This window comes from Eucalyptus grandis, chromosome 7, assembly GCF_016545825.1.
Source record: "Eucalyptus grandis isolate ANBG69807.140 chromosome 7, ASM1654582v1, whole genome shotgun sequence".
Taxonomy (NCBI): domain Eukaryota; kingdom Viridiplantae; phylum Streptophyta; class Magnoliopsida; order Myrtales; family Myrtaceae; genus Eucalyptus; species Eucalyptus grandis.
This window is the reverse complement of record NC_052618.1, coordinates 59,254,746-59,324,246: the sequence shown is the minus strand read 5'-3', so window position 1 is coordinate 59,324,246 and position 69,501 is coordinate 59,254,746. Positions and strand designations below refer to the sequence as shown.

The 69,501-nt window shown below is 36.9% G+C and overlaps 4 protein-coding genes across 5 annotated transcripts; 3 read left to right on the top strand and 1 right to left on the bottom strand.

Moving 5' to 3' along the window:
* Window positions 1-15,849: 15,849 nt before the first annotated feature.
* LOC104454600 (cycloartenol synthase 2) lies at window positions 15,850-23,909 on the top strand. 2 transcript variants are annotated; one of them, XM_010069506.3, is made up of 19 exons: window positions 15,850-15,943; window positions 16,156-16,366; window positions 17,146-17,331; window positions 17,424-17,513; window positions 19,221-19,418; window positions 19,602-19,686; window positions 20,066-20,232; window positions 20,428-20,616; window positions 20,719-20,832; window positions 20,950-21,072; window positions 21,194-21,316; window positions 21,525-21,623; window positions 21,884-21,940; window positions 22,027-22,073; window positions 22,309-22,452; window positions 22,723-22,900; window positions 23,149-23,229; window positions 23,310-23,393; window positions 23,662-23,909. In XM_010069506.3, the coding sequence occupies exons 2-19, from the start codon at window positions 16,169-16,171 to the stop codon at window positions 23,785-23,787; spliced, it is 2,289 nt and encodes a 762-aa protein (XP_010067808.2). In that variant the 5' UTR covers window positions 15,850-15,943; window positions 16,156-16,168; the 3' UTR covers window positions 23,788-23,909. The 2 variants fall into 2 exon arrangements, with proteins under 2 accessions (XP_010067808.2, XP_010067807.2); XM_010069505.3 differs by having other exon boundaries at window positions 21,194-21,337.
* An 8,841-nt stretch (window positions 23,910-32,750) lies between these two features.
* On the top strand, window positions 32,751-34,362 carry LOC104454599 (premnaspirodiene oxygenase). The gene is made up of 2 exons (XM_010069504.3): window positions 32,751-33,503; window positions 33,614-34,362. Exons 1-2 carry the CDS (start codon window positions 32,760-32,762, stop codon window positions 34,232-34,234), a joined length of 1,365 nt encoding a protein of 454 aa, XP_010067806.2. The 5' UTR covers window positions 32,751-32,759; the 3' UTR covers window positions 34,235-34,362.
* A 7,398-nt stretch (window positions 34,363-41,760) lies between these two features.
* LOC104454603 (premnaspirodiene oxygenase) lies at window positions 41,761-42,847 on the bottom strand. Its single transcript, XM_010069507.3, has 2 exons — window positions 42,608-42,847; window positions 41,761-42,419 (listed from the first exon to the last, which is right to left on the bottom strand). The coding sequence occupies exons 1-2, from the start codon at window positions 42,827-42,829 to the stop codon at window positions 41,799-41,801; spliced, it is 843 nt and encodes a 280-aa protein (XP_010067809.2). The 5' UTR covers window positions 42,830-42,847; the 3' UTR covers window positions 41,761-41,798.
* A 1,122-nt stretch (window positions 42,848-43,969) lies between these two features.
* On the top strand, window positions 43,970-46,454 carry LOC104454601 (cucurbitadienol 11-hydroxylase-like). Its single transcript, XM_039317992.1, has 10 exons — window positions 43,970-44,308; window positions 44,423-44,669; window positions 44,925-45,074; window positions 45,160-45,229; window positions 45,340-45,410; window positions 45,526-45,618; window positions 45,706-45,784; window positions 45,941-46,047; window positions 46,177-46,307; window positions 46,391-46,454. Exons 1-10 carry the CDS (start codon window positions 44,097-44,099, stop codon window positions 46,452-46,454), a joined length of 1,224 nt encoding a protein of 407 aa, XP_039173926.1. The 5' UTR covers window positions 43,970-44,096.
* The last annotated feature ends 23,047 nt before the right edge of the window (window positions 46,455-69,501 follow it).

Below are 69,501 nucleotides of genomic sequence, written 5' to 3'. Positions count from 1 at the left end.
TCCAAAATGTCGGCTAATTGTCTGCCATGGGCTTCATTGATAATGGCTTCCCTTAGAGAACTTCTCAGTATGCACAAATAATTATTCTTGAAGAGAAACCCATCTTACAACAAGAATTGTTGAATTAGACCCTTCGAACGAATTTTCCAAATTTGCCCAAAGTTTGGGTAATCTTCATAAAGCTCCTTGATCATGTCAAAGCCTAAGACCTTCACTTGCATCATGGATAGCAAGGAATGCCTACGGCTAAATGCATCCGCCACTCAATTAAGAGTTCCGGCTTTAAGCTTGATAAGAAAAGTGAAAACTTGAAGAAACTCTACCCACTTGGCATGCCGATTGTTGAGCTTATGTTAAGTATTTACATACTTCAAGGCTTCATGATTTGAATAGAGAACAAGCTCCTTGAACAATAGATAATGTTGCCAATAATCTAAAACTTTAACAATAGCATAAAATTCTTTATCATAAGTAGAGTAATTTTTGCGAGAATTATTCAACTTTTGACTAAAGAATGCAATAGACTTTCCTTCTTGACTAAGAAGTGCACCAATTCCAACATTAGAAGTATCACGATCAACTTCAAAGACTTTATTAAAATCTGGAAGTGCAAGAGCAAGAGTCTCAATCACCTTTCTTTTAAGGAGTTTGAAGCTTTATTGTGCCTCTTTAGTCCACTTGAAATTTTCTCCCTTCAAGCATTTGGTGATAGGAGAAATAATGGTTCTGAAATGCTTGATAAAGTGGTTATTGAATGATGCCAAATCATGGAAACTCCGAATATCATGAATAGATGTTGGAAGGGGCCAACTTATGATCGCCTCCACCTTGCTAGAATCCATCTTGATCCATCCTTAGAAACAATATAGCCTAGGAAGATAAGGCTATCGGTAAAGAAGTGACGCTTCTTTAAGTTGACATATATCTTTTGCTCCGGAAGAACCTTGAAAACTTGTAAAAGATGCTCCAAGTATTGCTCATGAGTAGAGTTATAAACAAGAACATTGTCAAAATAAACAACAATAAAACTGCCAATAAATGGTTGAAAGATATAACTCCGAAGGTGCATAAATGTACTAGGAGCATTAGAGAGGCCAAAAGACATGACCATCCACTTATAGATGCCATCTCTTGTTTTGAATGTGGTTTTCCATTCATCTCCAGCTCTCATTTGAATTTGATGATATCCACTTCAAAGATCAATCTTAGAAAAGATAGTACCACCATGGAGTTGGTTGAGAAGATCATTGAGTTGAGGAATAGGAAAATGGTACTTAATGGTTATCTTGTTCACTGCTCGACTATCGATGCACATAATCCATGACGCATCCTTCTTTAGCACAAGAAGAGCAGGGACCACACATGGACTCATGCTTTCTCTCACCATTCCTTTAGCTAAAAATTTATCCACTTGTCGTTGAAGCTCTTCATGTTCTTTAGGGTTCATTCGATAGGCTGCCTTGTTTGGAATGGTGGCTCTCGAAACAAAATCAATACAATGTTGAATTTCTCTTATGGGTGGAAGACTGGGCGGAATCTTTTTCGAAACAACATCCTTAAACTCTTGAAGAAGAGGTTCTACTTGAGAAGGGACATCATGGTGTTCTTCATTCTCTTCTAACACCACAAGAGCATACGCCTCTGAAGATTCTTTCAAAGCCTTATCAACTTTAAATTTAGAGAGTAAATTATTTCCCTTCCCATTAGATGGTTCAGGAATGCTCTCCATCTTGGAAGGACCCAAGGTGATTTTGACTCAATCTTTCTTAAAAGCATAAGTATTCTTGAAGCCATCATGCTTAGTTTTTCTATCAAATTGCCATGGCCTCCCAAGAAGCAAATGGCAAGCATCCACGGGAACAATATCACACTCCACTTCATCTTTATATGTTTTTCCGATGGAAAATTGAACAAGCCATCATTTATCAACTCTTACCTAGTTCCCTTTGCGAAGGCAAGAGAGTTTGTAAAGTTGTGGGTGCTTTCCCATCTTAAGGTGCAACTTGTCCACCATTGTTATAGCCACTACGTTCTTGCAGTTCCTCCATCGATGATAACATCACACATCTTTCCATGAGAAGTGCATCTAGTATATAAAAAAAAAAAATTTATTATGAAGTCACATGCCATCCTCACTAGAAGTAACGCTCAAGACTCGATGAAGAATTAGAGACTCACCTTGGTCTCCATATATAACTTCATCTTTCTCATCGAATGTTTTCTCGGTACTAAGGGAATCTTCATGTTATTCTTCCTCAAGCTCTTCTTCTACTAGAGAGACAATCTTGCAATTTGGACATTTGGATGCAATATGTCCAAATCCTTGACATTTGAAACACCAGATAGAGTTAGGACGCTTATAACTTGACGCTCCATCATTCTTAGGAGTCGACTTTGAAGTGGTTGCCCTAATCTTAAAAGTAGATGCTCTCTCACCCTTAGAAAAATCTTATTTATTCCAATATCGAGAGGTACGACCACGAGTCTCTTTAAATTGCCGTTCCACTTCAAACATCCTCGTAAGTCCAATAAGATTGAAGTTGGACAACATTACCGATTTCATATTAAAGTCCACTAAGGTAATGGGCAATAGTTTGCTCCTCTCATTCGGAAACATCACAAAGCATCAAGAGGTGATCAAATTCCGCCATGATCCTCGAGCGTGTGCCCATCCCTCGGTGGTCGATTAAATTACGACGTCCCAGGACATGTTGTCGACCCATTCATTTTAATGCGCATGCGAAATCGTATAAATAAATCCCTAGACAACACAAAGATGAGATAGAAAAAGCAGGACCAAAATTTTGAAAACCACAACACGTTTTCATACACAGCAAACTAAGTCATACACAATACTAGTATATATTTAGAAGTCTATAAAAGATAGAAAGGCTACGAGTTCTCTAAGTGTTCGAACCCTCAACCGAAGACTCCGGGGAACTCGGGTCTACCACTGCACCACCAGGAGGGTCGACCGTACCCTTGCCAAAAGCGATCTCCAACACCGACATAGGAATCTCAGATTCCAGTAGGGGACCTTCTCTGGGTCCATCTTGCTCGTAACGATACCACGATCTGAATTGATGGGGTACCTTTTGGGGTAGACCCGCATCAACCCAGACAATGGATCTCACGAGTTCGTAGACCTAGGCTCCTTGGCTCCCATGGAGGGGAATTTGAGAGATCTGTTCGGTGACCTTCTTTGGCTGGCCAAAACGCTTAGGAGAAGTAGCCATCTAAGGATCTGAAAATGTTAGCCCACGACGGGGTGAGACAATGTCTCAACAAGTTCGCCCCCTAAACTCCGACTAGGAAGGAAATACACCTAAATGCTATCTATGCACACACAAGATAGAGGATTTACCTCGCCTCAGCTCATTCCTACAAGTTAGTATAATTCATATATCCAACCAATTAATTCAAACCATCGATCCGCTTAGTCAATCAGTACTATCTATCAATTCGGACCATATAATTTAATTCCGTCTATCGATTCAATTGATACAACTACGGTTCACACAAGCTAAAATAGACGGTATTTGCTCTCACAAGCTGCAATATATGGTCGTAGCTCTCGCAAGTTGATATAGATAAATAGCTCACACAAGCTCCTAAATATATAGATCGTACTCGCATAAGCTGATAAAATGATCTTAGCTCACACAAGCTGATAAGATATACTACTCTCACAAGCTGACGTATTGAAGCACATAGGTTGATACAGTATATTGTTCTCACAAGCTGACGTGCAAAGGGTCTCAAAAGTTGATAAAATGTATACTACTCTCATAAGCGGACATATCGAGCTCATAGGCTGATATAGTATACTGCTCTCACAAGCTGACGTGCAAAGGGTCATAAAAGCTAACGATAAATATGCTCGCACAAGTTGACATGCACGTATGCTCTCACAAGCTGATAAAACACCAAGTTAAGAGTACCCGATAAAAATAATCGTATGTAGGTATACGGTCGGTCTAAGCCAAAAACGTAATATCTTTCTTTTAAAAAATCCCACTAATTATAATAGTCCATAAACACATTTTTGGCGTTGTAAACTGATACCCAATATTTTCTAATTAAATACCAAAATCACACAATTTAGGATAAATACCCAAATTATCCAATTTCACTCAATTTGCACAATCTAGCATTAAATTAAATAAACCAAGTATACCATTGCAATCAACATGAAATTCCGGTCACCGATTATCCCAGTATAATTTTGAAAAATAATAAATAATTAAATAATTACCAAAATTAATTAAATAAATACAATTAAATGCCATAAATAGAGACTTAGGCCGGAAAAGCCTAATTAAATACCGAAACGGGCTCGAAAATTTTTTTGAATCTATCTAGATAAATAATACAACTTGTCTAGTTGCTAATTAAGCCGATCTAACCACCTAACATGCAATAACGAGTAATTAAATCGCTAATCCATTCTAACTAACCACATAAACCATACTTAGCCTAAACTAATCAACCCTTACGTATAATTAACTCCATAAGCAGAAATTTACTGGTTTTGAAATCCGATGAGTCTACAACGACGGCAACGTGGAGACGGGCGACAAACTCTGAAGTGGCAACACCTTATGAGGCTCGAAAACGGTCCAAAATGGGCCTCGAAGGCCCACAGCTGGCTGAGGGCTTCGGCTCTGGTTGCTGGGTCGAGAGAGAGGGCTAGGTGACGGGTTGAGCTGGAAGTGGTGAGACGGGCTGGTAGAGGCTGCTGCAGGTGGTGGCGATGCTCGACGGCGACTAGACGGCGACGAGGATGACTCAGGCGGTTGGACGGAGGCTTGATGTGGCCTAAGGGATGGCAAGAGATAGCAAGACGGCACGACAGGGGCGTGAGGCGAGCGAGACGCCAAGCTGGACTTGCGGGCGGTGCGGTGAAGCGCGACGGCGGCAAGCGGGCATGTGACGACAGGGGGTGGCTGGCTCAAATTTTTCTGCAACTTTGGGAGCTCAAATTGGCTTCTAATGGAGAAAATAAAACTGCTAAAGAAGAAGAAGGCAGCTGGAGGCTTAGAGGGGGCCACTAAGCCTTCTAGAACCAAAGTTGTCCCCCCCTTTGTCCAGTAGCCCTTATCCACTCCAAACTTCCCCAACACACTTGCCAAATGGTCCAAAAGGTTGTGCACCAAGGGGACCTATGAATTTGGGCACAACTCCCCCAAATTGGATCAATTTCTCTTCAATTGGACTTAAACCGGTCCCCACAAATTCCACCAATGTGCCCTTGACCAAATTGACATTTTTCCTTGCTAATAGAACCAATTTGCATCCCAAAAACGGGATAAAAAACGGTCCTCTAAATTTTCTGGTCAAAAATGGCATTATATTGAAGTTTTGCTGAAAATCTCGATTTGCAGAAAAATCTTCGAAGGATGAGTTGACGGTCCTAAAATAAATCGTGTCATGACAAAACTTTCAATTTTTGAAATCGGATTCAAATTCGCGGTTAATTTCAATCTGATGCAATTTTAGCGTGACCTAACCTACCGGGTAGCTTTTAGAAATTTTTAGTGCAATTGACTCGTGGTCGATTATTTTTTAGCCACATTGTACATCTTCGACACATTGGTGATTCTTGATTGTCATGAAAATCTCGAGATTTCAAATATAAATATAAGGTACCAAAACGACATAAAAATTAGTCTAGTGTCGATTGACGAGAATTTTGCAATTTGATGGAATTACCCACACTTAGTCACATATCTCAATTAAATTGACCTATCTCTGATCTCTAATCAATTTTTAATTATGCCGTAATGACCCTTGCAAACTAGCACGGTCGAGTAGTCGATTTCTGGTCAAATTCTCAAATTATAATTCCTTAACGGCTTCCTCAAATAGACTAGTTATCTCGTGAGTGATCATCTCAGAGAATAGAACTATAGACACGTTAATGAAAAGCCCAACTTATTCAATTGAAAACATGATTAGAAATTCAGGATGTCACAGTATATTCCTTTAGGACAGCTCCTTTTGTTTGAAATTGTGGAATTGAAGGAAAGTATCTTGATGGTAGTTTGGTAGTAAAACTTCTTCAATTCTTTCCTCATCTTCTCCCACGTTACAATACGACTTCTTCCATCACGAGCTCTTTGTTTCTTTAAGAGCTCCCACCAAATAGAAGCATGTTTTTTAAGTTTGATAGCAACTAGCTTCACCTTTCGATCATTTAGAATGTCTTTGTAGTTAGACTCTTTCAACAACATGCATCTAATCCATAAATTCTTTAGGTTTCATCTTCCCCTTGAATTCGGGAATATCAACATTTACATAGGAATCTTACTCAATTCCATGGAACCTTCGTTATTGATGTCGAGGAAGCTCTTCCTCACTTGAAGCATGACTTCGAGCACCAACAAAGGGGTTGACATTCTCTTCATCAAAGGCAACATCTTCCGAATCATGATGCGAATAATTACGTTCCAGAAGTTTGAAGTGTTGCAAAGGCTCCTGCAGTTGCTGCACTTGTCTCCTTAAATCATCCACTCCACATCTCGTAGGTCTCTTTATCGAGCTGTCAAAGACTCAATGTTTGGCCCATGCTGATGACAACTAGCCATTGAACCAAGCTTTGATACTAATTTGACACCGGAGAAAGTGTAGAGAAGTAGGAGGTGACACAAGTGAGAACTAAATTGGATAGATTACTCGCCACCTGTAGAAATGCACCTAAGAGATAAGAGCACAACAAGAAATCCTTCTTCTTCTCAAGCTAAAGGCTAAACGAATTATCTCTTAAATCAAGTCTATGTTCTTATTCATCATAGCATGCTTATATAGATGAACTTGGAATAACCCTCCAAGCATGAGTAATTACTAAGACATCTTTGAGAAGACAAATGACTCATAAATAAGGACTCTTGAAACTTTAAACGACATTTACTGAACCTTGAAAATATAGGAAATAAATATTGTTGGGTGCAGGTATCCAAAACTTGCTTGATCTATTGAATGTGGACATCCTTCAAAACACATGGCTACCGAAGTATCGGTATGGTCATTGAAGTATCGGTAATTATGCGATGGGTAACACTTTTGTAGAACTGATATTGACTTGGAATGCTCCTGCATCATTCTTATCCACTTTTATTCATATAACGTACTAAAGTTTTGGAACTTTTTTCCAATTCTTATATGAAAATACCAACATAAATTAGAATGACTTACCAGCTTTTGTTGTCTTGAATTACAAAATATTTTTGGGTTATTAATTCTAATTCAAGTTGCTTACTAACGTTTGATTATAATTTATAATTTACCGGCTTTTTCATTATGTTATCAACTTTTATTTACCTTGGTTGGCAATCCTTATATTTGTTAAATCTTGTCAGAGATTACCAAAATGAAAAAGAGACTTAGGGCGTGTTTGGTAACGATTCTGTCCCCGGAGTTGATTCGACTAGAAATTATTATTTTTTATTGTTCAGGAACTGATTTTGAGTAAAAACGCGTTTGGTAACTGTCCAAATTTTTTTATTCTGGAATAGAATTGCGTTTGATACCATGCTAATTGATTATGTTCCAAATTAATTTCTTTTAATTTTTAAATATTTTTTAAATATTTATTTTTACTTTTTCCTTTTTTTTTTCTTTTTTCCCTCTTCTCCTATTCTTCTTCTTCTTCATGTGGCCGGTCGCCGAACCGGGGACCGGCCCTCGGCGAGTCGGCCCTCGTCGGCCGAGGCTCGCCGGTAGCCCACCTAGCCCCGCCGAGGCTTGGCCTCGCCGGGCCGGGCGAGGCTAGGCGAGGCTTGGCCTCGCCCAATCTGGTGAGGCCGAGCCTCGGCTCACCCGCCGCCAACGAGGCTCGCCTAGCCATTGGCGAGACTCGGCCTCGCCGGTGGCTGGGCTTACCTCTGGCGAGCTTGCCAGACCTCGCCTTGGCCTGGCGAGCCTCCGGCGAGCTCGCCGGACCGGCGGACGGCAACCGGCGACCGGCAGCTAGCGGCAGGCGGCGGCGGCGGACGGCGGTGGGCGATGGTGGACGGCAATCGCGGGATGTCAAAAGGGAAGAGAGAGACTTTCTTGTTTTGATTCTTTTGTTGATTCTTGGACGGAGAATCACATTTATTTTTATTCTCAATTCTCTTACCAACTGTTCCGGGAACAAAAATTTTACCAAACGTGATTCTCGTCCCAAATTGATTTTGGGAACAAAAAATCAGAATCAGGCATTGTTTGGCACATTGCCAAACAGGCCCTTAGTAATTTTTCTCCCATCAGATTACCATTTAATATTGGTTTATCAAATCTTATTTGAGTTGCTTATCGAAGTTTAGTTGGATTTTCTTAAAGCCACCTTTTTTGTTTTGTGTTTATCATTTATAAACTGTTATGTGCATTTCTTAGCAATGTCTTAACTTTCCAACTCTTTTAAAAATTACAAAGTTTATCTTTCATGCAATAAATAACATCTCTTAATTTTTATGGACTTTCTCTCCTCCCCGTGCACCGCAGCTTGGGTTGTCCCACTAACTGAAACCATTTTAAATTTTATGATGTTGGCATGTAGATGCTTTGAACTATTTAAAAATCTATGGTCCTCGGCACACATGAGTAATCCGTTCCCTACTTAAATTGTTTTTCAAATAATGAGAAACATCAGTAACGGGTGTCTCATTTAGCCAAAAGAAATAAAAGTAAAAAGAAGAAAACAAAAACAAAAAGTGTTGCCTTTAAACCTATTGTACGATATCCAATTTAGCCTTAAAATTTTTCAATTAAACCAATTCAGTTCTTACCTTTTTAACAGTTTTCCAATGAAGTCCATGTGGCACTTTGACCACTTGCTTGTGGGATGTAGAGTGAGTGATGCACGGCTTACAGTTGCGTGTCAAAAGATTCTTTTAAACAATGAGGAATTTAATAATTTGTGTTTAATATATTGAGAGTGATAGGGAGATTTCTCCTAATGTACACATTAGCTTTCAGTGCATGCACTAATCTGACATCATTGCTTATTATGTTACCCAAATTGGTACACGGCTTTGTGATGATGTTGATGTGGTCAATTTGTATAGTCAAATTATATTTCTTGCTTGAATATGGGCTCTCACATCCTTCTTACGTGGACAAGAGACTTTTAGATGGTTTGACATTTGACTTGGGATATTGCTTTTGTAATATATCGAATAATGGTTTGATCTGTAGGAAAGAAACTTGAACCGGCTGTATAATGATGTGCGAACGACCCGGTGATTCATGGAATGCTACAGCTAAAGAAAAACCAACCGATTCCAAGAAAGAAAATTCGGTTAAAGTATCCAACATACCCACATTAGCTAGCTGTTCACCATTCTGTGATCTCAATAGATGTTCTAGACTAAGGCTTATGATGTAAAAGACCCATTTCTCCCACATCTTATCTTATTCCCTAACGATTAACTGGTGTTACTTCGAATTAATAACAAGCCCCTACGATGGACGTGTTTGTTTCGCTCATATTTTTATTTTATTTTGTGGTATAAAAAAGGTCTAGAGCCAAACACAAAAATTAAAATTTAGAATCTACTATCCTTGTTTTCTTATTTAATAATACACAAAGTATCACTTCAAAGGCCTACAGACCGTGTCAAAGATAATAAGGTATGGCACCATTTATGGTCATTGCCTTTACCTTCCGCAACCTAAAGAGAACTGATGGTGCTCTAAATCCTATCAATTGCTTATCAATAACGACTTCTCATCTCTAAATATGGTTTTAAAATTCACAAATATAGAAAAATCGAGTTTGGGCTTGTCAATATTGACTAAGTATTGAAAGTAAATATAAAAGTGAGGACTTTTTGGACTCCAACAACTCCAAACTTAAAACAAAATTCAAATTGAATTTCCGAATGTGCCAAATCACCGTTTCATTGTTCCCCACCTCGATCTTCGTAATGGCTTAAAAAATTGCCATGTGGTTTGTTAAGTGAAAAAAGCTCTTTTGTACTCTCGAAGCATCTAATTTAGTCCACTCTATCTCGACCATTGAATAGCATGGATCTCACGTGGGACACACGTAATGGCCGAGATGGGGTGAGCTTACATTTGTTACCTTCACATTTGATCCGATTTAAGCGATAAAGATCAATTTACGTAATGACACCGTAACTAATTACTAAATAGAGATAGAAAGTATATATTCATGAGCTGTTGCTGTTAGTTTGAAAACATGTTGAGTTAAAACTACGTCTGTATTATATCTAGAAGAGACATATAGTTCCCCGTTACATTCAAAATAATGTTAACTGACAACCCACTTGTATCCACATATTTTCATTTGAAGTATGCTTCGCTTTTGGAACCCAATTGCATCAGCATATCTTCAGCAATAGAGAAAGGAGGTGCTGTCTTTTTCCTCGTCAAAATCACACTTTTCAAATGACAAATAAGGGTCCAACCAAAAAATGAAAAAATAAAAAATAAGGGGCGTTTTAGTCTAAACCTTTAGAGTTTCCATATGAATATAAACGTGTCTCTATCTTTGAATAGTTTAAGATAGATAAAATTATGACTATTAAAACAATGATGTGGGCTTACACTTTGGTTGGTTTGAACATAAGATTGACTTTTCTTTTTTATTGGGTTTTGCTTGGAATAATTCAAGTCCTAAAATTCAACTTTCCGTTACTAATTTTATATATTTAGTGAACGTTGAAAAACCCAGGCCCACTCTTTTTGTTGTTTGCAAATTTGCAAAGGTTACATCATCTGCAATTCCTTTTTCTTCACCATACACTCGCAAATTCATTCATTTGAAGCAATAATATAATGCAATACATCATGGAGAAGTGTTAAAAAAGTCATAAATCTTTTACCTTTGTGCCAATTCAGTCCTAAATCCTTTTTTTTTTGCACCAATTTAATCCTAAACATTTTAACTTGGTGCCGATTCAATCCTTTCTAGCCAATATTTTAGCTAGATTTTGCTAACTGAGCACCGACCGACTGACGTGGACAAGTTTTAGTAATATTTTAATATTTTTGAATTTTTATTTTCTTTTTATTTTTTTTCTTTTTTTCTTCTCCTCCTCCTCCCTCCAATTGGTCGCCGAACCTCGGCGACTGGCCAAAGGCGACAGCCGGTGAGCCTTGCCGACCACCTCACTAGTGGCCACGAGGGTGGCCTCGCACTAGGAAGCGAGGTTGGCCTTGGTGACCTCACGCTGGGTTGGCGAGCATTAAGCCTCGATGGAGCTAGCCTAGCACTAGGTGGCAAGGCTCGCCCTCCCAGCAAGGGCAAGCCTTGCCGCCCAGTGCCAACTAGGCATGAGGCCGCCCTCACGGCCTAGGTGGCCTCGCCCTCGTTGAATCTGGCGAGGGTTGAGTCTCGCCCCGGCATGAGGTCACCCTTGCGGCCACTAGCAAGGTGGCCAGTCGCTAAGGTCTGGAAACTGGCTGGAGGGAGGTGGAGAAGGAAAAAAGAAAAAGAAAATAAAAAAATCGAAAATATTAAAATATCATTAAAAGTTTTCCACGTCGCGCCGATCATGCCATGTAAGTCGATCGGCGCCAATTAGCAAAATCCGGCTAAAATTAGCCGAAAATGATTGAATTAGCACCAAGTAAAAATGTTTAGGACTAAAATGGCACAAATGTAAAAGGTTTATGACTTTTTTAACACTTCTCCCCGATACATCACCTATGAATCTTTCAATTGGATAGTGATAAAAGTCACAAAATTTATCCTTTTGTAAGGAGATTTCACATGTATTGACAATTGTATATTACCCTTTGTACGCGGGTTTTGTCATTATTCAATTTATACACTCGATTTGATCTAAGCAACTAAGATTCACACGCAACCTATCTCAAGGGTGGTGATCAATTGATACACTCGCTCTTTTTTTTTTTTTTCATACTAATACATTATAATAAATGTGGGTATATGTCAAAATACTAGTGATTGAAAATTGAACATGAACACACATTCTTCGGCCAGCCAACACGCAATCTGAAGAAAAGAACGCGTCGATAGAAAACCGCTGATTTTAGACTATTTCAGACCAATTCGCCCACCCAGCATCAAATGGCATTCCGTAAGGCCTTATGTCAAACGGAAGACCAATGCTCAAGTCCAGAGTTATTATTCTATCTTTATCCTCTGATGCCATACAAATTGACAACTTTTGATTTATAATCACCGTCGTCGTTTATACCAAACTTCAAATACTTGATGGTCCAGATAATCGAGAACTCTCGAAGTCAGAGTTCGATGGCGGCGGGTCTTCCTTAGAAAAACTTTGCGCAAGCTTAGCATAGAAGAATTCAGTCCCTCTCTACGTGAAGACCGAAGAGGGTTCAAGTCGACACAATCAGAAGATATGAATTAACCGTATTTATCAACCCCCCTTTTCTTTCCCTCTCATGCTTCTCCTCCTAATGAGAAACCAAATCTTCATTTTCTTCCCGAGGATTTTATATAATTTGAATTCTGATTTGTTCACTAACATCAAATCTAGCGGTTCCCACAATCATAAGTAACGCTGACATCAACTTCAATGATTCAATTAAGCTATAAAAAATCATTTAATGGGATAAGTAAGAATTTAATGCTCAACTTTTCAACATTTAGCTTACAGGTTTTATAAAACAAGCCATTAGTTTGGGTCATCAAATAAGCTTATTCTTATTAAGTGCCAACTTTTAAAAAAAAAAAAAAAAATTCAACACTTTATAGGGTGTTATTACCTTTTTCTTTTTGGTAGCATATATTAGAAATTCGACTTTTGTGTAATATTCAAAGTTGAAAGACGTGCAAAGTCATTTAAAAGTTATTCATCACTTCATAAATGATTAATATATTTTCTTCGCTTTCATAATGAGGTCAGAAGTTGGTAAAATGTCTTTTTTGGCTTACAAAGGAGAAGGTAACGCGGATTATCAACTCCTCCGGCACCGGGCGGTTTCGTACTTATTATGATATATAAATCATTCTAAAAATTTTATGTCTCTGTCTACACTACAAGTGATTGATTAATACGCAGTCGAATTATATATCAGAATTTTCTGCTAAAAAAATTATATATAATAATTTAGATTAAAACCTTTTTATACTTCTGATTCATTTGATATAAAGAAGACAAAACGACACAAATTATTCATGAAATCTTGTCCAACATAAAATGTCCTTTTTTAAAATTTCAATTTATTTAATATGGTTTCTAAAATATTGATAAATACTCAATCTAATACCTAGACTAGATGAAAATGGTCAATGATGTCATTCAGTTGGTATGAGTTCAATGGAATATGTTGATGTGGCTCTAACACTTTTACTCAAAATGGTGAACCAAAAAAAAAAGTACAAGTGGATTATCCACATAAGGTATTCATCTTAATTCAAGATATTATAATCCATGTCATTAAGGCTGTGTTTATTTAATGAAAAACTTAAGATTTAAAATACATATTCCAAGAAATAATAGGTTTTGTTGCCTAGAAAAATTGTTTAACGAAAAATATTTTAATTATCAACCATAATTTATGCCTAATGGATTATTAAAATATTTTTCATTTTGTCATTTTTTGTAAACGATACAATTAATGAAAAATATTTTAATTATCGACCGTAATATATGCCAAATATAAATTGTCCAATAAATTTCGATTTTTTACTATTTCTTAAGTGAAGAGTATGTTCAATCTTGCGAGAACTCGAGGATATTCATCATCAGTGAGAGTGGATTATTAACTATCTTTTACATGGATTTTGTTGGAATATAGGATTATTGAGGTGAACTCCTGATTATAGATTATAAATTGCTCACATACTTTACTAGTAGCATTGGTTAAACACTCGTAACTTACTCACAAAGACAAAGTAATTATTGTACCATTATAAATTCCTGATACATTATTTATGTAATCTCGGTTTTACAGGTAGCAAAACTTATTTGTAAGTAACTAATAAAATAATCGATTTTTAGATTGAAATACCCTGACAGATTACGAATAGTCATTTGCTTTTACAAGTGGATGCGTATTTCCACGAGAAGATTAAGAGTTGCTTTCATATATCTTTATTAGTAGTCTTATTTAACAATTATAACTTACAAAAAATATAACTATTTTACCACTATAGATTCTTAATAGATTATTAACATTATTTCCCTTTCACGAGTAGTTACGTGTATTTGTCTATAATATACCAATGAACTAATCAATTAACTAGGTTTAAATACCCCTGTTAATTACGTACAATCAGTTGCTTTCACAAGTAGGCCTGTTTTGCCGCTGGTAAATCACAAGTTGCTTAGACATTTTGCTAGTAGTATCGCTTAACAATTGTAACTATGTTTTTGTTTTCAACAGTACACTTCGAAAACGACCAAAAAAAAAAAAAAAAACGAAAAAGACATAGTAAACTTCTCCAATAAATAGATAAGTTACATTCTACTTGAAGTCTGTACATTATATGACTTACTATCTGTTAAGCAGACCGATGGTAGTAACATATTAATTAAAATCATACCGTTGAGTTTTTGTTTTTTGTTTTTGGTGCCCGATGATCCGCCGGAGCCTGCCCTTGTCTGCTTATGCCGATTTGGGGTCTCACAAATCTCTGCGGTGGAGGCCCAATAGCGACTATACCTCGGGGGAAACTGGCCCAATAACCCACCACCGGGGCCCCCTGCTTTAATCGCTAACAACGTAAGGTTTTGAACCATTGACCTCCTTCTCTGGAGAAGAGATCTCAACCAACCGTGGAGTTTTTGTTTTGAGTTATAAATTACTAAAAAAAATGTCAACAACTTAATGCATCGAGTGATGTTCAAACATTGCTAACATTGTTAGTATATTTATCATTGACGTACCTGTCAAACAAGCTGCCACATACAGCATTTTATTAACAAGATTTCAGATCTACTAACGGTATTACGGAATTACATGGAAGATTGTACCGCTTTGCTCAAATGAAACTTAGATCTCTTCAAGATCTTGCATCGATCACTTCTCTTTGAAAAAGAAGGAACGACATAAGGGTAATTAAAATATTTATTTATTTATTTATTTATTTTTGGGTCTGTGATTAAGATATTGCTTGAGTGGTCCCAAGATGCGCACATAAAGATAAGGATGTGCAAGTCTTCCCAGCTGGAAGGGATCATGTGAAGAAGCTTTCAAAGTAATATATGGAAATTCTAAAGCAAGTTGGGAAGAGTTGTATAACAAGGATTGAAATGTATTGGAATCTTAGGATAAGCTTGTTTATCTAAAAATTCATGATAAAAATAAATATCTTTTATGGAAATTATTTTCAAGGAAAATTATTAATTTTTATTTATTTGGTGGTTTAAGGAAAAGTGATTTCCTTCTTGTTAGAAGGGAAAGTCGTTTTCCCTAATTTAAACTTGTTGTTCTCAGTTCATGAATAACATTTTCTTAATATTATTAATCTTTTGTCATCCAAATATTTGGAAAGTCAGAAAATAATTTTTCAGAAACAATTTTGCTTCAAACAAACGTACTTTTACTTTTAAAAGACAAATCCCTAGAACCAGTTGAAAATCCGTGTGTTGCAGTGATTCAAAAGTTAGCATACGAATTAACTAAGAGATTGACCTCAGAAGGGTTTCCAGTCCAATAAATTTAACAAGATGGATCGAATGGTTTTTTTTTTTTTTTTTTTAAAGAAAAAGGTGTGCAAATTTAAGAACGATAATTTCTCTGAAAAGGATTTTAAAGACATCAGCTGTTGACTTATCCTTCCAACAAAAGTATTTGGAATAGAAACTAAATATGGTTTTGATTTGCGTCAAATGGGACTGCGGAATGTAATGCGGGTTTTATGGGATTTCTTTAACGAGCAAAAGTTAGTACGACATCGGCCCTATAAATGGATTCATCCATCTCTGCCTCTAATCGCCCACAAGACATTCAGGTTCGATTAGAGTCGAGTGATCAGCGTCAGTTCGATCCTCAGAGACAGGTTAGTAAAAGTTCTCCTCTTTGGTAACAGAGTTCGAAGGTCCTGAGTCCAACTCCACAAAATCCTTAAAAAGGCCCTTCCCCCAAGTAATTAATCATGAATCTGCACCTCACAAGTGTGCGTGTTTGGATATGATGAGCCTATACAAGCCAAAGTTAGTTAATGACCTTCTTGTGTGAAAATTCACTTCGCTTTTTGCTTGATAATAATAGAGCTTGGAGGGAAATGTGGAAGCTCAAGTTGTCAAAAGGAGATGATTTGGAGGTGAGAAGCATGTATGACAACCTTGGAAGACAGTACTGGGAGTTTGAATCAAACTCAGGAACACCAGATGAGTTGGCCATGATCGAAAGGATGCGCCAAGCATTCACTCAAAACCGGCATCGTGTGAAGCAAAGTTCTGATCTCCTTATGAGGCTTCAGGTAAGATGGGCAACCAATGACTTCACCGTTTATTTTCGGGTCTCCCCCCTCTCCATTTCATGGAGAAACTCATTGATTTCCTGATGAAAATAGAAGTCGATTCAACACGGGTAAAAAGCCGAAGATAAATGAGATGTTTGTGTGAAATATTGCACCTAATTGTAAGCTCACGCTTCAATTTAGTTTATCATGTAATATTGCTTACTCATGCTTCTGAGTATGCTTGACCCAACCCAAATATCATCTGATCCAAGAGAATGGGTCGAGTCGGGTCAAGCCAGTGCCAATTAGCTGGGCTCAAATCTAGGGTTTCGTCTTCATTGCACACATGCAAAGAGAGAGAAGGAGTGAGAGAGGGAGATCGGGTTGTGCTTTGAGTGTGTCAAGAAGCCCACGTCAGCCAACCCAAACCTAACCCCAACCCAACCCCAACCCCAACCCCAACCCTAAAAATACCAACATCTAAAAATCCCTACCTGAAGAATACTAGGGCCAGGCCCCAAAATACCCTAATTTTAGGGTTGGGCCAGGTTGGGTCGGGCTGGGTAGGCTTTTTTGATATCCCTAATTCCAATAACATGTTGATATTTTCTGATATTTGATTCACAAGACTTATATTGCAAGAAAATTGGGTATCCGTTTAATTTACTTGACAATTTGGTTTGGAGTGAGAGGTCACATGCATATGATGGATCGATAAATCTTGTCCTTATGAAGATCTAAATTACTACAAAATAATTGTTGTGAGGGATAGTGCTAATGCTATTGGCAAATTACAGTTTGCGAAAGAGAAGTCGAGAGCGGAAGAGGTAGAGAAGGTGAGGGTGGGTGAAGAAGAAGATATAAGTGAGGAAGCAGTGGTGAATACATTGAAGAGGACCATCAGGTTTTATTCGACTCTCCAAGCTGAGGATGGCCATTGGCCCGGTGATTATGGTGGTCCATTGTTTCTCCTCCCAGGCTTGGTCTGCCAATTTGTTCTTTTGTTCTCTTTAGCAAAAAGAAACAAATCAAGTATTTGCTCGAGTACTAAAATGTTAAATCATGTGCATACCAGGTTATTGGCCTCTATATTACAGGAGATCTACACTCGGTTCTATCTTCAGAACACCGTAAAGAGATGATACGTTACCTATATAACCATCAGGTAAGCTTTGACCCAACATTGAAGTGTTGTGACTTCTCAATGCCTACCGTCTACAATTAATATATCTAGATTGATCTTTACTCATTGCCTTTTACTTTCGCATTTACCAATACAATTTGGAATAATGTGCCTTTTCTTTATTTTTATTTTTTTTGGTCGGTATGTGCCTTTTATTTAACCGTTGAAGAAAAAGACTTGCCAAATTTAAAGTCACCAACCTGTATCAAATTAGCAATCGTGATTAAGTGTCTTACCAACTCTTCTCTAAATAAGCTACCAACTCTTTTTTCACTCAGTAACTATTGATCATTTGATTGTCTCTAAATTACTGACTTTTATAAGAATTTACAGACTTTTATTTATGTAACTTATCAACGTATTTCAAAGTTATCGACTCTTATGTCATATTATCAACCTTAACTTACATTACTTACCAATCTTTATTTGATCTTTATTTGATTGTTCCCACACTTACCAACTTTTATATTTGTAGCTTTTCCACTATAAGATTGGGTTACTTTAAAATAGCGGGTCAATTATGCAAATAAATATTGGTAAGTTACATGCATAAAATTTGATAAAATTATTGCAAAGTTGGCAATTCTAAACACTAAAATAAGAGTTAGTAAGTAGTTTAATTAAGAGCAGGAAACCTAACAATAAGTGATATAACTTACTCGCATAAATGTTAGGGCCTAAGTCACTCAAATCAATGCCAGTTGGTAACCTTAGAAAGATGGGTAAAGATACGTAAGTGAACACTGGTAAGCTACGCAAAGTTGGTAAATTATCGCAAAAATTGGTAATTTAAGGATAACTGTATAAATATTGCCGTGATATTTGTTAGTCACTTAATCAGATGAATTATGAACGTTGGTAATTCATTCAAATGAGAATTGGTAAATTGATATAAGAGTTTTTTTTTTCTTTTTTGGCAATTTGATATATGAGTTAGAAACTTAAAAAGTAGCTAGGATTGACAAATAAAAAGTTAGTACGCTATACAAATAAAGATTAGTCAGTTATTACGAAGTTGGTAATTCGACGACAAACAAGCAACGGTTGGCTATTCAAAAGGTTATTGGTAAATTATTTGAGTAAAAGTCGGCAACCTAATCAAATAAATGTTAGTAAACCACTCAAAACAGAGTTGGTAATATAATGTAGGAATTTGCAACTTTAGCACAATGGGTAAATATACGTAAATAAGCATCGGTCACCTACCCAAAAAGGTTCATAAGTAATTTGCAAACATTGATAATTTTACAAACAATTAAATAAACATTAATAGGTATTCGAGAATGTTACCTTTAAAAAGACCTATGGATTTACCTTGGGCCAAGGACCTTAGAGGCCTTCCGAAATGCAATTGCCTTTCTCCAAAGTTGAGCAAAAAACAAATTAAATCCATTTGCATTTGTTCAAGGGACTTTAAAGTGTCAAAACCCATCTAGAATGCCGAGCTAATTGGGCCTACTAAGGTTTACTAACTCAGGAAGTTAAACCGGTTTTTTTTTAGACACAGAACAGTGCAACCATTCTTGTTTAGTATTTGGCGCAAGACCAAACTTCCTTCAGTTAATTACTACTTGCTCGATGACCCAACTCGGAGCGAGTGATAGAAAAGAAACGGAAAATCTAATAGTTTCAAGAGGGCGGATGATGGCGATGAATAGATTGACTGATGATGAGGATTGAGTGTTGCAGAACGAGGATGGAGGGTGGGGCATACACATTGAAGGGAAAAGCACCATGTTCGGGACAGGGCTTTCTTATGTCACTCTCAGATTGCTCGGACAGGATGCCAATGGTGGCGAAGGCGCCGCCATGGACAGAGCAAGAGCTTGGATACTCGATCGTGGGGGAGTCACATCCATTCCCTCCTGGGGAAAGCTGTGGCTTTCGGTTAGTCCTTACTCCTTATGTTTTGTCTTGAATCAAATTCACTTGAGTCAAAAATTATAAAGTTGCCACAGAAAATGAACATGAAGTGGACAGTTTTGATATTCTGTCTTCAATCATTCCAATACAGAACAAGAAAAGTGGACTAGTTTCATGTGTACTTTTTATATGCAATCGTATGTGCAGGTGCTGGGAGTCTACGACTGGAGGGGCAACAATCCCCTGCCTCCTGAAATATGGCTGCTTCCTTACATTCTTCCTCTTCATCCAGGTCTTCCTCAATCCCACCAAATGTTCCTGGCTACATACTGAGGAAAATGTCTCCGAAAATAATTCTCGTTGAAATTTTATTAAATTTGCCCTCCCATGCCTTTGTTGATCTGAGATAGATTGCCAATGTAATTTTGTGCCAATAATTGTCGTTTTAACTTGCTTATGAAATTATACTCCTTACATCACATTATTTCCGATTTCAACAATGATAACTTCCATGCAATGTCAAGATATTCAGTTGACAAATAGCTTCATTCATTGACAAATTGCTTCATTTTCCAACTTAACATATGATTCTGCCAACTAAACGTATTTGACTGCGATTATAAGAGCATCGACGAGACGAAAAGCAGTTACACGTGTTACTTCTTCTATAGGACGCATGTGGTGTCATTGTCGGATGGTGTATTTGCCTATGTCTTACTTGTATGGGAAGAGATTCGTGGCTCCATTGAGTCCCCTTGTTTTATCCCTTCGAAAGGAGCTCTACGTGCAACCTTACAATCAGACATACTGGGACCACACTAGAAACTTATGTGCTAAGGTAATTCTTTTGGACTCATTTCGAAATGGTGCGGCAATATCTCTGCTTTCAGTTTCTCTTGTGTATTATGCATATGTAAGACGCAGTAGAGACGACTGTTGACATACATAGTTCCTGCAAGGCGAGAAAACCTTATAGCTTAATGCATGAAAAAAAGGATAAGTTGTCATATACTGATTTCTCATACTTGCCCAGGAAGATCTGTACTATCCTCACCCTTGGATCCAAGACATGTTTTGGAGTTGTTTAAGTAAGGTTGTGGAACCGCTTCTAGCACGGTGGCCTTTCTATAAGCTAAGAAAGATTGCTCTAAGCACTGTTATGGAGCACATCCACTATGAAGATGAGACTAGTCACTACATCTGCATTGGTCCTGTTAACAAGGTAACTCCATTACATCAAATTTGGTGATGTCAAGAATTGTGGCTTCTTGCACCATATATTCACCTTATTAAATGTAGAAATTTTACTGTATGCCGGGGACAGGTGTTAAACATGGTCTGCTGTTATATAGAGAACCCAAATTCGAAAGCATACAAGCATCATCTGTCCAAAATCAAAGATTATTTATGGGTGGCTGAAGATGGAATGAAAATGCAGGTACCGATTAATATAACGTTTCGTAAACTTCTAAAACAGTTGGTTGTGCTTTTTGTCTAAGGCTTATTTTGAAGGATCTGGCATAGATAAATGCTATCAAATTGGCTGTACTAACAGGGATACAATGGCTCTCAACTGTGGGATGTTGCATTTTCTGTTCAAGCTCTCCTTGCTACCAATCTTGTCGATGAATGTCACTCCACCCTTAAGAAGGCGCATGAATTTGTCAAGAACTCTCAAGTACTTGTCTGGCAGTAAACTCCTTGGTCTTTCAACCTACATATTTGTTTGAACACTTGTAGCAATAGTGTCAGAAGTTTTGCAAAACAACTAACCCATGGTTCTTTTCTCGTCATTAAAGATCAGAGCAGACAGCAGCAGAGATCTTGCCAATTGGTACCGTCACATAGGCAAGGGAGGTTGGCCATTCTCTACCCCTGAACATGGCTGGATCATATCAGACTGCACTGCAGAAGCGCTTAAAGTAATCTTCTTCATGATTCATGTAATGATTAGAGCAAAGCTCATCTCATGATATGCGACTATAGTACACTTAAATAGCTATTTCGGTTCAGAAAATTTGTTCTAGTAATTTTGCATGGTGTGCTGGGCTAAAAATTGAATTTTCCAATCAGAGAAACTTATACAGGAAATAGATCATGTTCACCTTGGTTTTTTATCTCTGTTTGCAGGCGGCATTATTATTGGCGGAAATGCAGCCCAGCATTGTGGGAAACGCAATAGCAGTTGATCAACTATATGATGCTGTTAACGTGATCTTATCCCTTCAGGTACTATGATTTAACATTAGCTAATAATCCACTTTTTTCTTTAAGAAACTTTTTTGAAAGCTGATCCTCTTTCCCCTCTTACATTTAAAATTTGATGAGAAACAACAATAGTGATTTGTTTGTCCTTGACCACAAAAAGTTGGTGTCATGAATTCGTATTATTGGACAGTAGTGTTATGATAGTGAAAGAACTTGTAAAAGTTACATTTGGATGAGTTTTAATGCAGTATGCTCTAATTAGTACATCAATGATGTGGCAGAATCAAAATGGAGGATTTGCGACATATGAGCAAACAAGATCATATCCGTGGTTAGAGGTAAGATTCTCATTCTCTTCCATCTGGTTTGAACGTGGAGAGAACCTGTTGTGTTTTAAAGTACGCATACCTTGTTTCTCATGCAGACAATCAATCCATCAGAAACATTTGGAGATATCATTATCGATTATCCGTAAGATCACTACCCAAAACTTCAAAAATTTTATAAATTTTACTTGGAGAGCTTACTTCCTTGATGGGGAAGAAAAATAAAATACTTGAGGTGAAAAAACATTTTCAAGCTTCACCTGGTAAATGTTTTTCTGGCTGCCCCACGTCCATTATGATATTCCTTCATCAGTGTAACATAGGATCGTTCTTTATCAGATGTCTTCTTGTTGTTTGACTAGAAAACTTCTTCTATTTAGGTATGTGGAGTGTACTTCTGCAGCAATTCAAAGTCTTAAGGCCTTCATTAGGTTATATCCACACCACCGAACGAAAGAAATTGAGGCCTGCGTTTTAAAGGCTATTGAATACATTGAAAGCATACAGCTACCAGATGGTTCTTGGTCAGTTTCCTCCTTCAAGATGGTCCTTACTTCTTTTTAGTCATTATAATCTTAGCAAAGGCCCAAATTGGGATAATAAAATGTCCCACATTGTCATCCATTGATGTTGATTCACCTTTAATTCTGCTAGCAAAAAATGTTATCCAAGGTGAAGTCTGGAGTCATTTCCTTACGAGTAGACTAAGGCTGAAAGTGCTAATATTCCATTTAAAATCGTCTTGCAAACCCCTTATGATTTATATCGTCCAACTGTTTTGACAATCAAATTAGGTATGGATCTTGGGGAGTCTGTTACACCTATGGAACGTGGTTCGGGATAAACGGATTGGTTGCCGGAGGTAGAACATACCAGAGTAGCGAAAGCATAAGAAGAGCATGTGATTTCCTGCTATCCAAACAACTTGATTCGGGTGGATGGGGAGAGAGTTACCTTTCATCGCAGATCAAAGTATGCACAAGAGATCAAGCTCAAAATTTTCTCCTTTCTTTGTCAGGGTTTCTGCATTCAGTCCTTGATGACATCTCAAATCATAATGCATAATTTAATATGCTTTAAATTTGAAAGTTCGATGACATGTCAACACCATCTAATTATAACCATATTTGCCGATTGTCTGCGAAGAACTTTGAAATGTAGATGAAATAAGGTTTCTTTAACTAATTTTCTTACAAGGTTTATGTTCCAACTGGGTGCAGAGATATACGAACTTGGAAGGAAACAGAATGCACTTGGTGAATACTAGTTGGGCTATGCTGGCTCTTATTGAATGTGGACAGGTACATGGACATGAGGCTTATCCTTGAGATACATAAACACTAATAATTCACTTCTCATGATCCTGACAATGATTGGTTAGGATGTGAGAGATCCAACCCCTTTGCATCGTGCAGCAAGAGAGTTGATTAATTCGCAGATGGAAAATGGCGATTTCCCACAACAGGTATGTCGAATACTGGGGGGTGCAGCAGACGCGTACCACGCTATAACCCGTCTAGATTACTACCCAAGGGTATTCGATAAGATTATAGGGTGTTATTACTTATCTCATAATTTGACTCGAATCATTTTCACACCACAACTGTTACTACGGTTACTAATTTATAAAACATGTCTGTGGGTGCCATAGAACTTATTATGCCATGCTCATGAGTATTGATCATCCAATTTCTAGCCATGTCCTCTGATCATAATTAATTCTTTTCCCGCAGGAGATAATAGGAGTTTTTAACAGGAACTGCATGATAACATATGCTGCTTACAGGAACATTTTTCCTATATGGGCTCTGGGGAAGTACTACAATTGTGTACTGAGACCTTCCAAAAATGTACACTGAAATCTTGACAACAATGCTTTTTGACGTAGGAAACTATCTAGTTAAATTGTTTGCACTACTTCGTTTAGTTAGATTCGAGCTTGTATCAGAATTGGAGTTGAAAAGTATTAACCTTTTTGGCATTTTCATATGTAATTTTCCTTCAACAAGCCTATTGGTGTAAGTGTTGTTCGGAGGGCCTTTACTTTGTGAAGAAAGAAGGATAGACATAAATATCAAGGAGTCATTACTTACTGATACATGCTATGAGTTGATTCGAAGTAGAACTGATTTCTTTCATAAAGGTCTAGTTAACGAGTGACCTTAAGATATTCATTAAGCATTTTTAATAGAGTATATTTCGATTTCCCCCCATGTATATCACACATAACTTGCAGAGTTGGACTGAGTTTAAACTCTAGCGCTCTCCTTGAGGAGTGCAAGAATCTCAGGTCCAAGTCCTCTTTGCACTTTGTGTTGGAGTCAAACAACTCGAACCTAACGATAAAGGGTGGTGACAGATCAAGACCAAAGCTTCGTGGGAAGAGAGGGCTCTTATCAAGGCCTGGCAAGTTGGTGAGGCTTAGCCCGTTATGCGAGAGAAGTAAAAAAAGTCTCGGACTGGGTTGCTCAGGCCCATATATAGACACAACTGCCTTCTTAAAAACCGGCTCACTAATCCTCCTAGTGTTTTATGGGACCTCATTGTCTCTGAGGCCCTTGTTTTGTGTAATAGCTTGACTATTTGAAGTAACGAAGCTTAGTTATCTTTTCTGACTCCCCCAAAAAAAAAAAACTTTAGGAATTTCTAAATGGCTGAATATAGATGAACCAGAGGCTTAAAATTGAAAGATCTAGGGATCTTCAGTTATGTACTGATTAAAGTTATCTGAATTAAATGATCTATACTTGAGGCCTTGAACCATTCATTGTTCTTTTGCTTCGCTGTTCGAACTGGCAATACATTCTTGGGCTCATTGATGTAAGACTTTTGGCGCTCTGTCATTTCAATAACATAATTTTCTTTAATGCTCTCAGAAGTACAACATATTTACTCTCGCTCTCTCTCTCCGGCAGGAAGTAGGTGGATCATGCGCGATGGGCAGGAATCGAAAAGATTTAAGAATAATAAATCGTTAGACATTTAGGCCCTATTTAGTAATCCTTTGGGGAACAACTATTTATGTTTTTTTGTTCCTCGGAACGAAAAAACAACAGAAATCCATTTTGAAAATTTTTTGTTCATAAAAATAGATTTGGAATATAATCAAGAAGTAGAAAAAAGTAATTTCTTATTTTCGGGAACAATTCCTAAAATCAATTCATATATTTTTTTCTTATTTTCTCTTCTTCTCTTCTCCTTTCTTTTTCTTCCCTTTGGCTGGTCACCGAAATGTCGTCGGCCACGGCAAGGCTCGGCCTTGCCTCGGCCGGGCAAGGTCGACCTCATCCAAATTTGGCAAGGTTGAGCTCGCCTAGCCACGACGAGGCTTGGCCTTGCCAATCGGCGCGAGGCTCGGCCTCGCCAAGCTAGGGCAAAGCTCGATCTCGCGTTCTGGCCGAGGCCGAGGCTTGCCTTGGCTAGGCAAGCCTCTGGCGAGCTTGTCGGACCTTGCCTTGGCTTGGCAAGGCTCCGGTGAGCTCACCGGACCTTGCCCCCAGGTCGCCGACCACCGCCGTGGCCAACCACGGGCTACAAGAGAAAGGAGGAAGAAGAGAAAAAGAAAAAAGAAAAAGAAAAAAAAGAAATATATAATAAAAGTATTAAAAAATTAAAAGAAACAAAAGAATTAAGAATCTTATTAAACGCATTTCTATCCCGGGATTAAAAATTTTAGATAATTACTAAATGCGTTCTTTTGCTCAGAAATTGTTCCCGGAAACAAAATTAGAAAAAACCATTTCTGATAAAAAATTGTTCTCCGGAACAGAATTGTTACCAAATGCGCCCTTAGTTTACATTTCGCCAGCAAATTGTAAAATTGTGGAATGTGCATATGTAAAATTTGGTTGTGCAAAGAATAAACCTACGGGGGTATAACACATACATGAAGAGCAAATTGTAAAATTCTGAAGTTGGCAAGCCATGTTTCATGAAGTCACGCAAGGGTATGGAGACAGTTCTATGTGAAGATATTTAAATCAGGCTTCCACGGTTGGCCAAAAAAAAATGACCTTGACGGAAAGTTATATGCAACCGATATAGACACGTATCGTGCCTATACGTTTCTTCATATACTTTTCACCATTAATATAGACCGATAGCTAACTCCGATGGTTTTACATTGTATCGGTGTTTATTTCTATCCCTTACGAATTTTAATGAGCTAGCAGATCATATCAAACTCTAACCTTTTTTTTTTGGTCGGATGATAGTGATTTTCATTACTAACCCACAAAAGGGGTACAAGTAGCTTCAAAGTCCAGACATAAAATAAAACAAAGAAAATGAGGGGGATTAGTAACCCAATTCAATAAGAGGGAGTTAGTTCAGTGGACCTTGTCGATCCAATCCGTAACGTGATTTGATTCTCTCCCTTCATAGCTCTTGGAAACTCCATTGATTGGTCCAGAAATTCTTTGCAATCTTTCACAATGGACTGGGCCACCATGGAGGATCCGCTTGGCCTGATAAGCACTCGATCACCGATAAGTGGTCTGACGATGAGTGCACTCACAAATCAGTTCCATACTTCAATCTCAGATTAGTTCGTGTGTCCCTCTTCTTCTTCAACCACAACAGTACTTCTCTCACTGCTAGGGTTTCAGCCAGAAGCGTGAATCTGTTTGGTGAAGCCGTCCACAAGGAGCCTGTCGTTGTTTCTGCATATCCCAACAACTGATTCGGTCATTGTTGAGCTGCACCACAAGCAATCTACGTTAATTTTCATCTTGTTTTTTAGAGGTGGAATCCATTTCTTCGCTGCTGTTGCTGATCCACTCTCTCTGTTCTTCATTTGGATGTTCCATCCCGCAAACAACAAGGTCGTCGTGGTGGCGTCTTCATGTGTTGCTCTCGGGACAAGCTTCTGAGCTTGGAATACCATGGCATTTCGAGCTTTCCAAATCTGCCATATGACTCCAGCAAACAGGGCTTTCAAGTATGGAGTAGATTTGCAGGTGAGATTTTTGCAGACCCACCTGTTGACGCAAGTTATGTTTGATGGAGAAGTGTCCGCTTGTAGATAAGGATCTAAACAAATATCCTTTGTCCAGTCGCATAGAATGAACAGATGCTCTGTTGTTTCTGGTGCTTTACCACATAGCAGCATATCGGATTAGGCAACATTTTCCTCTTTGAAGGTTTTCCTTAGTAGGAAGTGCGTTGCTACATATACTCCATAGTAAAAACTAGATTTTATGGTACATCTTAAGCTTCCATATCTCGTTCCACAGAGATTTAGGGATATGGTAGGATGTTGATGGATTATTTGCGGTTGTGAACTCTCCCATATTGTGGATTTTGTTATAACCACTCTTCACTTTATAAGATCCCGAACTGTTCGCCGTCCACAATAGCTTATCTAGATCAGGATTTAGGCTTATAGGAGTAGCTAATATTTCTATTACCATCTGTACCCAATTTTCTTTATCTTTGTTTCATATTATTATTACTTTGCACGATTGAGTGGACATTATGAAGTTATAACTAGATATGAAATAATACTGTCGTGATTTGCTCAACTAAGGGATATCTTTATTCCTCTCAACAATTGCCTTGTTGTTATGATTTTAGTTGATATTCTCGGGAGGTCTCGGTACACATTTGTATTACTTCCCAGGGCCCAAATAGGAAAGATGCTCCTGTAAGCAGCATAAGTTATCATCTAGTTCCCGTGAAAAATTCCTACAATCTCCTGCAAGAAGACAATTAATTAGTATGAGAGGACACGGCTCGCTCTGTACTCACAAGCATGGCATGTTAAGTTGCATGGCACTTACAGACACGTTTTATGAATTCTTGTTATTAAACTGATTAGGATATATGCACTGAAAATCCTAAAACTTGTAATGAAAGTGCAATTGAATATTAAAACTTTCAAAAAGTGCAATCAAATCCTAAAATTTGTCAAGTTGATGTAATTAAATCCTTCTATTAACTTCATCCAACTAGAGTTACAGAAAATGATGATGTGACTTATTATATTATTTCCCTGAGACATGTCATGATAATGTGACGCCGACTAAGTGCCACGTCAGAAAATATTCAAAAAATTTAAAGAAGTTTAGAAAAATAAAAATGGTGGTGCTATTTCCACCCCCATTACCACCATTTTGGCTAAGACTCCTTGTGTCAATTAATTGACTAAAATATCCTTCTCTTTCTTCAATTTTTTGTTTCTTTTTTTATCAACCTAATTAACAAAACTACCTTTATTTCTATAATCTCTCTTATTTTATCAGTTTCACAATATAAATGTCATATTACACCTAACAAGATATTATCTTATCCTATATTTGTTGTCGTTTTCTTAGAGAAGGTCGTTAACTTTAATTTATGGTCTCATATTTTTAATCACAAAAGTTTCATAGTATGAACACAAAATTAATTGCCCATTTTTTATCAAATAGTTTCTGGGAGACTTTATTTCAAAGTTGAAAATTAAAATTCAATATGATTTTCTAGCTAATTTTGACCTTGTGGGTGTTTTTCTGGAATAAGTTTGTAGGTTTTAAAGTTAAATACCACTTATTTATGCCTTCTTTAAAGCTTTTTACAATTCAATAGGAATTGCAAGATGGGTTATAAAATTAATTTTCACATTCTGCACTTTCAAACTCACATTAGATTTTTTTTTTCTCAGGAAAATTTTAAGCATATTTTAAAGCTTTGATCCACTAGTTATGAGATTGAATCTATAATCAATATTAATTACTTTCTCCATAGTAAGGGTAGAACAGCTAGAAGTTTCCTTTTTTTTTTTTTTCCTTTATGTGATTATCTTTTGTTAATATTTAAATTTGATTTGAATTTAAATATGTTTGACATTTGATCATGTTTCTAACAAATTAACCTTTTCCATTTTTGATCAAATTTTCTTTTCCATGCAAAATAATTAAATTGAATTTTAATTTTCAACTTTGAAACATATTTTCACTCACACTTTTTGAAAAAAATAGACAATTAATTATGTGTTCATAAGCTGTCATGAATGAAAATTTCTTTTGAACCAAGAAACTATTGGGATTTACTTGACGGGAGAAACAACAAAACTAAATTTGCGAGACCAGAATTAAATGTCCAAATATAGACTTATACCTAAAGAATAAGATAGTCAATATGGAAATATGCATACCCTTATAATAATAAAAATACCACTGAATTTGTGAAAAATCTGACAAATTTCAAAGTCGACAAATTTCAAAGTCTTACTTTTTAAATTTCTTGTTATACATATGTTTATTTAAAATTTCATTTTAAGCATTCATGCCACATTTTATATGTCAAACTTGACAAATATTTTTATTAGAAATTTCAGCGAATAAATATCTTAAGTAATGTAGATGCAAAAATACCCTAGCACTAACAATGAAAAAAGAGAATAAACACATGCGAAATTTATTAAGTTTATTAATATATACCGCACAACTATGTAACTAGTTTGATTTAGTACCGGACCTAAGTGCAATTTCTCAGATTCTCAGCATGCATGATAACATATATATACGCTATCTATAAACAATGCAATCGCAAAATTTCATGCTCATGTGAAAAAAGATTGGTTCTCATGATTATGAGCATATTTACGGATGTAGGGTTAATGTCCTGAAAAATCCAAAACTGGTACACTTATGATGATAAATTTGCTGTAAACTAATTTTTTGACCACTAAAAACCTTAAATTGGTACACTTTTGACAAATTTACCCAAAAATTGTATACTCATGACAAATTTACCCTTTATCAATTTTCGTTAAAATTTTATTATCAAATTATTAAGTTAAATGACACGTGACAGTTGAATGGTGTACCAGTATGAGGTTTTACTCTCCGTTTGTCACAGTTATATAATTTTTGTAATTTTTTGTGGTAGTAATGGAGGATATATTTGTCACAAATATACCGATTTAGGGTTTTTGGCAGTTGAATATATTAGTTTGGGGTAAATTTGTTATAAACATATTAGTTTGTGATTTTTTATGGTCGGTTGTGGTAAATTTATCACGGATGTACTGATTTAGGATTTTTCATGGTAAAAAAATTAGTTTGGGATAAATTTGTCATACGTGTACAAGTTTGAGGTTTTTAGGGTATTAACCTTATAGATATATGCATATCTTTACCCAAAAAAAAAAAAAAACCCTATGGATATATGCATATCTGCTAAATCCCTAAACTAGTTGCCATGGAGCTTATTTTACATAGTCGAAATACTTAGAGATCATCTGTTAAAGTGGTGGCCCTTGCGGTGCGGACAAATTTCTACCCTCTTCACACAGCTTAATTGATAGGAAATGAACAATCACAATCATAATGAAAGCCGCAAAAAAATAAAGCATGAAATAATACGCATCTTGCCACCACCTTCCCCCCAACCACCGTTCCCCTCCTTCCTTTATATTGATCAATGGACGGGAGTTTAATTGTTAATCTTGACCGTTGTGTAGATTGCATGAATTCTCATTCAAAGATTGAGTCACCAACTATCAAAACTCGAAGTGGGAATGAGGCTCTCTCTGCGCTCTTTAGATTCTATTCTTGTTCCTGAAAAAATTAGTAATGTATATGAAAAAATTATCGGACCTTTCTATACTTAACGAATAAATATCTTAAGTAATGTATATGCAAAATTTACCGACACTAACAGTGAAAAAGAAGAATAAACGCATGCAAAATTTATTAAGTTTATTAATATATGGCGGCACAACTATGTTACTAGTTTGATTTAGTACCAGACCTCAGTGCAATTTTTCAGATTCTCAGCACACTTGACGACATATATATACGCTATTTATAAGTATTAAGTAATGCCATCACAGATCTCAGATCTCTTGATCCTGAGCATATGTATGAATATATGCATATCCGCCAAACCTCTAAACTAGCTTCCACGGAGCTTAATTTATATAGTCGAAATAATTAGAGATCACCTTTTAAAGCGGTGGCCCTTTGCGGTGCGGACAAATTTCTGCCCTCTGCAAACCGCTTAATTGATTGGAAATGAACAATCACAATCATAATGAAAGCAGCAAAATAATAATAATAATAATAATCCATGAAATAAAACACATCTTGCCGCCACCTCCCCCCCAAACCACCGTTCCCCTCCTTCCTTTATATCAGTCGTAGTTGGTCAATGGGCGGAAGTTTAATTGTTTTTTTTTTTTTTTTTTTGGTAAAGACGGAAGTTTAATTGTTAATCTTGACCTTTGTGTAGATTTTATGAATTCTCATTCAAAGATCGAGTCACCAACTATTAAAACTCAAAGTGGGAAGGAGGCTCTCTCTGCGCTCTTTAGATTCTATTCTTGTTCCTCCCTCCTTTCTTATTCATCAATCGATATAGACCTTTCGGAGAGTCACGCTTCAAAACTTAGCTATTCAGTGATTAAGCATTTATTTGGAGACTTCTCGTCGATCGACGAGAGCCTGGAGAAATAAGTAGAGAAGAAGGGGAAAAAATAACCTCAGTTGGTTTAATAGATCTGCATTTGATATGAAGTTTTTTTTTTTTTTTTTTTATTTTTATATTTTGTTGGAAACGTTTTAAATAAAGGTGCCTATACAAGTTGATTTGAAGAAGATGCAAGGTCATGGTTTCCTCGGTTGGAAGATGTTTCTTCCGATTGTCTCCTGCTGTGCGATATTCATCACCCTTCAGAAATATAATTAAACCAACTAGGGATTTCGGAAAATATAGCCTTTACTTTTACCTTCTTTTAGAAAGTACCATCTCTCATGCACAGCTACATGCGCGTAACTGCATCCACTCTCTTTGTATGCAAACGTATCAAGAGAGTTACATAAAGTGAGTACTATTTCTCACGCTTTCGGGACGAAAATGCCGCACCTTTCTTTTATTGTAAGTTTCCTTACTTGTCGAATCTTTCATGTGGATTTTGCCAAAAAGAATGAAGTTGGATTTCTTAAATTCCACAAACAAATGTTTGTGTTTTTCTCCATTTTGATTTATAAGGAATTTACTCCAACTAGCTTTCTAAATGGGAAAGGTGAGCTACAACTATAAACATCACTTTAAAGTCGCCCACATGTATGTTGGTGATGTTCATATTTGTAACTCATCAATTAGTGATATGGTTAGTAAAAGTTTCCTCCAACTATAGATAGAAGAAATCATGGGCAATAACATAAGTTGTCAAAGATCGAGTGCATAAGAACAAATTGAAGGCACAATAGAAGAAATAGTTGAAGGGATTTGAAAGATAAATGAAAGGCAACATGTTCATGATTTGATTAACTCACTTAATATATGCCCTATTCCAGCCATTCTTTACAGTTTTGTTCTTTGGCATCCAGGTAGGCACTTTTCTGAGACTCAACCAACATGATAGTGCTTGTATGCACATGGTTAACATTAAATACCAGTATTGGAATGTCATATGTTAAAATACATCTCTTCTAAGTTGATCCGATTTTACATATGCTTTTGGAACAATCTTTTCATTTCATTATGCAATTCTCTCCATTTATGCCCCCCTTCATTAGTCTAAAGGTTGCAAGAGCTACACCTTGACCAAGCTCTCTCACCCTGACGATCATTCCAAGAGCATTTTTCAAAGTCTTTAACTGAGATGGAACGCCAAAGTAGCTCACAGAGAATCATGGGCTTATAAATAGATGAGAGTAAGCACCATTTCTTGCCAAACAAAAGCCACCAATCCAAGAGCATTTTCAAAGTCCCCCACAATGCTTCTGATCCTTTCTTCTCTCCTCCTCCTCCTCGTGCTCATGCAAATTTCGAAAAGAAGTTCAAAGCTAAAGTATCTCCCACCAGGGCCTAAAAGTTGCCCCTCATTGGAAATTTGCACCATATGATTGGCTCACTGCCACACCATCGTTTGAGAGACCTAGCCAAAACATATGGATCCATTTTCCATCTTCAACTTGGTGAGATGTCGGTCGTAACTATTTCTAGTCCCGACTTAGCCAAGGAAGTTTTCAAGACCCACGAACTCGCCTTCGCTCAACGCCCATTATTCTCATATGTAGAGATGAGCATTTTCCCTAGCCCGACCTTTCTCCCATATGGAGAAGAATGGAGACAGTTGCGTAAGATTTTCGTCATGGAACTCTTAGGTGGTCAGCGTGTTCGATCTTTTAAATCGATTAGAGAAGAGGAAACCAGGAATCTCATCAGCTACATACGTTCGTTGTCGGGATCGCCTTTCAATCTCAGCAAAAAGATGGATGCTTTCACAAACAGCATAGTCTCCAAGGCAGCTGTTGGCCATAAGAACAAACAAGAGGAATTCATTTCTGCTGTCCGAGAGATGGTAACGTTTACTGGAGGCTTTAGTGTGGCGGACGTTTTCCCTTCACTCAAATTTCTTGCCAACATAGTTGGGCTTTATTCGAAGTTCAAGATGCTGCAGAAAAAGAACGATAAGATTCTTGATAGCATTCTCAATGACCATCAGACCAGAAGAGATCAGGCCTTAAGAAACAAGGAAAATACATTTGGAAGAGAAGACATACTCGATGCGCTTTTGGGACTTCGCACGACCAATGAGTTCGGTTTGAATCTGACAGACAGGGAGATCAAAGGCATTATTGTGGTACGTGTGCTTTAAGCGTCGCTCTTCTTTAGTGAACTAATTAATGTTAGCTAGTCTTTCTAATATCTCCAGGATCAATGTTGATTTTGAATGGCACATCATTGTCGCAGGACTTGTTTGTGGCCGGGAGCATCACTACGTCAACGCTTCTCGAATGGGCAATGGCTGAATTAATCCGAAATCCCAAAGTGATGGCCAGGGCACAAGCTGAGGTGAGAGAAGTCCTAAAAGGAAAGGGTCACGTAGAAGAATCAGACCTCAATAAACTCAACTACTTGAAAGCAATCATTAAAGAATCCTTTAGGCTGCACCCTCCTGTTCCATTAATTCCCAGAGAAGCCACTAAAGAATGTAAGATCAATGGATACAAAATACCAGTGAATTCCAGAATCCTCATTAATGTAATGGCGATTGGAAGAGATCCAAATTATTGGGCAGATCCGGAGAAATTTGAACCAGAGAGGTTTCTCGAATCTCCAGTAGATTTTCTGGGGACAAATTTCGAGCTTCTTCCGTTTGGATCCGGTAAGCGGTCGTGTCCTGGCATTGCATTTGCCAGTGCAAGCATTGGATTCATATTAGCGGCATTGCTATATCATTTTGATTGGCAATTGCCAGAGGGAGAAGCCATGGAAGAACTTGACATGACCGAAGCTTTTGCCGCAACAGTCACGAGGATGCACAATTTAAATGTGATTGCCTTTCCCTTTACCCCCATGGTCGCAGCATGACAAGAATACGTTGTGTTAAAACAAGCTAGGTGCCAACGTAAACTTCATGTGAAGCCATGCGAATTTGCTTCTGGTTATTTCTCCGTGTATCTGTTCATGCCGTGTTACAAATAAAACCAACTTTCAAATAATCTTTGGTGTCCACCTCTGGCTCTAAGTTGCTATCCTACTCTCAAATCTAAATCTTGTCTAACTTAATGAAGTAGTCGAAGGGGTACAGGTGACGTTTGCATTTCGATTACAGCCATTATTTTCAGTACATTTCTCCCGGGAGATTGGCAATAATAACGTAACAGGGAAGAATTGTCAAATATAATCTATCTTTTGTTTCCAATAATTTACGTATCTGGGTTCTTTGAGCATCAAATCAATCCCCAATGTATGCGTCGACCCATCCAAACCATGATGTAGAATAACAAGCAAATGCTTATATGGAAACCTTTGAGCATCATAAGAGCGGATAGTCCCACAAATCGAAAAAGATTGCGGGATTTTCGAAGTTACAATGTTTGATATCACATTCACTCGTTTTCCTTGATTTTCAAGCTGTTAATGATTTCAAACATGTTTTGCAGATTTTCAGGATGTGTTTTGAAGACTTTTTCCTCTATCAATATGTTTTCCTTAATTCTGTTATTTGATTATTTTTTAAAGGGTGACCTTCCTATAAATAGTTACTTAAGATAATGTAAACTGCACTTAATTATTCAAATAAAACATTATCTTTTGGAAAACCTTTCTAAGCATTTCTTCTAAGTCAAACCATCACACTGGATTATTATCGGAGAGATTCAGGTTTACACTCTGAAGGTGGCCCCAAGAAAAGAGAACAAAAATTTGATAGTTCAAACTCTTTTAAGTCTTGAAGAGATTGCTCACGAGCAACCCGGTGGGATTATCTACCCAGTGCTATTTAAAGAAAGGCTCGATCGTATCAAGACTACTCAATTTAGGAAGATCCTCAACTTTGACTTTGACATTCGCCCCAATATCGAGTGCGAGTAGTTGATAGTCTTTTTGTTTTCATCGATTCAACGGTCCAGATTTTAGACGGGATTGGCCTTATAAAAGAACCTATTGGACCTTAGAACTTCCCTTCAAATTTGCTGTCACTTACTTAAATTTACCATGCGTGGAATAAATTCCCATTTTTGGCTCACGGAATTTTAAATATCTGCCTTAGTCAGAATTCTCTTTAGTTTGTCAAACCATGCCTTTGAACATGGAGAATTATTAGCTTATATTAACTCGAGTTATTCTGCTGATGTGAGGATTGAGTTCAATTCTGCTGAGACCATTTTTAATTTTGATGTTGGTATGCATCTGATTTGAAATAGTTTAATTTTAACGTTCTTCTTTGGACATATATGATGAATACTCAATTATTCTTTTTGGGGAAAATAACATAAATGGTTCATGAACTTTGCCCTAATGTGTAATATAGTCCTTAGACTTTTAATATGTTTCAATGTGATCCCTAAACTATTTGTAAATGTTAAACGTAGTAATTTAATTTGCTCAAATGACAAATTAGACGTTATTTGATTAAGTAAATTATTATATGTTGAGTTGGATTTGTGCATTTGTTTCATGAAAAACCCAAGATTTGAAAAACATTTTTCGAGAATAATCAATTCTATCGCTTACAAAAGTGACTAAATGAAATATATTTTCATCACCCGTTAGACACAAATTACGGTAGTAATGAAAATATTTTCGGTTAAGTGCTGAAAAGTTGAGCATTGAATTCTTACTTATCCCATTAAATAATTTTTTATAGCTTGATTGAATCATTTAAATTGATGTCAGCGTTACTTGTGATTGTGGGAACCACTAGATTTGATGTTAGTGAATAAGTCAGAATTCAAATGATATTTAATCCTCGGGAAGACAGTGAAGATTTGGCTTCTTACAAGGAGGAGAAGTACGAGAGGGACAGAAAAAGGGGGGTTTGATAAATACGGTGAATTCATATCTTTTGATTGTGTCGGCTTGAACCCTTTTCGGTCTACGTAGGGATAGACTGCATCCTTCTACGCAAAGCTTGTACGCAAAGCTTTTCCAAGGAAGCCTGCCGCCATCGAACTTTGACTTCGAGGGTTCTCGATTATCTGGACCATCAAGTACCAATTGAGGAGTATTTTAAGTTTGATATAAACGACGACGGTGACTATAAATCAAAAGTTGTCAATTTATATGGCATCAGAGGATGAGGATACAGAGAATGGTAACTCCGGACTTGAGTATTGGTCTTCCGTTTGACAAAGACCTTACGGATTATCATTTGATGCCGGGTGGGCAAATTGATCAGAAATATTCTAAAATCAGCGGTTTTCTATTGACGCATTCTTTTCTTTAGATTGCGTGTTGACTGGCCGAAGAATTTGTGCCCACATTTATTATAATGTATAGTATTAAAAAAAAAGAAAAAGAATTTTACCAAAAAAAAAAAAAATATCGAGTGCATCAATTGAATTCTACCCTTGAGATAGGTTGCGTGTCAATCTCAGTTGCTTAGTTCAAATTGAATGCATCAATTGAATAATGATAAAACCCGCGTACAAAGGGTAATATACAATTGTCAATACGTGTGAAATCTCCTTCCAAAATAATAAATTTTATGACTTTCATCACCATCCAATTGAAAGATTCATAGGTGACGTGTCGCATTATATAATTGTTCCAAATGAATGAATTTGCGAGTCTATGATGAAGAAAAAAGGAATTGCTGATGATGTAACCTTTACAAATTTGCAAACAACAAACGATTGAGCATGGGTTTTTCAACATTGACTAAATATATAAAATTAATAACGGAAAGTTGAATTTTAGGACCTAAATAATTCCAACCAAAACTCCAATAAAAAAGAAAAATCAATCTTATGTTCAAACCAACTGAAGTGTAAGCCCATATAATTGTTTTAATGGTCATCATATCATCTATCTTAGATTATTCAAAGATAGAGACACGCTTATATTCACGTGGAAACTCTAAAGGTTTAGACTAGAACGCCCCTTATCTATCATTTGAAAAGTGTCGTTTTCACGAGGCAAAATGACAGCACCTTCTTTCCCTATTACTGAAAATATGCTGATGCAATTGGGTTCTTGCAACGAAGCATACTTCACGTGAAAATATGCGGATGCAACTGGGTTGTCAGTTAACATTCTTTTAAATGTGGTTGGGAACTATACATTTCTTCTAAATATAATACAGACATAGATTTTACTAAACATGTTTTCAAATTAACAGCAACAGCTCATGGATATATTCCATCTATCTCTATTCAGCAATTAATTATGGTGTCATTACGTTAATTAATCTAAATCGCTTAAATCAGATCAAATGTAAAGATAACAACCGCTGATAATGATGATACATGCAGGCTCACCCCATCTCGACCATTAAATCGCGTGTGTCCCACGTGAGATCCATGCTATTCAATGACCGAGAAGAAATGGACTCGATCAAATGCTTTGAGTGTACAAAAGAACTTTTTTCACCTAACAAGCCACATAGCACTTTTAAGCCATTAAATATGTTAAGAAGATCTGGGTGCGGAACAATGTAACGGTGATTTGGCATGTTTGGAAATTCAACGTGAATTTTGTTCAAGGTTTGGAGTTGTTGGAGTCCAAAAGTCCTCAATTTTATATTTGTTTTCAATACTTAGTCAATATTGATGAGCCCAAACTCAATTTTTCAATATTTGTGAATTTTAAAACCATATTTAGAGATAAGAAGTCGTCATTGATAAGCGATTGATAGGATTCAGAATACCATTGCCGGTTCTCTTTAGGTTGTGGAAGGTAAAGGCAGTGACCATAGATGGTGCCATACCTTATTACCTTTGACACGGTTTCTAGGCCTTTGGAGAGGTACTTCATGTATTATTAAATATGAAAACAATGATAGTAGATTATAAAAGTTAATTTTATGTTCGGGTCTAGACCTTTTTATACCAAAAAATAAAATAAAAATATGAGTGAAACAAACACGTCCTTCGTAGGGGCATGTTATTAATTCGAAGTAACACCCGTTAATAGTTAGGGAATAAAATAAGATGTGGGAGAAATGGGTCTTTCACATCATAAGCATTAGTCTGAGAATATCTATATCGATTGAGATCACAGAATAGTAAACAGCAAGCTAATGTGAGCATGTTGGAGAATTTAAATTTTAACTGGATTTTCTTTCTTAGGGTCGATTGGAATTTTTTGAGCTGCAGCATTGCTAAGAATCACTTAATGAAAAATTCTTTAAAACATACGACTGGGTCGTTCACACATCATTATACAACCATTGTTAGATATATAACAAAAGCAATAATTCAAGTCAAATGTCAAACTGTCTAAAAGTCTCGTCCATGCAAGGATGCGAGAGCCCATATTCAAGCAAGAAATATAATTTGACTGTACAAATTGGCCACATCAACATCATCACTAAGCCCTGTACCAATTTAAGTAACATAATAAGCAATGATGTCAGATCAACGCATACACTAAAAGCTAATGTGCATATGTAGAGAAATATCGCCGTCACTCTCTATATATTAGACACAAATAATTTAATTCCTCATTATTCAAAAGAATCTTTTCACAAGCAACTAATAAGCCGTGCATCACTGACTCTACATCCCACAAGCAAGTCAGTCAAAATTGCCACAAGGACTCCATTACAAAATGATTAAAAAGTTAATGATTAAATTAGTCTAATTAAAAAGCTTAAGACTAAATTGGGCATCGTACAATAGGTATAGAGACAGCATCTTTTGTTTTTGTTTTCTTCTTTTTATTTTTATTTCTTTTGGCTAAGTGAAACACCCCCTTTTGATGTTTCTCATTATTTGAAAAACAATTATAGTAGGGAACGGATTACTCATGTGTGCCCAAGGAAGACCGTAGGTTTTTAAATAGTTCAAAACATCTGCATGCCATCAGCATAAAATTTAAAATGGTTTCCAGTTTCAACACAACTAATTGAAGTGGACATCAAAATTCAGATGAGACTAAAGAGATTTCTCTTAACGGTCAAAGCACGTTTTGGTCCGTCGTCACTAAAAGGAATAATGGCACGTGGGCTTAAGTAATCTATGCTTAAAATGCCGTGCAAGTTTCATATATGACTCCATTTGAATATGTAATTACATACCTAAACTTCTGGGATAGAGGTGCTCCTTTAATCCTTTAATCTTTTAAACCAATATAACTTGGTACAATACCATATATCTTCCACACACATCAATTTTGGAATGCTTTGTTATTATGATTTCCTTATTGTACTAAATAACCAATATAAACTTTCGTAGAATATATCATATCTTCGGCACATTTCGATTTTGTACGCTTCAGATCTTTATCTTTTTGTAATTGCTTTCCTCATATTAATTATTCTTTCAAATCGCTCCTATTTATGTTCTTTTAATTATAACATTTCCCATGTCTCTATCATCTACAATAACTTGTACTTTTTTTTTTATAAACTAAATCAGATCATTGATCATAATATCTGTATTACTTTTGTACACAGCTTTTTTTTTTTTTTTTTTCCTTCAAAAACCTTTGACCTGCATATGTGCATGCTTTAGACTCCAGTGTTTCTTTTTTCCACAACACATCTTTGAATTTGGGTAACAAACAACAGTTTCAATTTTGCTGAACTCGTGTTTGCATTTTCTATGGGACATCCGTGTGAACAGCTAAAATGCTTCTTTTCTCTATTGAAATCTTAAAAATGAAAATTGGTTCCCTTTATTTTATTTGGAAATATTTTCTTGAGTGATATTCAAACATAGCCTCATGATAATTTTCAAATATTTAGTAGAGCTAATTAGTTGAAATTCTAAAAATTCTCAAGTACCAATTGAAGAATCGGACAAGATGCTCTTTACAACGTCGACATAAGCATAGCATAACATATCCCCTCAAAGAGCACATTGATTAGGTTAATGCTTGCATCAGGATAGTTGACATTTGACATGGGACTTGGGGTTTTTTTTTTTTTTTCCCGGGTTGTTGTGACGGAGGACAAGTGTTCAAGTAATTTGATTTACAGCGTCCGCTCGTCGAGGGCAACGAGAAGACTTATCACAATAAGTTCAGCTTCTTTAAAAATGAAATATAAAAACAATGAAAATTGAAAGAGACGTGAATTTATACGTGTGTTGTACATTATGTAGCTCAGTGGGATGGCACACACGACAGCAACCGAAGTTCTTTTGCAATAGTAAAAAACAAAACCTAGGATAAAATTCTCGCAGTTAGATTGGGTAGCAAAAATTTGTAAGAAATTGACGAGAGATATTCTTTTCAATAATCACAAGTAGCATAGCCACGCTGGCTTGCTATCCTCCGTTGTGCTGTGGTCGCTTGATATTTCTCCGTCCCTCTTTCCGATTTAGTCAGATCTGAGTTCGTTCCAATTAGATCGGCTTTTATATATGCAAACTTCATAAGTTTTTCTTGTATTCTTCAAAGTTTGATGTGATTCACACCTATATTTGTTGAAAAAACACTCGGAGAAATACATGTAGATTATGACGGACCATGGTTTGATTAATGAACATATTTATACAACTTGCTTTGCCTATGGAAACGAACTAACAACAAATACAAACCGTTTCCCAATAACAATGTCATTATATATAGCACTAGGGGGGCAATAAAAGAAACATACAAGCAAAGGGGAACCCCTAAAGTTCAAAAATTACTTCGTCCGCTAGGCATTTAAATCTCGATGCATCACTAAATGAATGTACAACAGGTCATATACAAATGTCACGATTACATTTGTCCATTAATCCATATAGATCGACATTTATGTTGACGGGGGTTGAGGATTCCTCCCAAAGTCAAATAGATCGACATTGATGAAGGCAATCAACAAGAGCTGATTTGTATGATCCTTTATGTTCTTTAGATCATGCAATGTTTACTCAACCCATAAACAAAAAATTACCATAAGGGAGAAAGTCCAACTAAACGAAGAAGTGTCGCACACAAGCGCGAAAATTGACAAGTAATAGTAAAGAAGATCGAATTTGCATGAGAGAGGTATTTCGATTGTTTGAACTTGATATTGGAAGAGGTGCTTGAAGGATTGTGAAGGAGGGGTACTGGACTTCAACCATAAATGACAATGCCTTGGGGATTGTCCAACCGAATAAATAAATTATAAAAGAATGGAAAGGCCTTTCATCTTGCCCAATTTGTCCTTTGATTCCCTTTAATTTCAATTGCATTTTTCTTACTCAATCTTCTTATATGATTGATAGCATCATATCTGCCACATCATTTAATAATAGCACTTTTTTTTAAATAAGAGAATCTGAGCAAGAATAGCATATTCCCTCAAATGAGCACATTATGTAAATTATAAGAAGCTTTTGCACGAACAAGGAAAATGACCGAAAAAAAACTCACATGGCCTATAAAAGGTTTACATGAGCATATAACTTGCACGAACAAGGTAAATGACCGTAAGAAAACACACGTGGCTGTATATAACGTTTACGTGAGCACACATATAACTTCACACTGCTTTCTTTACTGCAACATATTCTTTTCAAGCTGCAACAGTGGGAATATAGGGAATGGCAATCACATTTAAACTGTTCATCCTCGTGACTGTTCCTGCAAAAGCTTCGGTCATGTCAAGTTTTTCCATGGCTTCTCCATTTGGCAATTTCCAGTCGAAATGATATAGCAATGATGCTAATGTAACTTCGATGTTTGCATTGGCTAATGCAATGCCAGGACATGCCCTCCTTCCGGATCCAAATGGGAGAAGCTCAAAGTTTGTCCCTATAAAATCCATTGTAGATTCGAGAAACCTCTCTGGTTTAAACTTCTCAGGATCTGTCCAATGATGCGGATCTCTTCCTATCGCCATTACATTAGTAAGGATTCTTGAGCTCGCCGGAACTTTGTATCCGTTGATTTCACGTTCTTCAGTTGCTTCTCTGGGGATCAAAGGAACAGGAGGGTGGAGCCTAAAAGATTCTTTAATTATTGAAAGCAAATACTTGAGTTTATTGAGTTCTGATTCTTCTAAGCAACCCTTTTCTTTTAGGACTGCTCTCACCTCGGCTTGGGCCTTGGCCATCACTTTCGGATTTCGGATTAATTCTGACATTGCCCATTCAATAAGTGTCGACGTGGTGATGCTCCCGGCAACAAATAAGTCCTACAATTTGCAGTGTGTTAATTGACTTGTCAGTAAGTTCAGGAAAGTTCACCTTTGAATTTCTACTAGAGTGAAGTGACAAATCTTTCTAATTCTTAGAAAACCCCTTTTATGTATTGGTCACCACTAAATATACTAATTTTAATTTACTAATTAAGTTGTCTTAGAATACATTAATGCATACATACCATAATGATGCCTTTAATCTTCCTGGTTGTCAGATTCAAGCCAAGCTCATTGGTCTCCCGGAGTCTTAAGAGCACGTCAAGTATATCTTCTCTTCCGCATGTATCATCCTTGCTTCTCAAGGATTGTTCTCTTCTCATGATCTCACGATCATCGAGGATGCTATCAAGAATGCTATCGATCTTTCTTTGCAACATCCTGAACTTGGAATTCATTCCCGTCATGTCGGGAAGAAATTTGAGAGAAGGAAAATGTCTGACACGCTAAAGCCCCCGGTAAAAGATATCGCCTCTTCGACCGCTGAAATGAATTCCTCTTGTTGTTTGCAGTTTTGGCCGATGGCTGCCTTGGAGACTATGCTATTTGTGAAGGCATGGATTTTCTTGCTGAGATTTAAAGGCGAACTGGACAAGGAGCGGATGTAGTTGATGAGATTGCTCGTTTCCTCTTCTCTAATTGATTTAAAAGATCGAACACGCTGACTGCCGAGGAATTCCGTAACGTAAATCTTACGCAATTGTCTCCACTCTTCTCCAAATGGATAAAAGATTGGACTTGGGAAAATGCTCATCTCTGTATACGAGAAAGATGGTCGTTGTGCGAACGCGAGCTCCTGGGTCTTGAAAACTTCTTTGGCTAAGTCGGGACTAGATATAGCCACCAGCGAGATCTGACCCAGTTGAAGATGGAAAATGGGTCCATATGTCTGGGCAAGGTCTCTCAGGCGATGGTGAGGTAGTGCACCGATCATATGGTGCAAATTCCCTATGAGCGGCAATTTTTTGGGCCCTGGTGGGAGATGCTTCAGCTTTGAACTTCTCTTGGAAAACTTGATGAGGAAGAAGAGGAAGAGGAGAGAAGAAAGGATGAGAAGAAGCATTGTGGAAGACTTAGAACAATGCTCTTGGGTTGGTGGCTTTTGTGTGGTGAGAAATGGTGCTTACCCTCTTGGTTAGATCTTATATTATTTAGACGAGAATGATTGGGTGATAATTTTTAATCTATCATGAGAATAATAGTCTATTTTGGACAATAAAATATTAAATAAAAAATAATTATAAATTGTTTTGAGTTTACTCATTCAAAATTTGTGACTCACAACAAGCTATTATTTTCACACTAGCCAAAGACCGTTATACTAGCAAAATCTGAAAATTAAAATCAGAACAGACTCCTTACTTGTGAAAACAATACAAATGAGCAATATTATTACAAAATCTTTTCATGCAGAAGATTTCCACTTTCACTAACCAAACCCCTTTTTTGTTAAAAATAAAGAAGGAGAATGTCTTCACGAATAAACCAATGATGGGCCACAAAATAATTCAGGGGATGCTACTTATAAACGAGTGTATTTATAGAGAGCTCTTTCAAACTCTTGTTGTCCACGCAGTGATCCAAAATTCCTGACCCTTTCTACTCACGGTTTCTCCTCAAGAATTAGAAGAAACCCCCTCGTCGAGAACAATCATCTCTCAGTTGCGGGGGACGATGATGTTTCCCATGTTGGAGATTGCGATGGGCCTAGCGGCTCTTATTGTTTTTGCAGTTTTCCATTGGAAGCTAAAATGGAGAAACCGTTCTAACATTGGGAAGCTTCCTCCAGGCTCCATGGGGTTGCCATACATAGGAGAGACGATCCAGTTCTTCATTCCTAGCAGATCCAGAGACATGCCTCCTTTCATAAAGAAGAGAGTTAAAAAGTACATCGAGTGATTCATATCATAGATTTATCCAGCAACTTTATGTTTCGATTGTTGTTATTCGTGCATGTTTTAATGTTTAAACTTCACTCTTTGGGGATTATTCTTTTTCAGGTATGGAACCTTGTTTAAAACAAGCTTGGCTGGTCGTCCTGTGGTGGTATCGTCAGATCCAGAGTTCAATAAATTTGTTCTTCTCCAGGAAGGAAAGTCCGTGGAGACATGGTACTTGGACTCCTTTTCTAAGCTTGTGGGTCATGATACGCAAGACTTGGAAGTCAAGACTAATGCAACCGGGTACATCCACAAACACCTCCGATATTTGATCTTAAATCACATGGGTTCTGAGAGCCTCAAAAAGGCGAGCTTCTTCGTCAGATTCAAGCCATGACTGAGACAACGCTAGATGCTTGGTCAGCTCAAGAATTTGTAGATGTCAAGCATGAGTGTGCCCTGGTAAGCATTTCCGAAGCTAATGTTCATCTAAAACCTAACCACACTTTTCTAAACCCCAGATTTATGTGTGTATGAATGAAATGAGGGCATGAAGTCATTGACTGTGCAAATTATTAATGTTCTCTCATCATTGGCCGCCGGCTGCACATGAGTTTTGCAGATGATATTCAAGTTTACGTCAAAGCTTCTCCTAGGTTATGATGCTGAAAATTCAGGAAAAAATGTTACGGAGGATTTCCACACTCTCATGGATGGCCTCATGTCCCTTCCGATAAACATTCCAGGCACTGCTTTTCACAAGAGCTTAAAGGTACTGCTACAATTACTAGTTACTGCACGTTGATATCCTCTTAAAATCTCTGTAAAATTAAAAATAAAGATAAAAAAATGTGCAGAGCCAAGAGAAGCTGCTGAATATGATTCGACGGAAGATCGCCGAGAGAATGGCTGCACCGGCAGATGCAAGCAAAGGGGACTTCCTTGACCATATCATTGGGGACATGAAAACCCAGAGCTTTCTTTCAACTAAATTCATCACCTACATAATCATGGTTCTCCTACTTGCCAGCTTTGAGGCCATACCTACCACTGTAGTCATGGCCCTTATACTTCTTACAGAGAACCTAAAGTGCTTCAAGAGCTGATTGTAAGTAAATCGATTTTATATCACAAGTACTAATTAATCACGCCTTAGCGTGTGCCGTCCCATCTTTCTTTATTTTATTCACAATAACACGTTTTCACCTCCAATTGTATATCAGAAGGAAAATCAGGAAGCCCTTCATAATAGAAGGATTTCGGGCGCAGAAGGAATAACGTGGGAGGAATATAAATCAATGCCATACACTCTGCATGTGAGTTTTTTTTTTTTTTTTTTGCTTCTTCTACGATTACGTGTTTATTCTAAGATAAAGTATGACGGCGAATTGTTGGAATGCTAGGTGGTCAATGAATCACTCAGATTGGCCAGCAATATCCCCGGTGTTATGAGAAGAGCAATTAAAGACATTGAATGGAATGGTAAACTTGCCAGATTAGAATGTTTTGCTTGAGCACGCATATATAGGCTAGCTAAGTTTTCAAACGAAAAGAAGTTTATAAGATCTTAGCTTTAGCTTGAAATTGACCAATATGTTCTTTTTTTTTTTTTTTTTTTTAATATATGGGGATTAACAGGATATGTAATTCCGAAAGGTTGGACCATTGTCCTTAGTCAAGTGGGGCTACACCTAAACCCGGAAGTGTATGAAGATCCCCTAGCCTTTAATCCATCTCGATGGGAGGTATTATCGTCATGCATAATTCTCCGCATACAATTAGAGTTAAGTGCATTATAACGATTCAGCTTAAATATTCTGACATTTATTAAACTTTCTTGTTCTTGGGCGTTGGCATTTTTATATTATCAACAGCAAATGGATAGAGCAAACGTCGTGGGAAGATATTATATACCCTTTGGTGGGGGAGGGAGGCCATGTGCTGGAGCTGAATTCACCAGAGCTTTCTGTGCAGTATTTCTCCAAGTTTTCGTGACCAAATACCGGTAAAATCACATAAAAATTTATTCATGCTCACTAATTATATTTATTTATTTTCTATTAAACTGTGATGGTCAATATTGGACAGGTGGACAAAGGTGAGGGGAGGAGAAATCATTCGCACTCCTTTTAAAGATTGGAGGTGGTTTTGATATCAAGGTCTCCAAGATACAAGGATAAGCGCTCACGGCACAGCCCTGTTGTGAAATATACGTTCTCTCGACTATAGATTGTCGAAATAAGATATTGTGGAAGCTAGTTAAGGATTAAATTTAGCCATATGGTCTCCGGTTTATGAGCACCTGTAACCTTGTTTCATATGAACACATAAGGTCCTCTTAAGTTGTAATGTCGAGCCCTTTCTACCCTATTATGAACTTCTGATCTTGGATGCTAATAATATACCTGTGTAAGAGCGAGTAAGCGTCCAGCCTCCTCCTATATATTCTTGTTTACCGACGTGGCAAAACAATGACTAATAAAGTAGCAAGATTTGTTGAAGTAGTTTGTTGTGATGAAAAGATATGACTCTTGGTCATAAAAAAGAGGTAAAGTGATTGTTGACATGAAAAGCGGTGATGATTTATCATGAAAATAGATAATGGTGGGGACAAGGTACAAATGCCCAAGAGATGTGTCGATTAGTTATCATCTATAGATAGGACTGAATCATCCACTGCTCATCACAACTATTTAAGGATAACAACCGTTCAAAGCTACAACTTTTTCTTCGTAACCTCTCTCTTCTTCTCTTTTCATATACACGACTTTGATAACATAATTAAAGTGAAATTCCAGGAGAGAAATTTAGTAGTTGTTGAACTCATTTATTTGTGGCTTTGGTGTATATCATGGAGGTATATTAGTTCTAAACCCCGTAGCAATAATAGTTAGGGCAAATAATACCTTAAGGATAGTGATTGTCATCACGCATCAAAACATCTAATGATCTATAACTATTGTTCTATCTTCGTCGGCAATTGAATTTTCCCAACAAAACTGCTATTGTATCATAAATATTTTTTTTCCCTAGGTTCCTCTCTATTAAAATAATCATTTACTAAAAAAAAAAAAATTAAAAATAGCAAGACAGCAAGAGCATAAATCAAATCACTTTGATTCTGGGAGCCTTAAAGATAAGCAAGCTCCTTTCACAGCTTCTAAGTCATGGTTGAAAAAATCCTCGTGGAATGGCCAACTATGGAATCTATTGATACCAAACGTAATTGCGTCACGATAAATTTTCTTCTCTTAGAATTCGGGGTCACAAGGGCAGAGATTTGGTTATTTGAATGTCCATGGAATACTTTGGGACTCTAACCAAAGTAATTTGCATGCAATTGATGAAATTTGAGCGAATGACCTCCATTCCTTAAGTTGGAAATCCCTTAGAAGCTCCAACCAAGTGCAATAACTATAGGTTAATATATTTAGTGTGACAGTAACTCTAACCAGTTTCATATGTGTAAAACCAGCAACTCGGAGCCTAAAGCTAGCTTTTGAATTTTGTCTTCAGCAATGCGCAATAAGTATGCGAATTTGTGTGCTAATTAAGTTGTCAGTGATCACACATCAAATTGCGCACATATTTGCGACATATGGGCACGCATGAATCAATACAACAGCCTTAGTCATTGCCATAGATATTTGCTGTCACTTCAAAGCTTCTCATAAGCTTCTCATAGAGGATCCGACTTCCGCATGATGACTCTTCCCATGAACATTCCGGATACTAACTTTCACAAGAAGATAATAGTTGTAATAATTTTATTTGCAGATTTTATTATTTTTTTTTATCTTATTGGTTATAACAATTCTTTTATTACTATCCTATGGAATAGTTTCATTCTTTCTTATTGAGTTCTTCTTTTCTTAGTGTTGGCGAGATACCATATTTTTCTACTCGAAAGCTGGCCTTCATAAAAAAAAAATGCCTTAGCCCATTGAGTATTATCATCTCCTCGAATTTCATACTTCTCAATTTGTTTTTTTTTTGTAAATACACATTTGAAAGAAAATGATTGATTCGTATTAGAGAAAATTTCTCTCTACAACAAAGCAATTCCAAAAATTGCTCTCAATCATATCAAGGCCAGTGAACCAATCTTTTATTCTTGGCAAGTGGCGCAAGACTTTTCAAGCCATTAACCACGGATGGATCTCATATCTTTCCTTGTATAGAGGCCGTAACTTAGGAAAGTTAATTTATTGCATTCGTTTTAGCTAATGTCTTTCAATACATCGTTAGCTATCATATACTTTCAAGACATCGATGGGTTTACAGTAAAAAGCATCTTGTCCAATTCTTCAATTGGTACTTGAGAATTTTCTAGAATTTCTATTTATTAGCTCTACTAAATATTTGAAAATGATCATGAGGCTATGTTTGAATATCACTGAAGAAACTATTTCCAAATAAAATATCGGGAAACAATTTTCATTTTCAAAATTCAATAGTGAAAAGAAGCATTTGAGCTATTTTCACGGATGTCCCATGGAAAATGCAAACACGAGTTCTGCAAAAATTGAAACTGCCGTTCATTACCCAAATTCAAAGGTCTCTTGTGAAAAGAAAAAAGAAAAAAGAAGAAGAAAAAAAAGAAGAACACTGGAATCTAAAGCATGCAAATATGCGGTCAAAGGTTTTGAGGAAAAAAAAAAGTTGTGTACAAAAGTGAAACAGATATAATGATCGACTATCTGATTTAGTTTATTAAAAAAGTACAATTTATTGTGGATGATGGAGAAATAGGAAATGTTATAGTTAAAAAAATATAAATACAAGCGATTTGAAAGATTGAATAATGTGATGGAAGCAGTTACAAAAAGATAAAGATACGAAGCGTGCAAAATCGAAATGTGTGGAAGATATGATATATAGTATTCTACGAAATATTATACTGGTTATTTATTTCAATAAGGAGATTATAATAACAATTAAGACAAATTGATTCTAAAAGATTCGAAGCATTCCAAAATTGAAATGCGTGGAAGATATAAGGTATCGTACCAAGTTATATTGGTTTGAAAAATTAAAGGATTAAACGACCACCTCTATACCATAAGTTTAGGTACGTAAGTACAAATTCAAACGTAGTCATATATGAAACTTGCACGGCATTTCAAGCATATATTACTTAAGCCCACGTGCCATTATTCCTTTTAGTGACGACTGACCAAAACGTGCTTTGACTTTTAAGAAAATTCTCTTTATGGTCTCATGTGAATTTTGATATCCATTTCAATTAGTTATGTGTTGAAACTGGCAACCATTTTAAATTTTATGCTGATGGCATGCAGATGCTTTGAACTATTTAAAAATCTACGGTCTTCCTTGGGCACACGTGAGTAATCCGTTCCCTACTTAAATTGTTTTTCAAATAATGTGAAACATCAAAAACGAGGTGTCTCACTTAGCCAAAAGAAATAAAAATAAAATGAAGAAAAAAAAAAAGTGTTACCTCTAAACCTATTGTATGGTGTCCAATTTAGTCTTAAGTTTTTTCAATTAAACCAATTTAATTTTAACTTTTCAACAGTTTTTCAATAAAGTCCTTGCGGTAATTTTGACCCACTTGCTTGTGGGATGTAGAGTGAGTGATGCACGGCTTATCAGTTGCATGTGAAAAGATTCTTTTAAACAACGAGGAATTGAATTATTTGTGTTTAATATATCGAGTAATAGGGATATTTCTCTACCTATGCACATTAGCTTTCAGTGCATGCACTGATCTGACATCATTGCTTGTTATATTACTTAAATTGGTACACGGCTTTGTGCTGATGTTGATGTGGCCAATTTGTATAGTCAAATTATATTTATTGCTTGAATATGGGCTCTCGCTTCCTTCTTACGCGGACAAGAGACTTTTAGATAGTTTGACATTTGACTTGGTATATTGCTTTTGTAATATATCGAATAATGGTTTGATCTGTAGGAGAGAAACTTGGACCGGCTGTATAATGATGTGCGAACGACCCGGTCATTCATCTAAACAAAAACCAACCGACCCCAAGAAAGAAAATTCAGTTAAAGTCTCCAATATGCCCACATTAGCTAGCTGTTCGCCATTCTGTGATCTCAATAGATGTAGATGTTCTCAGACTAAGGCTTATGATGTAAAAGACCCATTTCTCCCACATCTTATGTTATTCCCTAACGATTAACTAGTGTTACTTCAAATTAATAACAAGCCCCTACGATGGACGTGTTTGTTTTGCTCATATTTTTATTTTATTTTGTGGTATAAAAAAGGTCTAGAGCCAAACACAAAAATTAAAGTTTAGAATCTACTATCCTTGTTTTCTTATTTAATAATACACGAAGTATCTCTTCAAAGGCCCACAGACCGTGTCAAAGATAATAAGGTATGGCACCATCTATGGTCATTGCCTTTACCTTTCACAACCTAAAGAGAACTGGCGATGGTGCTCTAAATCCTATCAATTGCTTATCAATAACGACTTCTCATCTCTAAATATGGTTTTAAAATTCACAAATATAGAAAAATCGAGTTTGGGCTTGTCAATATTGAATAAGTATTGAAAGTAGATATAAAAGTGAGGACTTTTTGGACTACAACAACTCCAAACTTAAAACAAAATTCAAATTGAATTTCCAAATGTGCCAAATCACCGTTTCATTGTTCCCCACCCTGATCTTCTTAATGGCTTAAAAGTGCCATGTGGCTTGTTAGGTGAAAAAAAGTTCTCTTGTACATTCAAAGCATTTGATCGAGTCCATTTCTTCTCGGTCATTAAATAGCATGGATCTCACGTGGGACACAAGTGATTTAATGGTCGAGATGGGGGTGAGCCTACATGTATCATCACTATCAGCGGTTGTTATATTTACATTTGATCTGATTTAAGCGATTAAGATCAATTAACGTAATGACACCATAATTAATTGCTGAGTAGAGATAGATGGTATATATCCATGAGCTGTTGCTATTAATTTGAAAACATGTTTAGTAAAATCTATGTCTGTATTATATTTAGAAGAAATGTATAGTTCCCAACCACATTTAAAAGAATGTTAACTGACAATCCGGTTGCATCCGCATATTTTCATTTGAAGTATGCTTCGTTGCAGGAACCCAATTGCATCAGCATATTTTCAGCAATAGGGAAAGGAGGTGCTGTCTTTTTCCCTCGTGAAAACGTCACTTTTCAAATGATAGATAAGGGGCATTCTAGTCTAAACCTTTACAGTTTCCACGTGAATATAAGCGTGTCTCTATCTTTGAATAATCTAAGATAGATTATATGATGACCATTAAAACAATGATATGGGCGTACACTTCGGTTGGTTTGAACATAAGATTGATTTTTCTTTTTTATTGGGGTTTTGGTTGTAATTATTCAGGTCCTAAAATTCAACTTTCCGTTACTGATTTTATATATTTAGTCAATGTTGAAAAACCCATGCTCAATGGTTTGTTGTTTGCAAATTTGTAAAGGTTACATCATCTGCGATTCCTTTTTCTCCATCGTAGACTCGCAAATTCATTCATTTGGAACAATTATATAATGCGATACGTCACCTATGAATCTTTCAATTGGATGGTGATGAAAGTCATAAAACTTATTATTTTGTAAGGACATTTCACATGTATTGACAATTGTATATTACCATTTATATGCTGGTTTTATCATTATTCAATTGATACACTCAATTTGAATTAAGCAACTGAGATTGACACGCAACCTATCTCAAGGATAGAATTCGATTGATACGCACTTATTTTTTTTCCCTTTTTTTCATACTGATACATTATAATAAATGTGGGGAACACGCATTCTTCGGCCAGTCAACACGCAATCTAAAGAAAAGAATGCGTCGATAGAAAACCGCTGATTTTAGACTATTTCAGATCAATTTGCCCACCCGGGATCAAATGGTAATCCGTAAGGTGTTTGTCAAACGGAAGACCAGTACTCAAGTCAGGAGTTATCATTCTATCTGTATCCTCATCCTCTGATGCCATATAAATTGACAACTTTTGATTTATAGTCACCGTCGTCGTTCATATCAAACTTAAAATACTCCTCCATTGATACTTGGTGGTCCAGATAATCGAGAACCCTCGAAGTCAAAGTTCGATGGCGGCGGTCTTCCTTAGAAAAACTTTGCGTACGAGCTTAGCATAGAAGGATGCAGTCTATCCCTACGTGAAGACCAAAGACGGTTCAAGCCGACGCAATCAGAAGGTATGAATTAATCGTATTTATCAAACCCAACCACCCCCCCTTCCTTCTTTCTGTCCCTCTCGTACTTCTCCTCCTAGTAAGAAACCAAATCTTGATTTCCTTCCCGAGGATTTTATATAATTTGAATTCTGAGTTACTCACTAACGTCAAATCTGGCGGTTCCCACAATCACAGGTAACGCTGACATGAACTTAAATGATTCAGTTAAGCTATAAAAAAATCATTTAATGGGATAAGTAAGAATTCAATGCTCAACTTTTCAGCGCTTAACGAAAAATATTTTATTATTATAGTAATTTATGTCTAATGGCTGATAAAAATATTTTCATTTAATTACTTTTGTAAGCGATAGAATTGATTATTCTCGAAAAATGTTTTTCAAATCTTGGATTTTTCATGAAATAAATGCACAAATTCAACTTAACATATAATAATTCACTTAATCAAATAACGTCTAATTTGTCATTTGAGCAAACCAAATTACTATATTTAACATTTACTAATAGTTCAGGTAGTTCAGGGATCACATTGAAACATATTAAAAATCTAGGGATTACATTACACATTGGGTCAAAATCCATAGATCATTTATGTCGGCAAAAGAATACCCAAGTGCCAAAACTTGGCACAATGGGACACTTAAGAGCTAAAAGTTAGAAAAATGACATATAAGTGTCACGTTCTCTGAAAAATGGGACATTTTAGTTAAATATCCAGTGAACCCCATCGGAAATTCTATGTGGCAATTTTTATTAATTTTTCTTGTTTACGTGACACTTTTTGTAAATACACATTTGAAAGAAAATGATTGATTCGTATTAGAGAAAATTTCTCTCTACAACAAAGCAATTCCAAAAATTGCTCTCAATCATATCAAGGCCAGTGAACCAATCTTTTATTCTTGGCAAGTGGCGCAAGACTTTTCACAGCTAACAAAGCCATTAACTACGGATGGATCTCAGATCTTTGCTTGTATAGAGGCCGTAACTTAGGAAAGTTAATTTATTGCATTCGTTTTAGCTAGTGTCTTTCAATACATCGTTAGCTATCATATACTTTCAATACATCGATGGGTTTACAGTAAAAAGCATCTTGTCCAATTCTTCAATTGGTACTTGAGAATTTTCTAGAATTTCTATTTATTAGCTCTACTAAATATTTGAAAATGATCATGAGGCTATGTTTGAATATCACTGGAGAAACTATTTCCAAATAAAATATCGGGAAACAATTTTCATTTTCAAAATTCAATATTGAAAGGAAGCATTTTAACTATTTTCACGGATGTCCCATGGAAAATGCAAACACGAGTTCTGCAAAAATTGAAACTGCCGTTCATTACCCAAATTCAAAGGTGTAAAAAAAGAACACTGGAATCTAAAGCATGCAAATATGCGGTCAAAGGTTTTGAGGAAAAAAAAGTTGTGTACAAAAGTGAAACGGATATAATGATCGACTATCCGATTTAGTTTATAAAAAAAGTACAATTTATTGTGGATGATGGAGAAATAGGAAATGTTATAATTAAAAAATATAAATACAAGTGATTTGAAATATTAAATAATGTGATGGAAGCAGTTACATAAATATAAAGATACGAAGCGTGCAAAATCGAAATGTGTGGAAGATATGATATATAATATTCTACGAAATATTATACTGGTTATTTATTTCAATAAGGAGATTATAATAACAATTAAGACAAATTGATACTAAAAGATTCAAAGCATTCCAAAATTGTAATGCGCGGAAGATATAAGGTATTGCACCAAGTTATATTGGTTTAAAAAATTAAAGGATTAAATGACCACCTCTATCTAGGGGTGAGCATTGGTCCAGGGTCAACCCTGGACCGACCCTCGACCGGCCCAACTCTACCAGCCCCTGGTTCGGTTCCAGGAAAGTGGGTCAATCCTTGGTCTTGAAATTCGGGCCCGCCATTGTGTGGGTTGGTCCTCGATTCGAGAGTTCCGGGTTGGTCTCATCCGGACCAACCCCGACTATTATATATATATATATATATATATATATATATATATATATATATATATAATATTACTTATAATTTTTTTATATAAAGAAAATCTTAAAATAAATAGTGTCAACAATATTAAATAACTCTTTAGTGAGGAGTTCAAGTAATTTTATATTGTTCTTTAATAATTTAGATTTTTAATGTCTTTTACTGTGTCAATACTCATAATTTACAAATGAGGAAAATGTTTTTGTGAGAAGTGCTCATGGCGTCCAAAAAAGCATAAACAACTCCTTATGCATCATCCTCTAGTATTCGTTCTCCTATGTCTTATTTGTCTTCTTAGTCTTTAATTTGCCAAAATCGAAAGAAACAACTTCTCCGCTCACCACTTAACACTCGCCTAGCTCGCTTTGGGTCACTTGTGCCGCTCGCTGCTCAATGCTCGCTTGACTTGTTGCTTTCCGCTCGACATTCGATACTCATTTTGTTCGATGCTCACCCCACTTGACCCTCATCGCTTGCCTTTCTTAGCTAACCTCGCTCATTATTGAACCCATTGGGTCGGTATGGTCATCGGTTGCCCTTTTAAGGAGTACAAAAAATTAAATAAAAAATTATTGGTTGGTCCTGGGTTAACCCTGAAACCGAACTGAATCCATTGGGTCAGTTCGGTCTTCAATCGTTTTTTTAAGAAGTACAAAAAATGAAATAAAAAATTATTGGTTGGTCCTAGGTTGACCTTGAAACCGAACCGAACTCATTGGGTCTATTCGGTTTTCAATCGTTTTTTTAAGGAGTATAAAAAATGAAATAAAAAATTATCGATTGGTCCCGGGTTGACCCTAGAACTAGACAGAACCCATTGGATCGGTCCGATCCTCGGTCTCAAGCTCAATAGGGTCGGTCCTTAGTCCCAAAAATTGAGGACCAACACTGTGTAGATTGGTTCTAGGGTTAGGGGGTGGACCAGCCCAACCTGGACCATGCTCACCCCTACCTTTATCCCATAAGTTTAGGTATGTAAGTACATATTCAAAGGTAGTCATATATGAAACTTGCACGGCATTTCAAGCATAGATTACTTAAGCCCACGTGTCATTATTCCTTTAGTGACGACTAGCCAAAACATGCTTTGACCTTTAAGAAAATTCTCTTTATAGTCTCATGTGAATTTTGATGTCCATTTCAATTAGTTATGTGTTGAAAATGGCAACCATTTTAAATTTTATGCTGATGGCATGCAGATGCTTTGAACTATTTAAAAATCTACAGTCTTCCTTGGGCACACATGAGTAATCCGTTCCCTACTTAAATTGTTTTTCAAATAATGAGAAACATAAAAAACGGGGTGTCTCACTTAGCTAGAAGAAACAAAAATAAATCGAAGTAAAAAAAACAAAAAGTGTTGCCTCTAAACCTATTGTATGGTGTCCAATTTAGTCTTAAGTTTTTTCAATTAAACCAATTTAATCTTTAACTTTTTAACAGTTTTTCAATAAAGTCCTTGCGGTAATTTTGACCCACTTGCTTGTGGGATGTAGAGTGAGTGATGCACGGCTTATCAGTTGCATCTAAAAAGATTCTTTTAAACAACGAGGAATTGAATTATTTGTGTTTAATATATCGAGAGTAACATGAATATTTCTCTACCTATGCACATTAGCTTTCAGTGCATGCACCGATCTGACATCATTGCTTGTTACATTACTTAAATTGGTACACGGCTTCGTGATGATGTTGATGTGGCCAATTTGTATAGTCAAATTATATTTCTTGCTTGAATATGGGCTCTCGCATCCTTCTTATGTGGACAAGAGACTTTTAGATAGTTTGACATTTGAGTTGGAATATTGCTTTTGTCATATATCTAATCATGGTTATATAATGATGTGTGAACAACTCAGTCGTATGTTTTAAAGAACTTTTCAATAAGTGATTCATAGAAATGCTGCCAAGAAAGAAAATCCAGTCAAAATTTAAATTCTCCAACATGCCCACATTAGCTTGCTGTTTACCATTCTGTGATCTTAATAGATATTCTCAGACTAATGCTTACGATGTGAATGACCCATTTCTCCCACATCTAATTTTATTCCCTAGCTATTAACGGGTGTTACTCCAAATTAATAACATGCCCCTACGAAGGACGTGTTTGTTTCGCTCATATTTTTATTTTACTTTGTGGTATAAAAAAGGTCTAGAGCCGAACACAAAAATTAACATTTAGAATCTACTATTCTTGTTTTCTTATTTAATAATACACGAAGTATCTCTCCAAAGGCCTAGAAACCATGTCAAAGGTAATAAGGTATGACACCATCTACGGTCCTTGCCTTTACCTTCCGCAACCTAAAGAACTGGTGATGGTATTCTAAATCCTATCAATCGCTTATCAATTATGACTTCTCATCGCTAAATATGGTTTTAAAATTCACAAATATAGACAAATCAAGTTTGGGCTAGTCAATATTGACTAAGTATTGAAAACAAATATAAAAGTGAGGACTTTTTGGACTCCAACAACTCCAAACCTAAAACAAAATTCACGTTGAATTTCCAAACATGCCAAATCGCCGTTTCATTGTTCCCTACCCAGATCTTCTTAACATATGTAATGGCTTAAAAGTGCCGTGTGGCTTGTTAGGTGAAAAAAGTTCTCTTGTACATTCAAAGCATTTGATCGAGTCCATTTCTTCTCGGTCATTAAATAGCATGGATCTCACGTGGGACACAAGTGATTTAATGGTCGAGATGGGGGTGAGCCTACATGTATCATCACTATCAGCGGTTGTTATCTTTACATTTGATCTGATTTAAGCGATTAAGATCAATTAACGTAATGACACCATAATTAATTGCTGAGTAGAGATAGATGGTATATATCCATGAGCTGTTGCTATTAATTTGAAAACATGTTTAGTAAAATCTATGTCTGTATTATATTTAGAAGAAATGTATAGTTCCCAACCACATTTAAAAGAATGTTAACTGACAATCCGGTTGCATCCGCATATTTTCATTTGAAGTATGCTTCGTTGCAGGAACCCAATTGCATCAGCATATTTTCAGCAATAGGGAAAGGAGGTGCTGTCTTTTTCCCTCGTGAAAACGTCACTCTTCAAATGATAGATAAGGGGCATTCTAGTCTAAACCTTTACAGTTTCCACGTGAATATAAGCGTGTCTCTATCTTTGAATAATCTAAGATAGATTATATGATGACCATTAAAACAATGATATGGGCGTACACTTCGGTTGGTTTGAACATAAGATTGATTTTTCTTTTTTATTGGGGTTTTGGTTGTAATTATTCAGGTCCTAAAATTCAACTTTCCGTTACTGATTTTATATATTTAGTCAATGTTGAAAAACCCATGCTCAATGGTTTGTTGTTTGCAAATTTGTAAAGGTTACATCATCTGCGATTCCTTTTTTTCTCCATCGTAGACTCGCAAATTCATTCATTTGGAACAATTATATAATGCGATACGTCACCTATGAATCTTTCAATTGGATGGTGATGAAAGTCATAAAACTTATTATTTTGTAAGGACATTTCACATGTATTGACAATTGTATATTACCATTTATATGCTGGTTTTATCATTATTCAATTGATACACTCAATTTGAATTAAGCAACTGAGATTGACACGCAACCTATCTCAAGGATAGAATTCGATTGATACGCACTTATTTTTTTTTTCCCTTTTTTTCATACTGATACATTATAATAAATGTGGGGAACACGCATTCTTCGGCCAGTCAACACGCAATCTAAAGAAAAGAATGCGTCGATAGAAAACCGCTGATTTTAGACTATTTCAGATCAATTTGCCCACCCGGGATCAAATGGTAATCCGTAAGGTGTTTGTCAAACGGAAGACCAGTACTCAAGTCAGGAGTTATCATTCTATCTGTATCCTCATCCTCTGATGCCATATAAATTGACAACTTTTGATTTATAGTCACCGTCGTCGTTCATATCAAACTTAAAATACTCCTCCATTGATACTTGGTGGTCCAGATAATCGAGAACCCTCGAAGTCAAAGTTCGATGGCGGCGGTCTTCCTTAGAAAAACTTTGCGTACGAGCTTAGCATAGAAGGATGCAGTCTATCCCTACGTGAAGACCAAAGACGGTTCAAGCCGACGCAATCAGAAGGTATGAATTAATCGTATTTATCAAACCCAACCACCCCCGTCCTTCTTTCTGTCCCTCTCGTACTTCTCCTCCTAGTAAGAAACCAAATCTTGATTTCCTTCCCGAGGATTTTATATAATTTGAATTCTGAGTTACTCACTAACGTCAAATCTGGCGGTTCCCACAATCACAGGTAACGCTGACATGAACTTAAATGATTCAGTTAAGCTATAAAAAATCATTTAATGGGATAAGTAAGAATTCAATGCTCAACTTTTCAGCACTTAACGAAAAATATTTTCATTATTATAGTAATTTATGTCTAATGGGTGATAAAAATATTTTTCATTTGATTACTTTTGTAAGCGATAGAATTGATTATTCTCGAAAAATGTTTTTCAAATCTTGGATTTTTCATGAAATAAATGCACAAGTTCAACTTAACATATAATAATTCACTTAATCAAATAACGTCTAATTTGTCATTTGAGCAAACCAAATTACTATATTTAACATTTACTAATAGTTCAGGTAGTTTAGGGATCACATTGAAACATATTAAAAATCTAGGGACTATATTACACATTGAGTCAAAGTCCATAGATCACTTATGTCGGCAAAAGCATACTCGAAGTGCCAAAACTTGACACAATAGGACGGTTAAGTGCCAAAAGTTAGGAAAGTGATATTTAAGTGTCACTTTTTTTTTTTCTGAAAAATGGGACATTTGAGTGAAATATCGGCAAACCCTATCGGAAATCTTATGTGGCAATTTTTCATTAATTTTGCTTGTTTACGTGACTCGCCGAAGGCTAACTCAGCGAGAAAACACAAAAACGACACCATTTTGATACAATTCGAATTTTAATATAAAAATTAATTAAATTAAATTTTAAGCCAAATTATTATTATTATTATTATTATTATTATTTTTAAAGAGAAGATAAATAGCAGCTAGCGGCTGAGGGCTTAGCCCTCGTCGCCGCCTCATTGTTGCTAGGAAGGTGAGGGAGGGTCACCTGGGGTCACCGAGCCCTAGCTAATTGACCAGTGGTGAGGGCCTATGAGCCCTCGCCCAAATTTGAGGCAAAGGTAGCGACCCTCCCAGATTCGGTTAAGTCATCGGGCCTTGCCTAGCCGAGCCAAGGACCGCTACTCACTAGGGTTAATCGGCTGGGGTCGCCGGGCCTTGGCTAGGGCTCGACGACCCCGGGCGACCCTCTCCCCACCTTCCTAGCAACGACGGGGAGGTGGCGGTGGTGAGGGCTAAGCCCTTAGCCGCCTGCTGCTGTTCATCTTCCCCTTCCCTTTTTCTTTTAATTTGGTTTTAAATTTAATTTAATGAATTTTAAAATTAATTATTTACTCACGTCAATAGCAAAACGATATTGTTTTGGCACTTGTCAAACCATGTTAGCATGCAAAATGATGTTGTTTTGTACTTGCCTCACCGGAAAATTGCCATATCAGTATTTTGGCCGGATTCTTTTCATCATTGGCACTTAATTGATCCGTTTTGCTCCGATTTTGGTATTTATTCCTAATTTTTTGCACTTAAGTGTCCCATCGTGTCAAATTTTGGTACTTCAGGTGTCTCGAACTCCATTTATGTCATTTTCCCCAGAAAGAATAATTGAGTATTCATCATATATGTCCAAAGGAGAACATTAAAATTAAACTATTTCAAATGAAATGCATACCAACACCGAATTTAAAATTGGTCTCAGCAAAATTGAACTCAACCCTCCCATCAACAGAATAACTCGAGTAAATATAAGCTAATAATTTTCCATGGTCAAAGGCATGGTTTGACAAACTAAAAAGAATTCTGACTAAGGCAGATATTTAAAATTCCGTGAGCCAAAAATGGGAATTTATTCCACGCATGTTAAATTTAAGTGACAGTAAATTTGTAGGGAAATTCCAAGGTCCAATAGGCTATTTTACAAGGCCAGTCCCGTCTAAAATCTAGACCATTGAATTGATGAAAACAAAAAGACTCTCAACTGCTCGCACTCGGGGCGAATGTCAAAGTCAAAGTTGAGGGTCTTCCTAAATTGAGTAGTCTTGAGCTATGATGGACCGACATGTTGCCAGAGCTTTTGAGCGTGTCAGACACGTCACGTTCGGACACACGGTCAACACGTGTTGGGAATCTCGACATGTGGTCAACCTTTCTTGACACGTTCCGACGCACGTGTCCGAGAGCGAGGATGACGATGGAGGGTGGAGGCGAGGCCGAGACGGCGAGGGAGGGCCAGAGGAAGAGCAAGCGATCCAGAGGGCCGCGTTTGCGACGCTGTGATGGAGGGCCGGCGGCGAGGCTGCAAATGCGAAAGAGGGCCCTTTCGGCGAGTGACTGCAATGAGGTGACCGGGAGAGAGCTTTGAAAATGCCGTGGTTAGGGTTTTAGCGAGGGGAAGGGTGGTGGGAGACAATGGAAAGAAACTGGGCCGGAGAGGGGGTGGCATGACGATGAAAGAAATCGGGGCTGGAGAGGGGAGGTGGCGTGGGGTGGGGGAAGAGATAAACCGGGGGGGGTGGGGATGGGGGCGGGCGTTGGGGATGATTGATGGGGGCGAGGAGCAGGGGGAGCAAGTGCTGTTTAGGGAAGGGGAGAGAGAGAGAGAGCAAGGGAGAAATCAACGGAAGATCTGGGGGTGGCAAGTGCTGACGTGGGGGAGGAAGAGAGAGAGAGAGGAGGGAAGAAATCGAGGGCAAGATTTTGGGGTGGCGTGGGGGATAGGGGAGAGAGAAACGGGGGAGGGAAGATAGGGGAGAGAGAAATGGGGGAGGGGAACGATTTTTTGGGACGAGAGTTTAGAAAGAAAAGAGGGGGAAATAATTTTGAGCGGTAAAGTTATTTTTGTTATAAAAATAAATAAATGAGTTAAAAAATTATTTCAAAAAATAAAAATATTGAATGTTAAATAATAATAAATTTTGATGATTATAGAATATCATAGATTTATTTAAATAAAGTTGATTCTATTTTTTTTGTTAGTCATTAGTCTTATCCATAATTTTTATTAAAGTTAAAAACATGTTCCCAAATATGGTTATGCATTAATTATGAATATGTTTTTCAAATTTTCTAAGAATAGATTTATTAATATTATTAGTATAAATTCATTGTAAACTCTTTATTTATTTATTTGTGAATTTGAATTAAATTAATTAAAAATAAAAATATTTATTAAATAATAACATGTCCCAACGTGTCGGAATTCTCTATCTTTTGGAAATGACGTGTCAGCGTATCGTGTCACATGTCCGTGTCGCATGTCCGTGCTACATAGGTCTTGAGATGATCGAGCCTTTCTTTAATAATAGCATTGAGTAGATAATCCCACCGGGTTGCTCATGAGCAATCTGTTCAAGACTTAAAAGAGTTTGAACTATCAAATTTTTGTTCTCTTTTCTTGGGGCCACCTCTAGAGTGTAAACCTGAATCTCTCCAATAATAATCCAGTGTGATGGTTTGGACAGTTTGACACATACTTTGGGGATTGATTTGATGCTCAAAGAACCTAGACACGTAAATTATTAGCAACAAAAAGGTACATTATATTTGACAATTATCCCCCGTCATGTTAGTACTGCCAATCTCCCCTAAGAAATGTACCAAAAATAATGGCTGTAATCGAAATGCAAAAGTCACATTTAGCCCTTCGACTACTTCATTAAGTTAGACATGATTTGCATTTGAGAGAGGGATAGCAACTTAGAGGTGGACACCAAAGATTATTTGAATGTTGGTTTTATATGTAGTACAGCATGAAAAGATACACGGAGAAATAACCAGAAGCAAATTCTCCCAGCGTTACATAGAGTTTACGTTGGCACCTAACTTGTTTTAACCCAACATTTTATTGTCAGGCTGCGACCGCGGGCATAAAGGGGATGGCAATCACATTTAAATTGTGCATCCTCGTGATTGTTGCGGGAAAAGCTTGGGTCATGTCAAGTTCTTCCATGGCTTCTCCCTTTGGCAATTGCGATATATCAATGACGCTAATATGAATTCAATGCTTGCACTGGCAAATGCAATGCCAAGACACGACCGCTTACCAGATCCTAACGGAAGAGGCTCGAAATTTGTCCCTAGAAGATCTACTGGAGATTCGAGAAACCTCTCAGGTTCAAGCTTCTCCGGATCTGCCCAGTAATTTGGATCTCTTCCAATCGCCATTACATTAATAAGGGTTCTGGAATTCGCTGGTATTTTATATCCAGTGATCTAACGTTCTTTAGTGGCTTCTCTGGGAATTAATGGAACTGGAGGGTGCAGCCTAAAAGATTCTTTAACGATTGCTTTCAAGTACCTGAGTTTATTGAGGTCTGATTCTTCCATTTGACACTTTCCTTTTCGGACTTCTCTCACCTCAGCTTGTGCCGTGGCCATTGACTTTGGGATTTCGGGTTAATATAGCCATTGCCCATTCGAGAAGCGTTGACGTGGTGATGCATCGGCATATTTTCAGCAATAGAGAAAGGAGGTGCTTTCTTTTTCCCTCACTTTTCAAATGAGAAATAAGGGGCAATCTAGTATAACTCTTTAAAATTTCCACGTAAGTTTAAGCGCGTCTCTATCTTTGAATGATCTAATATAGATGGAATGGTGCACATTAAAACAATGATGTAGGCTTACAGTTCTACTGGATGGAACAGAAGATTGTTTATTTATTTATTTATTTATTGGGTTTGGTTGGAATTATCCAGGTCCTAAAATTCAACTTTCCGCTACTAATTTTATATATTTATTCAATGTTGAAATACCCATGCTCACTCTTTTGTTGTTTGCAAATTTGCGAAGGTTACTTCGAACCTCATCATGAAAACAATCAACTTGACATCTACGACTCCTTTTTTCATCACTACACACTTGCAAATTCATTCGTTTGGAACAATAATATATTTCTATATGTCATCTATTAGTCTTTCAATTGGATGGTGATGAAAGCCACAAAATTTATCATTTTATAAAAAGATTTCACACATATTGACAACTTCATATTACTATTTTTATGTGGGTTTTGTCATTACTCAATGGATACGATCTGATCCAAGCAACTAAGATTCACACACAACCTATCATTAGGTCAATTGATACACTCAATCATTTTTTTCCGCTTATTGATACATTTTAATAAATGTGGGTATCATTCAAAATATTATTGAGTGAAAATTGAATGATGTCTTTTTGTATTTTAAGTAACTTGCTGGTAACCCTACCAACACTTTTATGAAATTATAGTCCTTCATAGTTTGCTAATTACAAGTTTTTTATTTTGTATTTTGTATTTTGTATTTTTATTTTGACACCGGAGAAAGTATAAAGAAGTAGGAGGTAACATAAGTGCAAACTAAATTTGAGTAGATCACTTGCCACTCGTAGGAATCCACCTAAAAGATAAGAGCATAACAAGAAATCCTTCTTCTTCTCAAGCCAAAGGCTAAACCAATTAAATCAAGCCTGCATTCGTATTCATCATAGCATGTTTATATAGACGAACTTGGAACAACCCTCCAAGCATGAGTAATTACTAAGACTCTTTGGGAAGACAAAGCACTCATAAATAAGGACTCTAGAAACTTTAAATGACATTCACTAAACCTTGAAAATATAAGAAATAAATATTGTTGGGTGTAGGTATCCTAGACTTGCTTGATCCATTGAATGTGAAAACCCTTAAAAACACACGGCTACCGAAGTATCGATATTGTCACTAAAGTATTGGTAACTATGCGATCGGTAGCGCTTTCATAGAACTGGTATTGACTCGGAATGCTCCGGCATCAAATGCTTTTGCCAAGCGTAAACTCATCATTGAGTTTTCATTGTCTTCATCTTCATGGTAGAGAGAAAGATCCGCAATATTGAACATTGCCGAGATGACATACTCACCAAGGAGTTCAATCTCGTGTCTCCAATTCTTTGCAGCACTTTGAAAGGACCATTGGCTCTAGGCTTCAACTTCCCATGATGACCTCGAGGAAATCTTTACTTTCGAAGATGTAGCCAAACCAAATCTCCTTCCTTAAAAGCTGTGGGTTTCTGATGCTTGTTGGCTCTCTCTTGATACTTTCCATTATGCTTTATGATCCTCTCTCAAATTTGCTCATGAAGCTTCTTTAGACAGTTGGCATGATCCTCAGCATCTCCACTAAAATGTTGAGAGATGGGAAGTGGAGCTAAGTCCAAGGGACTAATAGGATTTTTCCCATATGCAACCTCCAAAAGGACATTTCCCGGTTGTTGGGCTTGAAGATTGGTTGTAAACAAACTCAGCTTGACCCAAAGTGGTGTCCCATTAATGCAAGTTACTTCCAATTAAGCTCCTTAAAAGATTTCCCAAACTCCGATTAACAACTTCAATTTGCCCATCAATTCCGGGATGATGAGAAGAGCTAAATTGAAGAGTTGTGCCTAGCTTTTTTCAAAGTGTGCACCAAAAATGACTAATAAACTTTGAATCTCGATCGGATGTCATTGTCTTTGGAATATCATGAAATTTCATGATCTCCTGAAAGTAAAGATTCGCCACATAAGTAGCATCCAAGGTCTTGTCACATGGCACAAAATGCGTCATTTTGGAGAATCAATCAACGACCAACATAATTGAGTCTTTACCCCTTTGGCCCCGTTTGGTTTGACAAATATTTTTGGAAGCTCATTTGCCAAATGTGAGCATTCCCAATGTTGAAAGCTGAATGTTGGGGAGGAGCTACTTTGGGCTTTGGCATTTTGGAGATGCAATTTTCACTGTTCATCGCGTCACTATTCATCTTCTTCTTCCTCGCTTGAAAGTCGTGCTTCTCTGGCAGCCACCACCGCCGCCTGGGGTCGTGCGTCCCGGTGACCACCGCCTAGGGTGGCGCAACTCGCAACCTCAGGTGGTGTTGCTGGTCGTGCGAACCTCAGGCGACGCCACCTAAGGTCGGGCGGACCTCGGGTGGCGTCACCGGAGGTCGCATAGACCTCGGGTGGCATCACCTGGCGCGTGCAAATCGAGTGACATCGCGAGTGGCCAAATTTGGCCGCCGGGAAGCCTCGCCTGAGGTCGCGCGACCTCGGATGTCGCCTGGGTTACTTGACCTCAGGTGGCGTTGCTTGAGGCCACGCGACCCGGGCGGCCGGGTTGTGTGACCAAGGGCATCGCCTAAGGTTGCCGACCTCAAGCGAGCCGCCTCCCCCCACCGCCACCGCCACTTTGCCACCAGCCACCGAGCCACCACCACCGGCGCCACCGCCACCGCCATTATTCGCTCGCCCACGATTTTCCCCTCTCCAGCTGCATCTCCTCCTTTTTTTTTTCTTTTTTCTTTCACCTTAAAGTTACTTTGCAAAATATACACAACCAAACACACTTGCCTTCACAAAATGTCCATTCACTCAAAGATACTTGGGGAAATGGCTTTGCATTTCCCCAAAGTTGAACCAAACGGGCCCTTTGTGTCCGAGGTAAACAAACCATAAAATCTAGGCTCACATCTTCCCAAGGGCGGTTAGGACTGGTAATGAAGCATACAAGCCAGTGTTTTGAGTATGGCTTTTGGTAATGTGACAAGTTCGACACCACTCCACATCTCATAACATCTTTTTCCATGTGAGGCCAATAAAAGTTTTCTTTGACAAGAGAAGGTGTCTTTGTTGGTGTTTGCTTTGATAAACAAGCAAACGTGCATAAGTAAATTAAGACAAAAAAAATTGATCGCAGTGGAAGTAAAAACACTTATACACGTGTTTCTATAGCATTTACGTGCATTTTAACAAAAAACACATAGAAGAGCTAAAGGGCTAATCATATTAACTTTGTACCATGCTCCAAAATTTGGTTCAGAAGTTTCTTCGGGTTTTGAACATGAACGTCTGATGTTCTCACAACAGTAGTTCTGACGTTCTTCAGATTCTGACCATAAACATCTTACGCCTTCTGGTAACACCGGTTCTGATGTTCTTGAATTCTTGACGACAAACGTCTGATGTCTTCCGATAATACTAGTTCTGATTTCTTTAGATGTAGAACGTCTAATTTCTTCATAGGCTCTGACATTCTTCAAATTCAGCCCCACAAATGTCGATTCTTTAGTGCAGACATAACACCAATTCTCATGTTGAATTGAAGAGAGAAATTGAGAGATCTCACACCTGCAATTGTGTTCGCAATTGCTCTCGTGTAAGTGATTTTGTTGATTAGTATCAGCACTCTCAATTATCTATTGTCAATTGTCAATCGTCCATCATTTGGTGATCTACTCTCGGTATTATCTTTTATAAACAGTGCAGATCATATTCAAATTGGTGCATTAACTCTAAACAGTTTTAGAATTAATTCAACCGTAACTCCTGAGGGACATAAGTTCTGATACCGTTACAGACACTAATCCGGGCATTAACTTTATAACTGTTACAGAGCATTATTCTAGACATTTATTTGTAACTGTTACAAGTCTTTATTCTAAGTATTAACTTTGTAACTGTCACAAATACTTAATTTGGCCATTACTTCTGAAACTATTTCAGATCATTAATTGGTCATTAATCTGAAACCGTTTTAGATCATTAAACTGTTCATTTATTCTGAAACCATTTCAGAACTTAATGTGACCGTCACTTCTGTTTGAAACTGTTTTAGATTATTAATTTGACTATTGATTCTGAACTCACTTCAAGTAATTAATGATGCAATTAATTTTGAACTCACTTTAAATCATTAATCCAGTTATTAATTCTGAACTCACTTCATATCATTAATTTGGTCACTGAATCTGAACATACTTTAGATATTTGATTTAGCCGTAAAGTCTAATCCTGCTTTAGACTTTGTAAACTCTGATGCCCCTTCATTAGAACTTTTATTTCTAGCCTGACTCAATATGATTGGCTCAATTGCAAACACATTTGCAATATTCTCTCTCTTGTTCAAACGTCATTCTAATTGGTTATGGTGTGTGACATCCTTAAGTTCATCACTGAACTGGCAGCAGAAATTGTGCTAACACATTAGTACAACCAAAAGAATTGATTGTCCAGATCAATCTCTTGTTCCTATAAATCATGAGTGACATCTAGTAATAAATCATGGCTACCCATATAGTATGAAATGTTTTTAAGAACATAATGAACCCGTCAGTTTTGGCAACCGTGTAATTCGATTCTTCTGTCTCACCATGTCCCGATCGAACAAAGGCCATGGATCTATTGGTCAAACCATCAATTCGATTATATGCCCAAATCTAATTGACATGTATTTTTTTGAGACATGAACCATTCATTCTCGATTACGACCCCGGCCAAGGATTTCAATACAATGTCACAATTAGATCGCATAGGACATCAATTTTGTATATTTATATATAACAAGAAGATAGATTCCATATTGTGAACGCATGTGTCTTCGTATGTGAACAAACTATGATCATCAAGTACAAAGACGGTTCGACAAAACGTCAATATGCGCACTTGTGAACCATAGTCATCCAACATACAAGTCAACATTGTGCCTTGGGTCTAAGGATCTTACACCTAACCAAAGCATGAACGATTAGACATCGACGCTGCTAAAAAGCTTCCATGTCGCCAATCGTTCTATGTATGTTACGTTCAGTGAACTTGTCCAATACAAACGCTTGTGTTTCAGTTTGGATATCACAATACCCAATGACTTATGACTCATCATCTCCTTAAGTATCCAATACTGAAGTGAAGCTTGAGAACACACCAATCTCAACAGGATGATCAATATCCTCTTAATGATCCATCGATTGGGAACTGTTTAAAAATTCAGCATAACTGTAAACTTGTCACACATATTCTTAACACTTTAAGAATAGGTTCAGTTGTAGCTGATCTTATGGACTTCATTCATATAAATTGGACGATGAATGAATAATCTCCAACATGTAACTATTACATGGTTGCTTTAGGGCATACAACTAACAGTCTCGTCTCTTCCAAAATGCCTGGCTAATCCTCCACCATGGGCTCATTGATAATGGTGTCCCTTAGAGAACTTCTCAATATGCACAAATAATTATTCTTGAAGAGAAACCTATCTTACAACAAGAATTGCTGAATTGGACCCTTTGAACAAATTTTCCAAATTTGCCCAAAGTCTGGATCATCTTCATAAAGCTCCTCGATCATGTCGAAGCCTAAGACCTTCACTTGCATCGTGGATAGCAAGGAACCTACGGCTAAATGCATCCGTCACTCGATTAAGAGTTCTGGCTTTAAGCTTGATAAGAAAAGTGAAAACTTGAAGAAACTCTACCCACTTAGCATGCCGATTGTTGAGCTTATGGTAAGTATTTACATACTTCAAGGTTTCATGATTCGAATAGAGAACAAGCTTCCTGAACAATAGATAATGTTGCCAATAATCTAAAACTTTAACAATAGTATAAAATTCTTTATCATAAGTAGAGTAATTCTTGCGAGAATTATTCAACTTTTGACTAAAGAATGCAATAGACTTTCATTCTTGACTAAGAACTGCACCAATTCCAACATTAGAAGCATCACGATCAACTTCAAAGACTTTACTAAAATCTGGAAGTGCAAGAACAAGAGCCTCAAGAGCCTCAAGAGCCTCAATTACCTTTCTTTTAAGGAGTTTGAAGATTTGTTGTGCCTCTTTAGTCCACTTGAGACTTTCTCCCTTCAAGCATTTGGTGATAGGAGAAATAATGGTTGTGAAATGCTTGATAAAGTGGTTATTGAATATGTCAAATCATGGAAACTCTGAATATCATGAATAGATGTTGGAACGAGCCAACTTATGATCGCCTCCACCTTGCTAGAATCCATTTTGATGCCATCCTTAGAAACAATATAGCCTAGGAAGATAAGGCTATCGGTAA

Coding starts and splice junctions, on each gene's coding strand:
- LOC104454599 (XM_010069504.3), top strand. CDS start 32,760: ATGATTGGCTCACTGCCACACCATCGTTTGAGAGACCTAGCCAAAACA. Junction 33,504..33,613: donor AGATCAAAGGCATTATTGTG/GTACGTGTGCTT, acceptor TCATTGTCGCAG/GACTTGTTTGTGGCCGGGAG.
- LOC104454600 (XM_010069505.3), top strand. CDS start 16,169: ATGTGGAAGCTCAAGTTGTCAAAAGGAGATGATTTGGAGGTGAGAAGC. Junction 20,617..20,718: donor GCATTGGTCCTGTTAACAAG/GTAACTCCATTA, acceptor TGCCGGGGACAG/GTGTTAAACATGGTCTGCTG. Junction 22,074..22,308: donor GATATCATTATCGATTATCC/GTAAGATCACTA, acceptor TCTTCTATTTAG/GTATGTGGAGTGTACTTCTG.
- LOC104454601 (XM_039317992.1), top strand. CDS start 44,097: ATGATGTTTCCCATGTTGGAGATTGCGATGGGCCTAGCGGCTCTTATT. Junction 45,411..45,525: donor AAGTGCTTCAAGAGCTGATT/GTAAGTAAATCG, acceptor ATTGTATATCAG/AAGGAAAATCAGGAAGCCCT. Junction 45,785..45,940: donor TAAAGACATTGAATGGAATG/GTAAACTTGCCA, acceptor GGGGATTAACAG/GATATGTAATTCCGAAAGGT.
- LOC104454603 (XM_010069507.3), bottom strand. CDS start 42,829: ATGACGGGAATGAATTCCAAGTTCAGGATGTTGCAAAGAAAGATCGAT. Junction 42,420..42,607: donor AGATTAAAGGCATCATTATG/GTATGTATGCAT, acceptor TGCAAATTGTAG/GACTTATTTGTTGCCGGGAG.